Below are 71,203 nucleotides of genomic sequence, written 5' to 3'. Positions count from 1 at the left end.
AGCGGCGGGGGCTGGGCCCGGGGGACAGTCAGTCTGAGAGCACTCCGAGGACACTCGGACAATCCGACACCATCAGGCCGACTTCCCGGGTTGTCTGTTACCCTCACTCCCCAGACTTCAGTTCCTTCCTTGTACAAGGATGTAGGCCGATCAATAAACGCACACGTGGGCCACACGCACACCCACCTCGTTTGCTAGTGAACAATGATGTCGGTGAACTCGCACGGAGACCTCTTCCCAGGCTGAGCACCGGATGAGCCTGTCACCCCATCCGTGCAGGGCCCTGACATAGGACGACCGTGATCCCCACTTTGTGAAGGAGGACGCTGGGGTGCGGGGCCCAGGGCCCCCCCTGCGGTCAGCCCTGCATCGGGGTGCCCAGCGAACGGGGCCCCCAGGGACAGGGGAGCTACTGTGTCCATAGCCCTAACCTGCATGGAGCTGGGAGACTTTGATTGTCACGTCCGCTGTGGCAAAAAGTAAGAAAAATCGATCCTCTCTCCTTCTGAAAGGTGCTTAGAGCCCGTATCCCACGTCCTGGTCTGGAGGCTTCTGAGCGCGCCCATGGACGAGCTGGAACGCCGCGCTGCCACAGCCTCGATGCTCGGCTGCGTGCAGGCTCGATCTGGCCTGGAGTCCGGCGGCCAACTCGCGGCAGCGGCTCCTGCTCTTAATTACCCACAACGTGACCAGGAGGCTCCGCCGACCACGTGTTCTTGGAAAACTCGCACTTTCCCGCCTCGGGCCGGCGGAACCCCGGGCACACAGACACGCGCATTGGACAGCCCTGCTGGTGCACCGCTCACAGCGTGCAGGTATGAGGAAGGACCTCCATCATCTTTCAGTTTCGAAAGCCAAACCCACTAACGGCCACGCCGTCCAGAGTGCGGGTCTCCTTACAGCTGCCTGGGCCTTGGGCCCCCTCCCCCAACGCCCGCCTACACCGGAGGGCTCCCGGGCTGGCGCCGGGGCTGGCCTCCAGGTGCAGAAGCCACAGGGCCCCCGGGCGGTGGGTGCTCTGCACTGGGGTGCTGGCGGGACGGGCTCCAGCTTGTCCCCCCGGACGGGCTGCGTGTCTGGGGGCACTGGTGGCACTGCCGTCTGCCTGGGGGCCCTGCCTCCCCCCGCCCCCAGGACGCAGCTCGCAGGTCTCTCTTCTTCCCCGGAGCCAGTGAACATCTTCGGCGTCTTTCTTTCTCCATCGTCGGCTTCTTTTGGGTTTCAGTCCTCCCATGCTCTTCTCTAAGGTGTCAAATATTCTGAACAGACCTGTGACATTTCAGTGCCATTTTGTGCATCCGGGACACCCACCCCTGAACATGACACCAGGTGTGGATTAAATACGTGTTGGATGAACAAGTGAACGAAGGAGTGAATTTATATTTTGGCCAAACACACATCACCCAGACCAAAACCCGCGTGACAATGTCGTTTGTGAACGGAGAGCTGGAGTGTATTTCACTTACTGGTTTGGGATCGGAATTGGGAAGCAACGCATTGAAGAAGGTTAAAAAACAGTCCGTACTGAAGAGTGATCTTAACGAGCTCTTTTGTGCTAATAAAGGTACCATCTGGTTCCCCTGTGTAAGGAGGGCATATTCACAGACACGTGAGGGCTGTGCCACGTGGCCGGGCGAGTCTCAGAGGTCAGGGCGGGAGCCCGCCTCTCTCCGTCTGAGTGGACGGCATCTCTCAGGGCAGGACTGCCCCCATATCTTCCATCTTTTATTTTGCTTCCACTATTTTCTGGTAACTTTGTACTTCACATTCAAACTCCCCAAGAGGAGAATCAGATTAGTCCATTACTGTGCTGAAAATTAAATTAACCCTAAACTCAGAGCCGGGATGTTCAAACTAATTAAAATAAGCTACACTACTAACCTGCTTAAGTGTTCACCAGAACCAGCAGAAAACAGAAACGAGGAATCTCTACAAGTCACCCTGCAAATCAGAGGGAACGGCCCTTCCCTCTTTCTGTACAGGTCCTCCCATCTCCCCAGCCTCCACCTCCACGTTTTCCCCGTAGGTGGGCTGCGCGTGCAATCAGAGCTCCAGCCCCCTTCTTGTTGCTCTGGCCGGTCTCCACATTGTGTCCCAGCCCCTTCCGTCTTCCCACTCTCTCCTATACATGCCCCAGACCACACTTTGCAGCTCTGTTAGTCCCCTGGTGTGTCCCCTTCCCTGGCTGAGCAAACCGGGCCTCCGGCTAGGGAAGTGGGAGGGAAGTGGGAGGGAGAGGAAGCCCGGCTGGCAGTGCTGCCTGGAGGAGGGACCAGGACACCCGAGTCTCAAGTAAGATGGAAGACCCGGCAGCCAGGCACACATCCCGGTGTATATGTGGTGCCCTGATGTGTGTGGTGCCTGCTCCGTGATTCAGCCTGTCTAGGGGACGTGTGATGCAGAAATAAGCCTCTTTAGACAGGAGCACTCAGCTCTATTTCCACCACCCAAACCCCACACGTGTGTGGCTGTTTCATTTCAAGGAGGAAGGCCTGATGATGCTATGATTTGCCCTGGGCACAGCATGAAGTAGAAGCAGGTGGTGTTTGTCTCTGGTGCCTGTGGTCCACCGACAGCCTCTCCCTCCTTTTCCCTGGTTAGTGAAATTTCTGTTCTGTTCTGGGATTGGCTGACTGAGGGAAGATGGAACCAGCTCCAGAGGATGAAGCATGATTAGTCTGAGACAATCATGAGACTCCTATTCCCCTTTGTTAGTGATTCAGTTTGGGCAGCAGGGGGTTGGGGGCGTGGGACCCTGTTCTGGCTAATGAGATATAAAGGAATGTCTTTTGGAGAATTTGGGGAAACATTTTCCATTCTGATGAGAACAGAGGTACATGAAATGAATCAGCCCTTTCCTTCCAGCCTTTGTGTATAATTGTGGATGATGTGATGTTTGGAGTGGTGGCAGCCATCTTGCAACCAAAAGTAGAAAAAAAAAATCAAGAGAACACAGAGACACTGACCTGGAGCCCTGATATCATTGAGCCACTGGATCAATGTGGGATTTTCTGCCTCTGTACTTACTGTATGTAACACTGAGCCCCTGTTGCTTACGCACCGCTAGTCAGGTGTCCTGTTGCTTGCTGCTGAAAGCTGGTTGACTGATGTGTCAGGCACCAGCATGCCTGCAGATCTTCTGGGAGAGGCCCACGGTGGTGGTTTAGTCTGGAGAAGCCTGTTGCACACACGGCCGAGAGCAAGGGTGACAGAAGATGGGACAGGTTCTTTTTTTGATAACCCTTTTTAGAGAAACAGCACCAGCCCCCAGGAAACGTCAGGATCCCTGAGGTGCCCATCCTTTCCCAGATGACTGCCTCCGCCAAGGGGACCTACTGTCTCTCTCGGGAGAATCTGGAAGGGAAACTAATGAAGAGACCCCAAAGTCAAGGGACAGCCGCTCTCTTGTCGCTGGGGCATCAGGCAAAGATGCAGTGTGGCTGCCTGGAAGGGAACCAGCCTGGAGCCATCTGAAAGCGACTTCATCTGAGACGGTCACAGGCAGGGACACTGGGGCCACGACTGAGTGTCTATGTGTGCCTGGGCGGGGGTTGCCCTGCTGGAAACCTGGAACCTGCGGGGCTGGGGGTGGAGTGGGGTAGTTAATGGGGCAACGCCCACAGTAAGGGACCTGTGGGTGAAGGGAGAGTCTCTTAGCAATAACGTAAAAGCTGCTCCTCCACCGAAGGGAAGTCAGCTTTCGACACCTGCCAGGTGCAGAAAACACTGACATTAGCTCCAAGGGCAGCTGTCAGGTGGAATGGTGCCTGCCCTTGCTCTCCTCTGGTCCTCCCCCCAAGCCAGACGTCACCCCCCGGGCGGAGGGAGGGGGAGGGGAGGAGGGAACTCCCTTCCCCTCTGTGTCCTTCAGGCTCAGATAGAACCAGGCTGGAGAGAAGCTGTAGCTTCTTGATAAAATTTTCAAGAATTACTATGGAAGTGGCTTTCACATATCCTTAAAAGTAGAAAGCATAATGAACCCCCATTTCCTCATCCCCTAATTTCAACAGTTATCAATATTCTGCCTTTTAGGTTTTACCTGTTTTTCCCCAATACGATTTCTGCTGGAGGGTTTTAAAGCAAATCCCAGACATGGTAATACAATACAGGTAACTACTTCAGTATGTGTCTCTAATACATAAAGACATAAAAAAAAACAACCCACAATGCTATTATCACACCCAAGCAAGCTTAGTAGTATTCCCATAGTTTCTAATATTTAATAGGCAGCCCATGTTCAATTTTCCCCTTGACTCAAAAATGAATTTTTCAGTTCATTTATTCAAATCAGGATCCAAACGGGACCCCCGTTGCTTTCCATTCGTGGGACACGCCTCGTGGGTCTTTATGCTGCTGCCGGTGGCTTTCACAGCCATGGCTGATTGCTCCCAAGCTCCACTGGTCTGTTAGAGGGTTGCAAAACTGTGATTTTCAAAGAATGTAATGACTTCTGTATTAATTAGCCGGGTGCTTCTATCAAGAATTTCCCCCATCCGCTGCTGGGTTTCTCTGAAGTGCAGTCATACAGGAGAGGCAGGCAAGACGCTGGAGTCTTCCTCTGTTTGTTCGCCCTTCAGAGTAACGTGTAGGTGTCCTCACCACCTCCAAAGACGGTCAATAGGTTCGGGATTTTTGTTCTTTGTGTGTTTGATTGTGTTGGTTTTGTATTATTATGAGCTCATGAGTTTTTGTATATTTGGTTGCTGTCATCCTTTGGTGCTCAGATTACGCAATCTTTGGGGAGCCAGTGAGCCTCTGGGCTGAGTCCTGTGTTGTTTTAAAAATACTCTCGTATCTTGGACACTTTCTTATATTCAGGCTCAAGACGTCAGGCTCATCTTGTACATTTCCTGCCTCTAATCTGACAAAAGTAATTTCTTCAAGGAGTCCTGGTTCCTTTCAGTGGGAAATGATACTTAGAAACCAAATCTTAACTTTAAATGAATTTGGAGCCTCGAGCATCACATGAAACTGGACATTTTTAATTTTAAAGAAATGAGACCATGCCAAGTTTGATGGGAAGACTTCTGTTCTCTTAGGCTGATGAGAGTCGCGGAAGCTGCCCTAACTCATGCCTGGTTCTGGACAATTGAATGAACATTTCTAGCCTCAGGTTTCTCATCTGTAAAATGGGAACAGCAGTGCCTACCTCCTGATGAGGATGGAGTAAGGGTCCATGTGTCATTCTTGTTCTAACAATTGTTTACTTACTGGTAGGTGTCATGATCATCATTTTCTATGAAACCCAGAGGAGAGACTTGCCCTTCTGGGAGACGGGAAAGGCACCCAGAGGATGGAGGGTTCAGATGGGCAGGCAGGAGCAGTCTCACAGGTGACCAGAGGTGGACGTGAACCCCGAGGATGCCCAGACCCACACTGCAGGATGGAAGGTCCCCATGAGATCTCATGGCAGGCACTCCAGCGTCTGGGCTGTGATTAATAGGGACTGCACTGATCACGCACAAACCCGGAGATGCAACAATCGCCCTGAGAATTCGTGGGTCGGCAACCAGCCATTTGGAATAACGGACATGCGGCTGCACAGGGCAGTGGGAGAAGAGGAAGAAACATCACGTCTGGCTCCTTTTGAGAGCTGGTTGATTTCACCCACTGCTTCACATGATGCTGCTTACTCCACAGGCCCCTGAAGGACCTGCAGCCCCGCTGGGACACAGGGCTTCAGGTGGCAGCCCAACCCCATTCCCCGCCTTTACTAAGGGAGCCCACCAGGTACGCGATGGAGTTATGAGCACCAGAGGGGAGACAACATAAAAAAGAGCAGGGCGATATCATATGATAATTGTCCTTCTCTGTCTGACTTACTTCACTCAATATGATCATCTCTAGGTCCATCCATGCTGCTGCAAATAACATATGATATCACTTATATATGGAGTCCAAAAAAATGATACAAATCCTGCTTACAAACCAAAAACAGACTCACAGGCATAGAAAACAAACTATGGTAAATTACCAAAAGGGAAAGGGCAGGGAGGGATAAATTAGGGATTGGGGATTAACAGACATACATTATTATATATAAAATAAACAACAAGGACCTATTGTAGAGCACAGGGAACTATATTCAATTTCTTGTAATAACATATAATGAAAACGGATCTGAAAAGAAGAAATACACGTGTGTATGTGTATATCTGAATCACTTTGCTCTCCTCCTGCAACCAACATTGTAAGCCAACTGCACGCCAATAAAAAATTAAAAAAAAGAAAAAAGAGCAAGGCCACAAGGGAGGGCATTTGACCGTGAGACGGAGATGTGTTTGGTTGCTATCTGTTGAGATGTGGGGGCGGTTTGTTACTCGGCACTATTGCGGCAGACACTCACTCACGTGCAGCCTTGTTGCAGAACAGTGCCTGGAAATTAGTGGTGAAAAAATAAATATAATTTTGTTGGTTAACTTTAAGGGATGCCCGGAGAACTGCTGAAGTATTATTCCTGAGTGTGTCTGTAGCGTGTTTCTGGAAGAGAGTAGCATTCGACTGGTAACAAAGGTCACCCTCCCCAATGTGGGGTGGAGGATCATCCGATCCATTAGAAGTCTGGATAGTGCAGCAAGGGGAAGGAGGTTTGTGTTCCAGCAGATGTTGTGGGGGTGGGGTACTTTTGTTGGGGAAGATTACGTTTGGACCCGTGAAAAGAAATGTTACAATATTACCATTTTAGCCTGTTTTAGCTTTTAAATGACTTAATGTTTAAATGTTTACAATGTTATAATTTTATTTTAAAGGGTTATAATGTTCATTTCGTATTTATAGTAATATTTACTGAACAGAAATTAGTTTTTGTATAGTCAAATCTTTTAATCATTTCCTTTTCTCACTGCATATCTTTTTAAATAGACTAATTTTTACAATGGCTTTTAGGTTCACAGCAAAATTGAGTGGAAAATACAGAGATTCCCGTACACGCACACAGCCCCGACACACACATTGCCGCCTCACTGTCAAAATCCTGCCCCGGAATGATGCATTTGTTACAGTCGATGACCCTGCATTGACCCATTATCATCTAAAGACCAGTGTTTACATTAGGGTTCACTCTTGGTGCTATAAATTCTGTGGATTTGGACAAATGCATAATGATATGTATCCATCATTACGGTGCTGCATAGACTAGGTTCACTACCTGGAAAATTCTCTGTGCCCCGCTGTGAACTCCTTCCTCCCCGTTCACGCCCAGACAACCACTGAACTGCTCACTGTCTCCATAGCTCCGCGTTTTTCATAGTGTCATACTGTTAGACTCATATAGGAAGTAGGCTTTTCAGATTGTCTCCTTTCATATAGTCATGCGCATTTAAGTTTCCTCCGTGTTTTCTCATGGCTGATAGCTCATTTCTTGTTACTACTACTAATATTCCATCGTGTAAATGTACCACAGTTTATTTATCCATCCACCTACTGAAGGATGTCTTGGTTGCTTCCAAGCTTTGGCAATTATGAATAAAGCTGCTAAATATAAAAATAGATTAAAAAACAAATTTCTTCTGTATAGCATAGGGAATTATATTCAATATCTTGTAATAACCTTTAACGAAAAAGAATATGAAAACGAATATATGTATGTATATGCACGACTGGGACACTGTGCTGTGCACCAGAAACTGACACATTGTAACTGACTGTACTTCGATCCTTTTTTAAAAGTGAGTAATAGCTGACAAAGTCTGGTATAAACATGCAAGCTGGTTTTTGTGTGGGTATAAATTTCCAATTCATTTTGGTAAATACCAAGGAGTGTGGTGGCTGGATCATAGTAAGAGTAGGTTCGGTTTTGTACGAAACCGCTCAACTGTCTTCCAAAGTGGCTGCACCAGGTGCTTTCCCACCAGCAGTGAGTGAGCGTTCCCGCTGCTCCACACCCTTAGCGTTCGGCACTGTCGCTGCTGGACGTGGGGCGTTCTGAAGGTGGGCAGCGTCTCTCGCTAACGCTATGGTTTGCGGTTCCCTCCTGGTGCGATGTGGCACAGCTGCTCCTCTGCTTATTTTCTTTCCATCAGTACGTCTTCGGTGAGGCGTCTTTTCAGGTCTTTTGCCCATTTATTAATCACCTTGTTCGTTTCCTTGTTGCTTCAAGGGTTCTTTGCTTACATTGTGTAACAGTTCTTAACCAGGTGTGTCTCTTGCAAATATTTTCTCTCAGTCTGTGGCTTGTCTCTTCATCCTCTTGACATTATCCTTTGGAGAGCGCAAGTTTTTACTTCCAGTCAAGCCCAGTTTATCAATAATTTACTTCACAGACTGCATCTTTGGTGTTTGATCTAAAAAGCGTTATCATACCCAAGGTCACCTGAACGTCGTCTTCTAGGAGTTTTAGTTCTGTGTTTTACATTTAGGTTTATGACCCGTTTTGAGTTACTTTTTGTGCGGTGTAAGATCTGTGTCTAGATTCTCTCTCTCTCCCTCTCTTTGCATGGGAACGCCCAGTTTCCCCAGAACCACCGTTGAAGAGGTTACCTTTGCTCCATCATTGTGCCTTTGCTCCTCCGTCAAAGCTCAGCTGGGTCTGTTTCTAGGTTCTCTGTTCTCTTCTACTGATCTGTTTTATTTTTCCCCCGTCTTGATTACTGCAGTTTTACAGTAAGTCTCAAAGTTCGAGAGTGGCAGTCCTCTGACTGTTCTTCTCCTGTAATGTTGTCTTGGCTGTTCTGGGTCTTTTATCGTTTTATATAAACATTTATATATCATTTATATAAACGAATCAGTTTGTTGGTACCCACACGGTGAGTTGCCAGGACCTTGACCGAGATGGCACTGAGTCTGTAGATCAGGTTGGGAAGAACTGGCCTCATGGCAGTATTGTGTCTTCCCATCCATGAACGTGGAACATCTCTCCATCGATTTAGTTCTTGGATTCTTTCATCAGAGTGTGATATTTTCCCTCATAGTTCTTATATGTATTTTATTAGGTTTATATCTGAAGTATGTCATTTTGGGGTTTTCTTGTGTAAATGGCATTGGTTTTTTAATTTCAAATTCAACTTGTTCTTTGCTGATATACAGGAAATTGTTGATTTTTGTATGTTAACCTTGTGTCTTGCAGCCTTGCTATAACTGCTTATTTGTTCCAGGAGTTTGAGGGTCAGTTCCTTCAGACTTTCTACATAGAGAGTCATGTCATCTGTGAACAGACAGTTTAATTTCTTCCTTCCTGATCAATGTAAATTTTATTTCTTTCACTTGCCCTATTGTACTAAGGAGGACTTGCAGTGCAATGTTGAGAAGAAGCAGGGGAAGGGGACATCCCCGCCTTGCTTCTGATCTTAGCAGGAAAGCCTCCAGTTTCTCCCCTTAAGGATGATGTGAGCTCTAGGCATTTTGTAAGTGTTCTTTATCAAGTGGAGGAAATTCTCCTCTATTCCTAGTCTTCTGAGAGTTGTTATCATACATGGGTATTGGTACATTTTTAATTAAAATCACATGTTTTTCCCCCAGTGCTCTTATGGTTCTATCTTTTTTAAAAAAATTGGGCTTTATTTGCTTTGGTATAAATTGTCTCAGTGGTTTTTTTTTTCTTTTGTGAATTAGAATCAGGAAGGATTTTCAAAGATATGAAGAGGAAGGAGAGACAGAGAAGGGGAGAGGAGGACCATGGACGGAGGGGAGAGGAAGGGTGAATACAGGGAAATGGGGGTGGTTAGAAGGAGAAGGGTGACACCCACGGAAGAGCACTGGGCTGGCGCTTCACTGGGGGACCACGAGAGCAGAATGTGGTGTGAAGACTGGGCTCCAGGGTTGGAGGTGTTTGACGCTCTGCGGGTGGCAGGAAGGGCACTGGTTTGGGGGCAGCCCCCGGCCCTTCCACTGCTGGGAGCCAGAGCTGGGGAGGAGGTCCTACTGACACTCAGATCCACAGAGACCCCTTTTGGGGAGAAACAGGATGACTATTCTCTCTCCTGTATCCTCCCCGCAGACCCCCAACCCGAGGCAGCTCCACACCAGATGCAGGTGACAATGGCAGAGGCCATGTGGGACTGATGGAGGGCAGACGAGGCACTGCTAGACCAGGATCCTGGGAAAAGATGGGTTCAGATTGCCCGTCACGGGGAAGGGAGAGGAAGGCAAGAACCCAGGAGTTCCCTCTTCCCCTCCAGCCCCACTTGATCTTCGAGGGCCGCCCCAGAGCCCCTCTCCCTACAGGGGAGGCAGGTGGACTCTGTCTCTTGGTAGCTGTTCCATCCTCCACACCTACAGCAGTCTTGTTCTTAGAAGCCTTCAGTAACTGTTTACTGACTAAATGACTGAATAACTGAATGCATGTGAGATACTGCTATGTGTCAATTAATTCAATCAGCCTGGTATGAAATTTTTAAAAATGATCTTCTTTTCCTTTACCAGGTGGAGATCCTGCCTTGTACGAACTATATTCACTCATGTGTGTACATTCAACAAAGATTTATTGAGTGCCTACTATGTGCTTTAGGGCATTCTGTAGGGATTGGAGATGCAAACATATTTGATCTCTATTTTCATGAAATTTGCAGCTCAGCCATGAATATAAACAACGAACTAGGGCATAAATATTCAGTCGGGGGGGGGCTTATTGTACAAGGAGATTCACCCTTCACAGGATTAATGCAGTGCCCGACACTCCATTTTTATTCCATCAAAGGGCCCTCAATGCAAGCAATGGTACTGATGACACACTCCTACTGAGAGATAACAGGATATTAATTCCATGCTTGTTTTCACAACTGTCCTCATTTTAACCTCAAAATTAAAGTAGAAGTTTAAAAAAATGTTAGCCTAGGGACACACTTAAACTGAGCTACTATAAATCTTTAATCAGCTTAAGTATTAATACGGTTTGGGCATCTGTTGTCTCCCAGAGGACCCTGTTCTGTGTCCACTGCCCGACAGCAAGAACATGTTCTTGGCTCAGCAAATGATTTGGGAATAGTGAAATACTCTGTCTATCTCTGAAATCAGACCCAGTTCATCTACCCAAATTCAGCTGCGTTCCCCACTTCTCTCCCTAGAATCTTCCCTCTCGAGGGTTTTCAGACCTTGCTGTCGTGGGATCATGGTCGGCAGCACAGGGTGAGCGGCTGTTTTGTGCTCAGCTGATGCCGCCCCCTCCTCTGGGGCCCCGCCTGGACTCTGCTGCACATCTGTGGTTGACAATGGGTCTGATTTCACATTTTGGCTCTGCCATTGGTGTTGTCATGGGAACTGAGTACACGCCCAAAGGATGTTCAGCAACAAATACTGCAATGAAAGAAAAGCTATTTGTCTTTCTCTGTTCTTTCTCGTTCCCCTGGATTCCTGCTCAAAGCTTCATGAAAACCTTCCAGTTCTGAACACCGTACTGATTTCCACCCAAATGCTCGAAGGCTTTTTTGGAGAGAGACAGCAGGGCAGCCTCTGTCCTGGGAGCAAGTGTGCTCCACCCAGGACGTCTGCCCTGGTGAGCTTTGTCCACTATCTGACGTGGGACAACAGAGCATGGGAGAGGGTCCCGGACTCTTAGAGCAATGCTGCAGGGTCACCATCAGCAGAAGAGGGGCCGCCTTGTAGCGGTCAAGCAGGGTGGTGGCCCCTGCTGTTGAAAGAGTCCAGTGCCGCTGGGAGGAATTATGGGATGGTGGGGGTGGGGGAGAGGGGGACCCCAGAGCGCCCCCACCCGCAGGCAGCCCGGGCCTCATCCCCGTCTGCTCACTCCAGCCTCGGGGCTTCCTCTGAGCTGGTCTCTCCCTAAGTCTGCCTGTGTTCACCTTGGACTCCTCAGGGACTCACAGTGCTAGGATGTGAGTCTTTTTTTTTTCCCAATGGAGATACTAGGATGGAACCCAGGACCTCATGCATGCTAGCATGCGCGCTACCTCTGAGCTGTACCTTCCCCTCTGTATTTTCTAGTAATGTTTAGAAATTACGGTGGAAAACAAAGCTCTCTAAAGAGAGAAATGGATGACACCTGAAAACAGCCTGATGTTTAGATTAATACTGAAAAAATTCAGAAAGTGAATCAGTAAACTCCAAGGGGGAAAGAATGACTTCATCTCAGCTACTTGGAAAAGAAAATGGAAATATTTCAGGAAGAACAATCCTGATTGGCAGGAAGGCGGACGGATGAAACCTTCTGCCTCTGGAGTTTATAGGATTTCCCAGCATTATGAAGATGTATGTGTCTCAGGGAAATAACTGGATATCGTTTAAAGGTTAACGAGTAAACTGTCCTAGTTTACAGAAGACGAGGCCGAAGGACAGAGGGGCTCGGTATCTGTTCCTCCAGCCTCAGCCCGTTCCAGGCGGTGTCTGTGGATTGTAACATTTATTGTTCGTAAGTGCTCTTTAAACAAGAAAAATCCAAGGATCACAGAAGTTCTTTCCGGACTAAGGGAATCTCTGGGCACAGCTTACTGACTTTATAGTTGTCAATACTGTTGTCAAATAGGAGCATGACTGAATTATTTTAAAGGCACTGCACTTTTACTTCCTCTCAGACACGCAAGGCTGGAGAAAATCAGCTCCTTTCCTAAAGACTCAGGAAAAAAATCATACAAAGATGTTTCCTGGCTCGTCCATCACGGAAAAGGACACATATGCCACAAAGACACAATTATCTATTCCGGGATTAGACACAGGATTGGACCAAGAACAGATTAAAATGCCCTGACTTCATTAGCTTCATTGGGGAGCTCCAAGTTAGATTTCTGCAGTTCAGTTCTTCAGCCGAGCAGGGTGAGCAGCTGTCACCCAGGCGCCGGCCTCGAAGGTAGAGCCCCCCGGCGTCTGGCCAGCCCCTGGCCCTCACAGAGCTGATCCTAGTGGACGACAGTGCGGGCAGCCCAGGGGCCACATCCTGCGGTCCTGGCTCGCTCTGACCCAAACAGCCACTTCCCACCCTCTCCAGGAGAGACCCCACTGACTCTTCCATTATCACTGGGGTATTTAGCTCTGCAGCGGGGCTGGTGGCGCAATCGGGGGCCCAGGACAAAACACAACTGCAGGGCTCCCTGATCAAAAGGTATTAGCAGCCTCCAGAGGCGACAGCTGGCCACTAGCCCAGCATGGACCCTGGGCCACCACCCGCACCAGGAAGCCAGCCCTGCTTTACGATCCGAGCCAGGCGTGTACTAACCGTCCGGGCTGTGGCCGCTTCTCTCTCCTTCTCCCAGGTCCTTCTGCGCCCTTGCACTCCGGACGGATGCTGAGGGCTCTACTAGGCGTGCTCTGCACACCATGCATGCGTGGCTGGATTGTTTCCCGGGTGAGCCCCTTTTTGTTTATCTTGATATACATAAAGATAGCACAATATCATCCCTAGACACGGTCTGCATGAGAGGAGAAGCGCCAGCGCCAACTAAAAGTACCAGCAGGCGCACTGGCCTCGCACTGGAGCGGTGCTGAGTGCCCTGAGGCGGCCGGGAGGGCAGAGACGCCGGCCGCAGAGTCTGGAAGCCGACGAGGGCAGAGCTCTCGTCTGATTAAGACAAACTCGAGGATGAGCAGGCTCGGGGACCAAAGTCGACGACCGAAATTTTGTCAAAGCTCTTCCTCAGAAACCGTACGTTCTGTTCTTTGGGCATCACGGTGCCAATGAAGCAGAGACAGGATACCAGCCAAGCGAGCCAGGGGGTGATCTGGGACGCCAGGAGCCAGCTGCGGGGCAGGGGGCATCGAGTTCAAGGGCGACAAAGATAGATATCAACTGGCTCTCTGGACAGCTTTTTTTTCACCTGAAGTACCGTCAGTTTACAGTGTGTCCATTTCTGGTGTACAGCATAGTGTTCAGCCGTCTGCACACATACGCATATTCCTTTTCTTATTCTTTTCCATTATAAATTACTGCAAGATATTGGATAGAGCTCCCTGTGCTACAGTAGGCCCTTGCTGTTTATCTGTTCTATATGCAGTTGTTAGTATCTGCAAGTCTGGGACTCCCAGTTTATCCCTCCCTCCCCCTCCCCCCGGTAACTGAGTTTGTTTGCTGCGTCCGGATGATTTCTGCGTGGAGCCTCTCTCCTTCTAGCCCCTTAGCCGCAGGTCTCCACCCCCTCTCCTCTCTGCTTCTTAATGACGCCCTTTTGGCAACTTCATGCCCTCCTGTGGCTCTGATGCTTCTCCCTGGGGAGAGATCGCAAAGAGACATCTGGCTGTGTGTCTCCGGGCGCCTGCAGGTCCCGCATCCTCCGGTGCCGTCTGCACCTGCAAGCCACAGAAACAAAGAGCAGCTGCCAAGTCTGCTGGTCACTGAGCCTCAGCGCCGCTTAGTGCCCTCTCCTCCCTTCCCCTAGTGTTGCCGGCGAGAAAGTTCTCGTCTCGTTCTGGAAAGAGTTCAGAAATGAGGCAAGGAGTTCAAGAAAGCGGAACAAGGATGTCCTGAGGGATAGAGAGGACGCTCTCAAGGGAAGAGCAGGCCGACCCAGGTGGGTAGCTGCCCCGAGTTCCTTGGGCAAGCTGGTTACATGGGTGTAAAACTGAACGGGCAGAATACTCATTGGTGGGGAGGGGCTTGGGCCATCTTTCCTGATCTTCATCCCAGCTCCACCTTCCTAGGGGGGCGAGGGGGGATTTTTTTGCCCTTATTTAGTCTTTTTAAAAAAATATTTTGTTTACATATTTACTATTGTATCATTTAATTTTATTTTATCTTGATGGGGGGAGGTAATTAGGTTTATTTATTTTTGAAGGAGGTACTGGGGATTGAACCTAGAACCTCAAGTATGCTAAGCATGTGCTCTACCACGGAGCTATACCCTCCCCCTCCATATTTAGTCTTGATTGGAAAGTCAGATGAGGTCACGATGAACCAAAAGTTACATTCGGATGGGGAATCATGAGCAAAAGGTCACATTTGGATGGTGAAGATTCCTGCCTTGTCCCACCTCTCTTTGCCTCCAGGACACTTGTCAACCCATACTGTCTGGTTTCTTATCAGTCCGGAGATTCCTGTTTTTCTTGGTCTGTCCAAGGACCCCCGTTGTTCACAAGATGTGTGGTTTTCTGCCATTTGCCCATGTCCCTCTTCTCCACTCACATCCAGCTACCTACTGGCTCTAACACTTGCTTTTCACATTCACCCAGAAGACGACTGCGGCTCGATACCCACAGGGCCTCCCCAGCCTAGTCTCTCTTCCCTTCGCTGCCCAACCTGCGACTGATCTCTCCCTCTGAGTCCTTCTTCTCAAGTCGTGTTTGCCATGTGTGGCCAGAGGCAGCGTTTTCCCTTCTAGGCTTACAGGCAGCTTGAGGACAGGCTTTGTGCCTTATTTTCCTTCATGGAGCCCATAAATCCCCGATGAAGCAGGAGAAATGAGATGTAGAGGTAGCTACAGAAGTGGCTGTCACAGGTGTCACATCCAGCTTCACAACGTTTAATGTTTACCTTCGGGGGGATCCTCTCCCATGGGGACCTCTGAAGACTCAGTCTATAAGCAGACGCCAGCACCGCTCACCAGCTGGGGTGCCACCGCCTGGGCCGGACCCCCCCAGCCCTCCCTGGATTACTGAAACCGCCTCCTGTTGGTCTCCCCACGTCCAGTGTGTCCCCCAGATCTAACCTCCACATGCCAGCTAGATGATGTCCTTAAACTATACATTTGTTCTCATCACCCCATTATTTAGGACCTTCCAGACTTTCTATAGAGGAAGGGCCTAGAGTCCCGATCCAGCTGGAAGGGAAGACAAGAATTGTCTTGGTTTGCACACCGAGAACACCACTTTTTCATCAGAATGGAGTCTGCTTTGGGGCAGCTGACGGGGAAAGCCCAGATGTTCCCCAAACCACGCGGCTGCTGCTCCCTGGTTCCCAGCTCCAGCAGTTCAAATAGGAAGAACCAGAAAGGAGATGGAGATCCCTGCCCTTCTGGGTCCTGCCCTGGCTGGGGGTCTACCAGGGTCCCCTCCTACTCCCAACAGGGCAGTCTGGTTCAGCTCGAGGGAGAGAACAGATCGTCTTCATGGGGGCAGAACCAGCACCTCGTAATGACCGAAAGAAACGGAAGTACGGTGTCTGCACACACCGCCTGCGAGAAGTTCCGTGCACGTCGTGGAGGAGGAGGAGGGTTTTCTCTCGTGCTTCCTGTTGGAGGGAGGGAGGGAGGAGAGGTGCATTCCAGCACTGCCACCTCCGAGCTCTGTCCTCAGAGGGGCTGTGAGCAGCTGCTCCCAGACATCCGAGGCCGCAAGGTGCGTGTGCGCGCCCATGGCCTTTCCGTGGACACTCAGGGAGACCGCTTCAGACTGAAATATTAGCTGCCCTTCCCTGTCCTGGTGGATCCTCGTGTTTCCTCTGGGAACAGGCCAGCCAGCCGCACCAGGCCGGGTCTGCATCCCGGCGATGGGATGGCTGCGGGTGCATCGGAAGCTGCGTGTCTAGCAGAGGTAGTAAGACCAGAGCTACCCCGGTGGACTCTCTCGGGCGGAGGAAGGAAGGGGACCCGTGGGCATGAGAACTGCATCTGGAGGCGCAAGTGCGCAGGGAGCGAGGATGCGCCGCACGCCTTGCAACCTGCAGGTGCACCTTCGGGGCGACAGGCTCCTGGGTCCACCGGCAGGGCGGGAACCGCATCCAAGAGGCGTTGGGTAGCAAGGAAGCAGCCTGGCAAGAGGATGAGGAGAAGTCAGATAACTAGATCTGCCTTTGGAAACGTTGGAACCATCCAGCTTTCACAGGAAGGTTGGTGGTTATCAGCGCAAATCCAGGAGGGCGGGAGCATCACTCTGGAGTCGGTCTGCACCCGGGGTGGAAAGGAGACCTGCATTTTCCTGCCCCACACGGGCTTTTCCTGACTTCTAGACTTTTAAATTTTCCCAAATATTTTAAATTCTCCATTTTTAGCAGCTCTGAGGACTTGGGAGCTGTAGCAGCGTACCTGTAGGAGAGCACAGATCACCCAGGGTCCCTGGCCGGAGATGACCACTGCTCCTGGTTGAACTCCCTCCTTGCTGCCTGTCCATTTGCATAGCTGAGACTATTCTGGGTATCATTTTGAGATTGTATCTTGCTTTTTTCCTGCTTAGCTCATGTTATCATAAGCTTTTTCCCATGTCACAAGAAATTCCTCATATAATAACGTGAGAAGGAAATGTATATTATTAGCAACTGATCCAAGAATTCCTTTTAGGGGAAAACTGGCCCTTTTTGAGGGAGGGGAAGCTCTGGAGAAGCAGGGGGACTAGTCTGTCACTGCCCCAGGGAGTTGAGATTCGGGTGGTACCCAGATGTGTCATCCGAGCCGTTTGCACATCCCCACAATGATAGTAAAGTCACCCAGACCATGAAATGCCTGGGGGCAGTGGAAGCTGAATTTAGGCAGCTCTGGACAGAGGCATAGACAGAAAGAAGCACTTGGGAGGATGGAAGGTCTCGGCCATCTACGCCACTGGTGAGAAAGCATCGTGTTTTCAGAAAGTGTGGGATGGAGCCTCAGGGCACCTTAATCCCATATCTGAGATGGCAAGAGAGGGCTACTTGGGTCCCTAAACTGATATCAGGTTTGTGTCCACAATGGCCTTTTGATTGTTGCCTAGTGTTCCATTAAGTGGAGGTATCATTTAAATGAGACTTTGCACAACTTTGTGTTTGGATTATTTCCTTGGACTCTGAAAGCACTGGGTCAAATGGTACAGGTGTGTGTGTGTGCTTATTGAAGTATAATTGATTTACAGTGTTGTGTTAGCTTCTGGCATACGGCATAGTGATTCAGTTACGCATATACACATATATGTATATTCTTTTTCATTATAGGTTATTACAAGCTATTGAATAGAATTCCCTGTGCTCTACAGTAGGACTTTGTTGTTTACCTATTTTATTTATAGTTGTTTGTATCTGGTAGTCCCAAATTCCTAATATATCCCCCCCACATTCCCCCCAGTAACCATAAGTTTGTTTTCTATGTCCATGACTCTCTTTCTGTTTTGCAAATAAGTTCGTTTGTATCATTTTTTAAGATTCCACATGTAAGTAATAGCGTGTGATATTTGTCTTTCTCTGTCTGACTTATTTCACTTAAGGATAATCTCTAGGTCCATCCATGTTGCTGCAAATGACATTATTTCATTCTTTTTTGTGGCTGAGTAGTATTCCACTGTATATATATACCACAACTTCTTCATCCAGTCATCTGTTGATGGACATTTAAGTTGCTTCCATGTCTTGTCTATTGTATATAATGCTGCCGTGAACTATTCTATATATAGTAATTAGTATCCGCAAATCTTGAACTCCCAATTTATCCCTTCCCACCCCTTTTCCCCCCGGTAACCGTAAGTGTGTTTTCTATTTCTGTTTTGTAAATAAGTTCATTTGCGTTTTTTTTTTTTTTTAGATTCCACAAATGAGTGATATCATATAGTATTTTTCTTTCTCTTTCTGGCTTATTTCGCTTAGAATGACCGTCTCCAGGCCCATCCACGTTGCTGTGCAGTTAAGACTGAGGGGAGCAGGAGCCCACGCTTCAGGAAAGGAGCAGCCAGGACCAGCCATCTTAACTCTATGCCTCCTGACCCAGATTCGTGGGAGGATCAGGCTCTAGGTGGCGCTGTGATTAATTCAGTGAGTGCACCCCTGAGGTCCTCTCTGAGGGACTCTGGAGCCCAGGAGAGGTGCTGGCGGGCTGCAGACAGGTGGACAGGGAGGGGGTGTTCAGACGGGCAGTGGGCGGATGGGGTGTGCTAAAGGCGTGATAGGGGAGGGGAATTTGCACTCACCAGGCGTCTTGGGTGGCTCCGTGAGAAATTCAGGCCGATCTAACTTCTTGTGCTGCCAGAATCTTGGTGGTGGCACACCAGGGGAGGGCATGGAGCAGGGAGTTTCTGGAACCTGGGCAAAGGGCTGGCAGTGGTTCCTATGCCAAATGCCAAGAGGTGGGGGATGGATGCAAATACAAGTTGGTGCCATAACCAGTGAGCCACTGTCCCATCCAGTCTGCAGAGTTGCAGCTCAGCGGCTGAATTTTCATGTGGAGAGAGGCTCTTCGTGGTCTTCCCCCAGGGCTTTGTTCTTGCCTCTGAACAGGTGGCAGAAGATGTAAACAGAGAAACTGAGTTGTGAGTCAAATGTGGGTTTGATGCTAAGCTGGGAGGGGGTGTGAACACGGTGGAAGACCAAATCAGGATCCAGACAGGCTCAGTCAGTCAGAGTGCCAGGCTGGATTTCATACAGTGGAACTGAGCTTGGGTCCCTCAGAACAATTGCACCAGGACAGAGCTGGGGGGCATGGGATTTCAGGCGGCAGAATTTCTATGTGATGCTGTGTGGCAGACAGCAAGTCCCATCTGATCTAGCATCCAGAGCCGGAAGGCAGGGGACGATGGTCCTTCTGCTTTGCACCTGCTGAGACACACTCTGGACCGTGACATTCAGCTCTGGGCACATCAGAGAAGGACAGCGTGGCGCCACATCTCATAAGGTAGAGTTGAAGGCACAAGGCTAATCCTAAAAGAACAGAAGACTCACAGATACTTGGGGAGTGTAGTTTTGATGACCTGGAGAGGGGTCACCTGGAAGGGTGCGTGGACGCACCATCTGTAGAGGCGGCGTGGTGCTGTGGTTTGGTGGATGGTGCTTCCCCGAGGGCCACGACCTCGCTCATCTCCGGTGCTCTTTTGTGTTACGGTCTTGCCCTTCTTCAGTAAAGAGGTGGAGTTTCGTTATCCTGCTCTTGGAGCGAGGCTGCCCTGAGACCTGTGTTGGCCAGTAGAATTTGGTGGATGTGGTGTCGGATCACTTCCGGGCTTTAGCAGGGATGCAGACTTCGCCTTTGCAGACTGAAATGCTGGCTTTGGGGTCCAGTTGTCATGAAAAGAGGCACGAGCTAGTCTCTTGGCAAGAGCTGCGTGGACCCGTCCAGCTGTCCCTGCCGGGTTCCAGATGTGTGAAGCCACCTGCATGTCCTAGCTGCCATCACAGTGCAGTCCCAGAGTGACCTCGGGGGGTACCAAATGTGGCAGAAGGTCCACCTAGCTGAGCCCTGCTGAAATATCAGACCCACAGAATTCTGAGCAAAGAAAATGGTCATTGTTTTAAGCCACTAAATTTTGAAGAGGAATGTTATTCAGCAATAAATATCGCGAACAGTGGCCGGGATTGGGGTCTGCGGCGCCTGCTGCTTTGCCCCGCTTACTGGGGGCGGTCACTTACCTCCTTTGTCCCGTTTCTTCTTCTGTAACAGAAGGAGGGCCGACCTCATGTGATGGCTGTGGGGGGTTTTCTTTTTCCAGATGGAGGCGCCGGGGATGGAACCCAGGGCCTCGTGCTCGGTAAGCACGTGCGCTACCGCAGAGCCACACCCTCCCCCCTAGACTGCGGGGTTAAGTAATTGAGTGCATGAGAATCACTTCAGACAACACTCCCTGCACAAAGCTGGGGTAGAGCTGGGACCAAGGGAGACAAGCCGTGAAGGCACAGAGCAACCCAGTGTTATGAGAGAACGACGAACAGCGCTGTCCAGGCAAGGAGCGGACTGCCTCTGGGCGGGGTGAGGCCCCTTCCCTGGGGCCTCCGGGTCGCGGGACGGCTGCTTGCGCAGCGCTGCGGTGAGGCCCTGTCCCGTCGCGCTGGGGCCGCGTCCTCGGGGGAGGAGCTGCGGGTGTGCTTGGTATCCTGCTCTTACGCCTAGACTTGAGCTTGACAGATAAGCCAGACGTCCTCACCCGGCTGAATCATTACAGTTTCGAGATCACCCAACGTATTTCATCTGCCATAATGTTTTCTCATCAACCACTAATGTTCCCAGACCCATTCTCATGAGGTCAGCATCACCATTTCTGCAAGACAGCGGCCTTGAAGCAGAAGAGCCAAATGGCCTAGTAATTATTGAACGGGCTGCTTCCAATACCTTTCTGCCTATGAATTGAAGGCTGCAGCACGAGGCCCTCCCCTCTCAGGTTCCTTGCCCAGTCACGTGCCCAGATTGTCCCCACTGCCCCAAACGCAGGGGCAAAAGGCGAAAAGACCCAGAACAGATCTCACTTCACTCCTCTCCAGCGTCTGAGACAGAGAAACAGCCGATGCAGCCCCTGCATTCAGGGATCAAGAAAGGAGTTGTCTATTCAAGAGTTCACAAAGAAAAGGAGGCCTGGAACTGAAGCCTTCCTGTGTGCTGTGATCTGATAAAATGTCCCAGACTGTTCCCCAGGGCCCCGAGAGATAACAACCCCAAAGTCACTTGCAAGTCAGCTGAACGCTTCTTACCAGGTCATTCCAGGGCAGGGCACAAGACACAGACAGAGAGAAACAGGAGGGCAGGGGTCCCTGGCGAGCCGGGGGCAATTCACTGTCTCCCCATACAAGCGTCAAGGACGGGGTCCCGGGGCCCTGAACAAGGACAGACTGAGCCAAGAAACAGGGACAGGTGGTCACTTTGCTACCCACTCTGAAGCCCCCCATGGGGTACTTTAATAGCGTTCTCCATCTGTCCAACCTCGGGGGTTAATCCCTTCCTAATCTGAGCTGTAATAATTGGCTCATCAGACACTCCAGAAAGCCCAGGCCACAGTTTTGCTGTTCTTTTTGGCTAGACTTTTCTTTTCTTAGAGCCGAGTGAAGCTGACCTAGAAATCTCCCATGTGAGCTTCAGTCCTCCGCTGAATAAAAGCAGACACTCCTAAGAAGTGTGCGTGTTTCGAAAGCACAGCCCTCCCTTCCTGAGGGTGATTTTAGTCCCTGCGCCCTGAACATACAGGAATGAGAGCCACCGGGACGAGATCACATGAGCCTGCTCTTTGCTGAAAAGAAACAAACAAAACAAAACAAAACAAAAAAAGGAAAGAAAAAGAGAATGGGGGGGGGGAAGCCTCCTGCTATTAGCTTCTGCTAATGAGCTCACTGGTGCATGTCCAGGAAACATCCCAGAATGAATTCATCTGCTGAGATTTCTGGCTTTTGAAAAAACGTCCCCTTGTTGTGGTAGATGGCAAAGGACACATGAATGGAGACTGTGTGAAGCCGGATCAGGGGCTGAGTCCAAAGACCAAGAAGGAAGCCCAGGAGGTGGTCGGCATCTGGGGCAGAAGTAAGCCCGCTCTTTGGGGACCAACCCATCATGGAGGAAAACAGAGGGCTGGTTTTGTTTTTTCTCCCAAAGGAGAAAAATCGACCATGTAAGCGGCCAAGGCCCCATCACACGGGCCCAGCACCTGGGACAGAAGGAGGGACTGCCAATCTGACCAGGTGGAGAGGTTCACACTGAGGAGCCTCCTGGTCGCCATCCGGGCTGGCATCCTGCTTGATTTGTGCCCACCCCCAGCGCCCACCAGATGCAAAGAAATGCACGTGGATGCAGCTAAGGCCAACCCAAGGCCCTTCCTAAGACACCGGAGGTGGCGATAACCACAGTCCTGTACTTACTTTCCTTGTCTCATTTACTAAATGTATTTGTTTTGAACAAAAAATAGTCTCTTCAAAGGAGAAGGCTAAGTGGTCTGAATAGAGTGGGGTGGGTGATGGAGGCGGGGCTGAGAAGGTGGGCAGCGACTGCACAGGAGTCAGGCACGGGTGTGATGAGGGGAAACAGAGGCAGAGTGGAAGGGGGGACCAGCCTGCCTGAGCTAGACACATGGTTCTGCACGTGGTCTGTCTGCTGGGAGGGCCGGACCAACCCTGTGTGTGATGCTGCTTCAAGATGCAGATGCAGGGCAGAGTGCCTGTAAGTCGAGCAAACGCACACGGGGGCCAGTGCTTGGGCTTCTGGTCCTTTCCTGCAGCCCCTCCAGACTCGCCCTCTCGAGTTCCTGTGCCTGGCTGCCTCACTGACACCTGTGGGCCCGTGACACCCAGAATGCCTGGACTCTGGTTCTGGTGAGCATCCCTGCTGGGATCGCTGCTTCCCACTGCCGAGTCTGGCCTTCCCTAGGTGTGTGCATCCGTGCCCAAGGCTGGCGTGTCTCCGCACACCTCTGCTATCTGGCCTCATTCTGCCTGCTTTTGGCTTCCCTGCTGCCACCTTGGTGCCGCAGCTTGAAGAGACCCCCTCCATCACACTCTGTCATCTGAGATAGAATATTCTCTAAAAGTAACCCCAGCCAGACAGCAGACCAGGAGAAAAGGCAATTATTGGGTTAAGTTCCTCCTGGACAATCCTGAGACCCCGGGTCTCACAAATGGATGCCAAGACCCTGTCTCTGTGGCCAACAGCATTTTCTCTCTTGTTTACTCTGGCTGGCAGTGGTACTGCCCCTCACTGCTGGCATCTCCGTGACTTTGAAATCTGCCAAGCCCCACCTCCCTTGCTAGAGCAGTCCATGCCCTGTCTGAACCCACTCACATGAATGTCTGTGCCAAGGGCACCGAGTCTGCACTGAAGAACAGAGGGGAGGTGGGTGCTGTCACCACCGGTGATAATAATGCTTGTTGTGGGTTGAACTGTGCCCCCCCCCCAAAGATATGTTGACGTCCTAACCCCTGGTACCTGTGAAAGTGACCTTGTTTGGAAACAGGGTCTTTGGAGATGTGGCTAAGATTTAAGTTAAGATGAGGTCAAGGAGGAGGGTGGGCCCTGAACCCACTGTGACTGGTGTCCTTATAAGAAGGGAAGAGGCACAAACAATATTGTATGAAGATGAAAGCAGAGTTTAGGATGACGAGTCTGGAAGCCAAGGGACACCAATGATGGTGGCCGTCACCAGAGGCCACTGGAGAGGCACACTGACATCCAAATGCAGGGCTGCCAGCTGCCACATGGCCCCTGCACCGGGGCCCTTGGGCATTATGGAGAAGCACTCATTTGGCCTGTATCTGGCCTTCCGTGGCACACCCCCTGGCCCCAGGATCCAAGTCCAAGCCCACGGGGGCCAGGCCGAGGTGATGAGGACCTGCTGAGCCCAGACCACCTCACGCACTGAGCTTCCCGGTCACTGCAGAGCCTGCAAGGGGCTCTCTGTGGGACAAGCTCGTTTCCCTCTGCAGCCCCAGGGATGCACCAAGGTAATGGGGAAACTTACCAGTCAGGCTGGGCTTTTCACACCTGCAGGTCACCGCTTAGAAAGGAGTTTCTCCTCTGAGTAAGCCTATGCCCAGAGCAACTATTAAGCTACAGTGAAAGCTGAAGTTTGGGGAAATCAGGAATCAAAATATGAAAAAGAAAACAGAGTAACTTCAGTCTAGCTCAGGACTTCCTGTGCTGCAGCCCCTCTAGTCACCGTCCCTCCAGCCCTGGCCCAGAGTCTTGTCCTCCCCAGGAAGGCGGGCACAGGAGTGGACTGGCAGCGTGGACCCCTGGCCGGGCACCCACTCATGACTCTCTTGGCAACTGTGGACTTCACCTTGTGGTCTCTGCTAGCATGAGGCCCACGGCATCCCTCGGAGGGCAGGGACAGCCCTGGGACATGTGAATGGAGTGGACTCTGGGGTGAGGGTCAGGCTGACTAGCTGGGGCTCTTCCTGATGGTCCCCATACAAGGACCTTGGGTTGGAGCACAGCTGAGGGTCTCCACTTGCATCTCAGGACATCTGAAGCCCGCCCCGGAGGATAATCACAGGGGTGGGAGTGCAGATAGACAAGCGTGGGGAGCTGGCATTTCCGAACAGACTGGGGTCCAGGGCAGTCTGAGGTTGGGAGGTACTGGTCCCAAGTCAAGTATCATTTCCAAACTTCATTGATTAAACATTATCCCTTTAAAGACCTGAGACGAATTTAGGGTAGAGCCTGCCATCTCCTTAATGGAAATAGTGTGGCCTGGGCAGCTCTGCTTGGAGGGCAGCCTTCTCCATGTTATGTTCTGGGTGGTTCCCTTAAGATAGAAAATTCCAGTCAAGAATCCTAGGACAAAGGCAGGGGTCAAGCTGGTTGGATGCTGATGCTGATGCTGATGCTGGTGGTGATGATGGTGATGAAGATGATGCTGCTGATGATGGTGATGAGGATGATGATGACGACGGTGGGCTCACAAATGATTCTTCCTACGTTGCTCTAGTTCTCTTGTTTTGATTATCCTCCTCCAATGACACTCACTTGTGCAGAAAAGACAAGCGTGCACAAGTCTCCAGCAGAAGCCACAAGTTGTGTCTATTTGTCATTTGTATATATGTCAATATCACACATTATTAAATATTTAATGAATAACAATAGATGCTGTGTAATAAATACTATTATTACATATTTATTACATAATATTACTAAATAATATTATATAAATCACATGTAATCACATGCTTCTCCAAATTTCTTCTTTTTTTGCTAATAAGCCCTCAGCCAGGATCATGAAATAGGTGTCAAGGTTACCGTATTAGCAGTCACCTTCAAAGTCAACACAGAAAAGATCCCCAGATTGGGCTGTTCCCTGGGACAAGGTTTTCCTTTTCCCCAGACCAAGTAGCTGCAGAGACTTCTGGGCATTCAGGGGCCCTGCCAGATTTTTCCTTGCCCCATAGGGGAGGGGGCTGCAGGACAGCCCTGGGAGATGTGAGCAGGGGTGGCAGCAGCAGAGGTCCTGCTGAATGGAAAAGGAGAGGGTAGCCCTGGAGTCCAAGGATCACCTGTGGAGTGGACCTGAATGTCTCAAACTGGGTCCTCCATCCTCAGCTCCGTCCCCTGCTACGAAATGCAGTCTGGGTGGTGGCTTCTGTGACCTCAGCCCCAGTAGCTGGAGCCTGGGATAAAAGCCAACGTTGTCGCAGAGGAGCAGTCAACTTCCACCCCACGGAACTTGCACTTTCATTGCAGAGAGCTGCTGGCTGGTGTCTGTCTGACTGATGGCCGACGCTTTTGCAGCGAGAATGAAAACCAGTGTAATACGAATTCAGCATCGACCTGGAGACCGTGCTCAGCACTGGACAAGACAGCTGTAAACAGACATCCTCCGCGCCGGCTGGGCTTGGTACCCGAACGGTAAAGCCGGACACGAAGGGCGTGGGAAAGGCACGAAGATTCACGATGTCCAGGATGGGTGATAAGAGAAACAAGCGTTTTGTGGGGGGTGGAATGTTTTTGTCCTTTGGGGGGCATTTTGTGCTGCACCACGGGGCTTCCGGCCAGGGCAAGTCAGGAGGCGGAATCCGAAGGTGGTGAGACTGGCTGGAATGTGCATCCTAACGTTCCGACTCTAGCCGCTGCCATCGGCTCGGCTCTGCCGCCCGCTCGCGCCGCAGAAAACGCCGCAGCACAAAGCCGGGCCGGCCGCGAAGTGGGTTAGCGCGTTATGTAAGCCCCGGCGGGAGGCGAGATGGTCTTTTCTGCGCGTTCATCCTGCAGCGGCGGCGGCGGCGGCGCGGCTCGGGCCGACTCGGAGCGCGGGGGCCGGGGCCGCGGGCCGCGCTGACGACAGGCTCCGCCGCCGTTTCCATGGAGACGGGCGGGCGCGGCGCGGCTGTCAGCGGCGGGCGCGCGGCCGCGGGGGGCTGCAGGAGGAAGGCGCGGGCCGCGGCCGGGACCCTCGCGGCAGACATGGACTTGCATTGTGATTGCGCCGCCGAAACGCCGGCCGCCGAGCCGCCGTCGGGGAAGATTAATAAAGCGGCTTTCAAACTGTTCAAGAAGAGGAAGCCGGGTGGCACCATGCCCAGCATCTTCGGGGTCAAAAACAAAGGGGACGGGAAGGGCGCGGGGCCGGCGGGGCTGGTGAGGAGCCGGACGCACGACGGGCTGGCCGAGGCGCTGGTGCTGGAGGGCGGCCGCCGCGAGGAGCCGCGCGCGGGCGGCGGCGGCGGCGGCGGCGGCGGCGGCGGGGACGGGGCGCGGCCGGGCCCCGCGGCCCCCCGGGCGGCCCCGGGCGGCGCGGGCCCCGCGGCCGGCGGCTCGGTGGCCAAGTCGCACAGCTTCTTCTCGCTCCTGCGGAAGAACGGGAGACCCGAGAGCGGCAAGGCGGAGCAGGCCGACGCGGGCCAGGCCGGCGGCAGACAAAAGCGGGGGCTGCGGGGGCTCTTCGGCGGCGTGCGCTGGCGCAGGAAGGACCGGCGGCCCAAGGACGCGGCGCCCGCGGGGCGCGCGGGGGCCCCGGGCGGCCTGGCGCGGCCGGGCTCGCTCACCGCCAGCCTGGAGTGCGTCAAGGAGGAGGCGCCCGCGGCCGCGCGCCAGCCGCACGGCCCCGGCGCGGACGCCCGGCCGGAGCCAGCAGGTGAGCCCGCGGCGGGGGAGCCGACGCCGGCCGGCGCCCCGGGAGAGGGCGCCGCGGGGCCGGGGCGCGCCGAGCAGCCCCGCGCGCCCCCCGAGCCGCGCGCCGGTGAGGGCCGGCCGGCCGAGAACGTCTCCGGGCCCGGGGACGCGCCGGCCGAGACTGCGCCCCGGGCCGACTCCGAAGGCGGCCGCGCGCCCGCCGCCCCTGACCCTTCCTCGGTCGATCCACCCTCAGACCCATCGGCCGATCGTATTTGTCTGATGTTTTCTGACGTGACTTCATTGAAAAGCTTTGACTCTCTTACAGGCTGCGGAGATATTATCGCAGACCCCGAGGACGAGGCAGGTCCCAGCTGTGCCAAGCATGCCCCCGGGCCAGGTCAGCCAGCCCCCTCCAAAAAGACCCCGGGCGTGGTGGCCTACCAAGGAGGCGGGGAGGAGATGGCGAGCCCGGCCGAGGCGGACGACTCCTACCTGCAGGAATTCTGGGACATGCTCTCCCAGACCGAGGACCAGGGATCAGGGCCCCAGGAGGGGGCGGCCACAGCGGCCGCAGCGCCAGAAACCCCGGTGGCACCCGAGACCCCCAGAGACGCCAGGTGTGCGGAGGGTGCCCAGGACGCGTCCTCGGTCAAGCGCCGGAGGCTCAACCGCATCCCCGCGGAGCTCCCCGCCAAGGAGGAGCCCCAGCACCCGGAGAAGGAGCCTCCGGAAGGCGCCCCCAACGGTGACGAGGGCCACTGGGACTCCAGCACCCCTGGGCCCGAGGAGGACAGCTCGGGCGGCGCGAGGAAGGCGGGCCTCCCCCGGGACAGCGACAGCGGCGACGCGCTCTACGATCTCCACGTGGAGCCCGAGGGAAGCCCCGCAGCCCTTCCCGCCGCCAGCGAGGAGGCGTCCAGCTTGTCCCGGCTGAAACCCGTGTCCCCGGGCACCATCACGTGCCCGCTGCGGACGCCGGGCAGCTTGCTGAAGGACTCCAAGATCCCTGTCAGCATCAAGCACCTCGCGACCCTGCCATCCAGCCATCCGGCCGTGCACCAGCAGCCAGCCAGGAGCGAGATGCCCAGAACAAAAATCCCGGTGTCCAAAGTGCTGGTCCGCAGGGTCAGCAGCCGGGGCTTGGCCGGGACCACCCTCCGGGCCGCGGCGTCGTGCCACGATGGTGCCAAAAAGTTGTGAGGCCTCCGAGGCCAAGGTGGAGGGGCCCCGTGTCAAGGAATACAACTTTCCCTGGAAACTACTTCGGCAAGTTTCGCTTCCCGCTCAAGAAAGGCTTTTCCAATAGGCCCTGCTCCCGCGCCTGCACCGAGGAGGTCTTTGTGCCGCCGGCAGGGGCGGGACACACTGCAGAGGGGAAGCTTCACTCGGGCTTCTCCCCTCAAAATAGATCCCCGAGAATTATTTTCAAGCACGCTTTTTCCTTTTTTACCTTTTTTACAAATCTTTTTCTTTTTTTTTTTCTTTAATGCACTGAACACTCGGAAGTCACCTTTACTTGCCTTTGCAGAAAGCAGGACTTCAAACCTAAATGCGCATCAGGCCGTGATATTTGTCTGTGCCAGGGTCCAGCGGGCCTGGAGGGACCGCCGGGAGAACCAGAGGGGCCCTCTTCTTCCTGACACGTCCCTTCCTTCCTTTTCCTTTCCAGGAAAAAAAAAAAAGACCCTTTGCTGTATCACTGTGTGGAAAACACCTACGGAACTGAAAGAGACAGGTATTTACCTGATGAGCGGAGGGATCGCTGATTGGCAGGAAACCTGCCGACTTTCGGTTGCTAGGTATGCAGACAGGCATTTATCTACCAACGATGGAGGAGAGTTTGGGTTTGCTGGGTTTATTTAGATCATTTGGGGAGAAATAAAATGCTCAGCAGAGCAGGGTCCCCCACCCCTACCCCCACCCCACCCACCCAGTGCAGAATTCAGGATCAGGGGAAGATTTCACTAGATGCCAACAGACACAGTGCTTCAGCATTTATAAGCTGTAACCTCTTCATGTGTAGATAATACATACTTTACAGATTATCCAGCTGTTAACATTTTATAATCCGTCCATAACCTCGAGTTTAAAATCTGGTTTTATAGCTCGACATGAAAACCGGTCCCAAACCATTGATGTTCTTTTAGGTCCTATAAACCGAAGCAATTCTGTTTCTGTTTTAGATGGGTTCTCTGGCTTTCAGTGCAGGAAAAAAAATCTATTGTGTTGATGTCCCAAAGGAATGGTTCTGCCTTGTCTTAGGTAGGAGTCTGTTTGCTTTTCACCCCAGACCCTGGTTTTCAGATCTTGGTTATAAAATTTTTGGAGTCAATCATTTCTCAGTGTGGGGGAACACGTAAAGAAAAACCATAGAAAATGTCGTTTTGCCTGTCCTTTGACTTCCGTTTTATAGATTTAGGACTGAGACATGTATGTTCAGAACATGACACTTGGGAATCTTATGCATAAGAAGTATCTTGTGCCAAGATGATTTTTGAAAAGTGGTTTACTTACATGTATGTTTCCTGTTATTTTAGATGAAGCTTTCATTTCAGAAAGGGTTACCAAATGCCATGATAGTTTGAATGATCAACTCAATTGGTTCCTAGAATGCTGTTAGGGTCTAATGATTATATAGTATCCTCTGTGAAATGCACTTAAGCGCATTTAAGCAAGAGACCAGGGCTTCCACTAGGAGAGAATTCATGGTATCAGGAAGATGAGACATTTTCCAGTGCAGCTGCACACACGTAAAAGACATACACACTTCTGGATAACTCTCATTTTCCGGAGAGATTCCCTAAGTAGTGAACTGATTGTACATGCTTTTTAAATTTGTTCTCTGTTTTGCAAAGGAAAGAACCAGGCAAGTTAAGTATGTGAAAACCTACTTTAGCAATCTGAAGGAAGGAACGAACAGACGTCAAAGGAATACAAATCTGAGGCCATAGCACAAAGCAGGTTGTTTTCCATTTCAAATCTGCAGTGATTCCATTAGAAGAGGTGGTAGAGATTTGCTGAATGTCTTTATTATTCAGATGACTGGCTTTTATTGCATCATGTCAGATCTTTAATGTTATTTCAAAGTAGTGCTTTGATATTTAATTGCCTTGGGTCTATAGATGAGGTCCTGTAGGCAGACAGCCTTCAGCACTTGGAGTCTACCACTAGGAATTCATCCAGCAGCCCACACACTTCATGTGCTCACGCACGCAGCTGTGCACAGCTAACAGACAAAGGCGTTCACTGTGAACTTGGAGATATTTTAGGAATCAGTTCTGTCTGGAGAAGGGGATTTAAATTGGATTCAACACCCATAGTACAAGGTAGACTCAAAATATGGTCATTTCCCCGTAGTGAATGGGAAGACCGTAAATGTTATTCTAGCTGTAAAACAAAAGATCTTTATTTTCTTCTGGTTCATCTTCTTGCAAGGGTTACATTCTTCTCCGCATGAATCCATGACAGAGTTATATTAGTTCATCTGTTCAGTTGCACAGGGAAGGGAGGAGGACCCGAAGGACTGATGAGAATATTGTCATAGGAAAGGCAACCTATTTATCTATTTTGTAAGCCCTGGAACAAACTATTCTTGCCTTCACAGTTTGAGACTTATTTCTGCATTTACACCACTGTGCTGTTTTCTTTTTATAAGTAAAGAAAATGTCAGCCACGTCTACCTTAATTTCCCCTTGCCTGTCACTTAACCAGTTACACAAGGTTTAAAATACTTTCTTCTCATTCTTTTTGCCATATATTTTCTGTGTTTTTTCGCTCTCTCTCTCTCTAAGAATTACACCTGCACCTGTCAAATGAAGCATTCAGACAATAAATTAAATGGCCTCAATTGCTTGATGGGAACTCAGGACCAGTGCAGGAAGGTGTGTCTTAACCTTTTCCAACCACAGACAAGGGACGTAGTTGCCTTTTTGTGCTAAGGGCTACTTTCTCTCATTCATGGAGATTTTTCTAGAATTTTAATAGATTTACATTCCAATTAATGTGTTCTCTAATTTGGCCATATTTGCTGATTTTTTTTAAGGAAAGCGTTGGATACGGCCTATCTATGATTCTGAGATACTTGTTGATTAAGTCGCTGTAGTCAAAGAGCTGGCCAGATTATATGGGAAAAGGTCCACTCGGTTGTTGTTGGCCCTGAGTTCATCAGTCAGCGTAATGGCTTTGCACAGAGACAGCCTGACTTCAATACCTGCGCTCCCCGGACGGTGTTACTCTGCTTCAGTACTGATGCTTTTGTATTTCCGCTAGCACCAGCGAGGAGAAACTGCTGACGGCCTTCTGCATAGTCACAGGAGGAAACAGACTTTCATGATCTCTCCCAATAACTACAACAGAATAGAGAACCACTAAGGGCTTCCTTTAGATCCGCTTCCCACAGATTATCTGCCTACTTAAATGCAAAGTGTGCGATGTGGTAGGAAAGTGATGACTTACCGAGTTCGAAGGGTTTATTCATTAATCTCAGAAGTAGTGTTCAGGGATTTGCACTGACATGATTCTTCACATGACCTTTCACCTACACAAAAAGTAAATCATCAAAAGGAAAGTTACCAAAGTAAAGAGACGGTCTCAGATACCAAGATGTCTTTGGCTGAGCTTTTCTGAGTTCTCGCTGTTTACGTCTTGGTCAGACTAATTTCCGGCAACTTTTTACCGTGAACTTTGTACGAAGAGATTGGTTAGGGTAGCTTTCTGTCCTTGCCCTTGGCCTCTGCCGTGTTTGTGCGGTGCCCTCAGGTGGCAGTCCGGGGCTGCTGCTCCTGGTGTTTGTCTGTTTTCACATCCGTACCGTGGAACTCAGTCCCCGCTTGTAGTCACTGTAGGTTTCTCTCCTGAATTAGAACTATGTGGACGTGGCCCCTGTGCTTGGCGTCTACTGAGCATGTCCCTGGACAGTCACAGAGACTTAGCTCCCCTTATGATTGTTAAGAAGTTAACCCAAGGATTTTAGACCCTTAAACAGAAGGAAAAAGCATCACCATTGTGTGTATTTAGCACCACTGAGGGCGGCCCATTAGAAGGACCTGGATGAGGGTGAAGGTAGAGCTCAGGGGTAGAGCATGGGCTTAGCAGGCACGAGGTCCTGGGTTCCATCCCCAGCACCTCCACTGAAAAAGATAAAAAATAGAAGGACCTGGATGAAACAAGGAGAGAAACCCAAATACCACCGCCCGATCCCATTTCCCTCCCCCGATGCAGGCAGACAGGGAACACACGGCACAGGTCTCATTTATTCTTCTTCAGGAGTTTTCAGTTCTCTGTGCACAAGTACTTAGAAAGCAGTGGGGACCCTGAGGCCAGTACGGCAGCCGGAGTCTCGTTCGGGGAAGCGCGAGGCCAGCACTTCCTTTCTGAGAGGAGGCGGCTGTAATGTTGTCGGGTGGTGTGGGCGTGCGGCCCCTCCCCCAGGGCAGGGATTGATCCTGCAACCCTGTCCTGCCCTAGAGAGCCTCTGATGACTCATGGCTGTCCTGGAGCCTTCTCACAGCCTTCTCACTGTGATGACCATTGAAAGGAGACTGTTTGTTGCAACAATAGCCACTTACAAGGAATGTTATCTCCCTACAGATGATGTTTCAAAGGAGAGATTCAGAGTGGGAGTTTCATGATTATGGAAAGGAACTCCTTTTCAAACCGAAAAACAAAAGATTAAAACAGCCACAAAGCCCCAGCACTGGAACTGGGCACATTTTATGACTGATACTTGCTTTAACTCAATGCACCACGTATTCAGGGGCATAGACTGTACCTAGGGCTTCACAAAACCCCGTTCCGTTAGGAGCCCCCACGTAACTGCGCTGGAATCAGAGATTCTTTGTAGTCATTACAAACCCCTTTATTTTACTTTACCTCCTTTTATTTTGTATTTTTTGCTCGTAGTTTGTGGGCTGGAGCAGAGTAGCGTGAGATCGGACAGGGGTAGTGTCGAATAGGTCACGCGAAGTCCTCTAAAAATAATCATTGTAACAAGGCTGACCGTGTGCTGGGTGCTTGCTCTTGCCAACCTCTCCCAGGAGCTTTGCAGGTACTTAGTGCTCTCAGCAGCCATGTGGGCAAGGCGACGCTATGTCCCTAACAGGGCACACGGACTTCATCCTTTGTTCCTAGTCTATTCCATCCGTCTGTCCGTCTGTCTGTCTATCCACCCAGTCTCTGGGACAGGGATATATATACACTCTTGAGTGACTTACAGTAATACCAGAGCTGATACCAATACTGCTTAATCTCATCACCAGCTCACTCTCAGTAGGGAAAGAGCTAACGCATGCCTCACGCAGCCGAGGGCTGACGCGCCCATCCCTGGGGGAAGGCTGCCCCTGCCTACCCTTCGGAGACAAACATCTGCCTCTCTTTGGAGGAATCCTCGCCTTCGTGGGATTGACTTCAGCAGTGTGGATGGAAATCTCTTCCGTTGTCATGGCGATGCTCCTTCCCTGATGGGGTTTCAGTCATTCTGAGCACGTTTTGTTTTCCCACCTTACGCCCAGTCTAGGCTGGTTCTGGGTGTCCTGTGTTGTCTGTTTGAATAGTAGGGAGCAGCGTGACCCCTCCCCTTGACACAATTCCACACTGCAGGGGAAGCTCCTGTCTCTGGTCTTGAATCCTGGCTTAGGTGTTCTGATTCGTTAATTCCTTCAACTAATATTTACTGAGCACCTCTAAGTCAGTCGCTGTGAATTTGAATATTTTATATTTAGTTAAAAGAACGGAGCATAAACTTTGTGTTCAAGCCGGGATGATGCTCTGTGTTCTCTGTTATAGTCCTGTTCACGGGAACCAGGCGAGGTGGGTAGCACTCTAGTCTACAGAGGAAGAAAATGAGGAAAAGGAAAATTTTTGTCCTAAGTCACTCATTTAATAAGCAGAGGACAGAATATGAACCAGAAATCTAGCTCTCTGGCTCATGCTTCAATTATAAATCTCTTTTAGCCGTGTGAGTCAGCTTTTATGCGACTTATTTTTGGGAAGAAACTGATAAAGGTTCTGAACGGCGAGAGCCAAATCAGATTTGTATGATTGTGGACACCACTAAAATTTCGACCGTTTTAGTTAAAAGTGAACGTGGCTTTTTGAAAAAATTACTTGCTGGCTGTTGTACACACAAGTCTTAAAGGTAGATCTCAGAGCTACAGGGTTTGTTTTCTCACCTGGCAAGTCAAAATTTGGGGCCATGTTCACCAGTTAGGTTAGAGTTAGTTACACGCTAGCAGGTCTGCATGCAGATGTTATAATCTGATGACTGCTTTGTCAATAATGAAACAACCAAAGCAGTTTCAGCAGTGAATCTGGCAGAGTTTCCTTCCACTCTGTTATTTGGATGCCACTCTCTGTATTTAAGGAAAATCACTTTGCAATTGCATCGCACAATTAACGAGGTTATTTTGTTCATATATGGGCTGCCTACACTTGGTAAAATGCTTTTTTGATGAGATGCAGTGAAAGAAGTCAGTAACAGGTGGTCCTTCCACCAAATTGTAAACTGGGATAATTTTTGTCAATATCCAGTAATTGAGTAGAGTAAATTTCTGCACTATGTGAGGAAATACATTTTTTAATAAAATACAACCGAGGTCACTGGTTATTGGAGGCATAATAAACGTCTCAGACACCTTCCTGGGTCGTTTAGTAAACTAAAGCAGGAAATGCTACGAATACCTGGTCATGTTGCACAGGGGCCTCGAGTTGACACAGAGGAGATGCTCGCTGTCGTGTCGTGAGATGAAATGGACCGGGAGGCCGGAGGAGGCTGTGAGCCTTCTCGGACAACTACATCTCAATGCTTACCCCCCCACACACACTGACTTCTGAGTAAAGGCAGAGGAGCTCTAACATTTTGATCGCTTCCAGGATAAGTTTAACTGAACTTAGAGGATCTGATGGTGGTATTTTTTTATCAGGAATATCAGGGAAAATGGCTCAGATGTTATAGACAAAGTGAGTTCCTGTCCTTTCTTCATGGGCTGCAGCTGCCTGCCCGGCTCGTTGCTAACTTCTGGTTTTGCCCAGATTATTTATATGAAATATCTCAGTGTCATACAGGGAAATGCAGGTTGTTTGGGAATAAAGACAAGGAAAACCCAGATGAGAAGCTCTGTTTCTGTAACTAGTTTTCCTGCAAGTTGGCGTGTCCCTGAGGACGGGCTGTGGGCTGCGTTATTTTTGTGCACAGGAGGGAAGCTGTTAGTAGGGTGATAGATATTATTTTTGTAATAGAATGTTAAACGCCCCCAAACATCACAAATTGTCCCTAGAACTACTCTATGTTTTTAAAACTTGTTTTAAAAAAAAGGGTTCTAAATAGCAATAGGGTCTTTTCTCCTTTCTCCACTCCGATGGTTTAATGGGATAAATGAACCAATGTTTATATTTTTAAACCTGTAAATATTTTATTTTGGGTATTTTGTATATTTGTTGAGATACTTCCATTGGGTGCATACGGACCATCATGCATGTTTTTGATAGTCACTCTTTTCATGAATGTGAGAGGCTTGGACTAATAGCACTTTCCTTGTTTCATTCAAACATCTTAAAATGAACATACAGCACTGCCATTTTAAATGTTGTGTTTAATTCAGTCAATAAATTTTGTTGATCCTTTACATTGAACGTGAATTCTGTGGGTGGTTATTTTTCTGGGATAAATTTTATTTCCAGCCTCTTCAATTTTTAGAATTTATACTAATGATAATGATGATGATGTAATAATAATTGTGTGTGGTGTTGTGTGTGTGGGGGGTGTGTATGTGGTATGTGGTGTGTGTATGTGATGTGATGTGTGTGTGATATGATTGTGTACGGTGCGTGTGGTGGTATGTATGTGTGTGGCGTGGTGTCTGTGTGGTGTTGCGTGGTGTGGTGTGGTGTGTGTGGTGAATGTGGGATGTGTGTGTATGTGTGTGTGTGTGTGTGGTAGAAAGACCAGTGGGAGACCCATATTTCTCGCACACTTTATGAACAACTGAAAAGTTATTGTTTGGCTGGAGCAGTCGCCTTTTGAAAGGCTTACTCGTTATTGTAACTCTGGTCTGATTTCCGAGCCCTTCTGCTCAGAACATCTCCATCCGTTATAACCCTCCGTGAGCCCAGCTGACCTGCTGAGGCTGCTAGTGAGCAGTGACTTGGAGTCTTTCTAGAGAACTGTTTTCTGGTTTTATTTCGTTTTGTTTTGGGGAGTATGTTTTCACTTCATATGTCTCATAGTTCAAATCGGTAGTATTTTTGAAGCTTAATGTGAAGAATAATGAGGTTGTGCCATTTTCTGTTTGAAAAATAAGAACTGAAGTCTGCCTGAGTTGTTTGGAATCCACTTCCCTGAAGACGGGCTTGTTCACACCGCAGTTACTTACATTTCTCTTAACTAGCAAGAAAACTTCTATTTGTCTGTAGAACTTGATGCGTAACTTCCAAAGGGAGACCTGACCGGCCCCGAGACTGGCTCAGCACCCGCGCACCAGCAGAGCCACAAGCCGTGCGGCGAGCAGTTCACAAAAGCCGCGCTCCCTCTCTGCCAGCCTGCGGTCTTCCCTCCTCTTCCCTGCTGTTCCTGGAGGTAACGCAGAAGGAGGAGCAGAAGCCAGAGACACCAGAACTTACCTCAGTTCTCTGAGGTGGTGAAGTGTGGTGAAAAGAGCCCAAGTTTGGGAACCGGGCAGAAGCTGGGTCTGAGCTCTGGTTTGGGCACGTACCAGCTCCAAATCCAGGCAGCTCCCTGAGCTCCTATGAGCCGCAGTTTCCTGCTCTAGAAAGGACCGTGAGATTTAATTAATAGAGCAGTTGTACCATTATTAACCTTCAGAAAGCTAGGTGTCTGAGACATAGTATTTTTTTGTATATGTTAACTGAGCTCCTTTTGTTTAAAAAAGGGGGCATTTACAAAAATTAAAACTTCGTGGGTTGGAGTTGAAATATTCTTGGACAGAGAACTTGCTTTGATGGAAGGTGAAGATAAATGTGGACTTTGAGATTGGTGAAGAGTGGTGACATGTGCTTAGGACTGGAACTGGTCTGAAGTGTGTTATTCTGACACACTGCTCTGGAATTCAGGGCCTACAGGTGGTTGGGAGAGACTCGTCTTCGTGGAGGAAGTCCAGGGGAGAGGCTAGCTGAGTTGGTTGCGGAGTTGGCAGCCACAGGAGCAATGATAGTGACCATCTTGACACGATGGGGCCAAATCAGAATGGAGTTACTCCCCTAGACTCCAGCCAACAGGCTGTAAGACACAGCACAACCCTAGCTGAAGGCAGGGAGCTGGGTGGTTTAGCACAGTGCAGAGAAATGGCTGGTGCATTTAACCTGAAACAAAAAGTAACTGTCTGGGCTTGAGAGATGGAAAATAGTTTAAGCGACAGAGCAATTTCTTCTCCCATTTCCAGCAGTGGATGAGCAGGGCGTACGCTCTGAACTGGCCTCAGCTCCTGATTGCCTCTGTCAGAGTGGGCATCGCCCTGCCCTGCGACGTGAGGTTCTGGAGCTGAATGAGGACACTGCTCCATCCTCATGGCTCTCGAATGCAGAACAGGCTCATCTAGTGCTCCAGCAATGCGCCGTCAATTCTGACACTGAGGGAGCTGCTGGCCCTGCTGGACGTGATGGGTGGACGTCAGTCTCCAGTGTGGGCATCACAGGGGAGTTTTAAGGACATACACAGTCTTTCCCTCTTATGCTGTTTGCACCATGCGGGGAATTTGAAGCTGAATGTTTAGAGTCCCGGCGAAGCAACTGTGAACCAAAGATGAGTGAAAGGACGCCTCTCGGAAGGTGCAGTTCAGTGTCCCCCACCCGACCACAGAGAACAGAGCCCTGGAGAGCCGCCCGGGGCCCTCCGCTCCGCCCGGGCCTGTGCCCGCGGACTCCTGCACACCCTGGGACAGATCGGCATTTGAGACCACAGGGGGTGGCGTGACACGTGGTGGGGTGAGGACGGGGTGTCCCTGAGAAGGAAGGGGTGCACGGGAGAACACCAAGCCGCAGACAGAGCCTGTTCCCCTGGTGAATCCCAGGAAGCAGCAGCAAAGGGCGCCTTGCGTTCCATCAGGGAGGGGGGCCTAGGCTTCTAGGTTTGTAATTTGAGAGGTTAGTTTCCTTCTCAGCTCTTGAGGTCTGTATACACCCCATGCCCTGGGTGAAGGCGGCCTTTAGAAGGTGACTGAGCAGCCTTGGTGATGATTCTAACGCCAGAAGCAGCCTCTGTTCTCGCTTTGCTGTTCCGTGGACGGAGGCACCATTGAGAGGACTCTTGTCCTTGTGGGCAGCTCAGGGACGGCTCTTGCCAGGTGCTCATGTGATCCTGGGCCCAACGTCACATTCTCATTGCGTCTTTCCATCCGATGAAAAAGTCACATCCACTATTTGTGATAGTAAGTGGGTTCACGCCTTTGGTTCAGTTCAACGAATATCTGGTACTCACCGTGTTGGGCTCCGTGCTCGGCGTGGTGGGCGTGGGTGAAATATAACACCTGCCCCTCTGCCGAGGTCCCGTGAACTTCTCGATAAACTCCCTGTGCAAATCTGTGTCTTGGTGTCATTTCCTGGGGAACCTCAACCTAAGATATTATCATTTCCATTTTCCAGTGAAAAAGCGAAGCTTTGGGATCTTAAGTGTTTCTGGCAACAGAAGGTTAGATAGAGTTAAAACTTTCTTTCTTATACAGAATACATAATGCCTGACAAAATTCACCTTTCTTTCAGCGCGTAGCTGAGCCATCAGGGAAGGGAGGCCGGGAGTCCCCAGGTGTAACTGCCGACGCCTGGAAGACAGGAGCGTCGATGAATGGGCTGGACCACGCGGGAGATGCTTAAATCCGCAGTCAGAGCTGCAGGACTGTTTTGTAGACCTTCTCTGGTGATTAAAGGTCAAGCAGGCCCAAAATCTGTACGGAGAAAGCTTTGAGCAACACATTTGGACACATACATAACCCTGGACCAAACGATTGGAGAATCCACATTCTTTTCAAGTACAGATGAATCCCTGACTGCATCTTAGGCCATGAACTAAGTCTCCACACATTTCAAACCATCAGCTCCATGCAGAACATGTTCTCTTCCTACAATCCAACTATGCTAGAAATTAGCAGGAGAAAGATAACCAAAACCATTGCATGCATTTGGAGATTGTTTTAAACGAACCTTTCAGTGACGTCCGGATCGAAGAAATGTGTATAAATACTAGAAACAATTAAAAGTACATAATTATGAAAACATTGTATGTTAAAACATGAAATAGGGCTAATGGTTCCTTAGAGAGAATTTACAGCCAAATGCTTAGATTAGAGGAAAAAAGACTGAAGATTAATGAGTTGAGAATCCATTTTAGTCAATTATAAGAAATTAGAAAAAGAGTAACAATAAACCCACAGAAAGTATAAGTCAGGAGTAATGAGATGGAAACCAGAGATACTCCAAAGTGGACTAAGAAAGATTAACATTGGTATTTTTGAAAAATATGCAGTAATATTTATTTTTTTAATTTCTTTTTTTGGTGTTTTTTTGTTTTGTTTTGTTTTGTTTTGTCTTTTATCTTTTCCCTGAACAGTGGCACTGGGGATTGAACCCGGGGCCTCGAGCATGCCAAGCACATGCTCCACCACTGACCTATGTCTCCCACCCCTAGTCCAGTAATATTTATTAAGGAAAAATAGAGAAACCACAAGGTCCTACTGCAGAGCACAGGGAACTATGTTTAATATGTTGTAGTAACGTATAATGAAAAAGATATGAAAAAGAATATATATAATGTGTGTATAACTGAATCACTGTGCTGTACATCAACAGTAAATCAACTATACTTCAATTTAAAAAAAGCAAAATATAGAGACATACAAGAAACCTTCAGAATGGGAAGATGGTCCAGCTACAGCTGCAGCAGAGATCAAAAGATAAAGGATGCTGTAAAAGTTATGCCAATAAGTTTTAAAATTTAGACAAAATATACAAATTCCAAAAATAAAAACTGCCAAAAGTGACTTGACATAAGAAACAGATAACCCAGGGAGTCGTGAACCCACAGGGACATTGAATTGGCAGTTAAAACCCTCCCTCTTTTTCCAAACAAAGCAAAACATTAAACCAAATGGCAGAACGATGTTCCACCAAACGTCTTGTCATCGGGTGACTTAGTCTAACGCCATCTCTTTCTTGGAAGGAGGGCAACATTCCTCAGGCATCGTCTGAAATTGGCAGGAGAGGGGACTACAGCCATCTCTCTACCGTGGAATTCAACGTCTCTGTACAAGCTGTTAGGAAACCGGAACCTAGTAGTCCGTGGAAGCAATCCTCACCGTGACCACACTGCGTCTGTGCCGGGAATGCAGATATGGTTCACCCACGGAAAGCCTGTTAATCCCATCCACACGATATTCAGTGGCTTGTAGTAGCCCGTAATGAAAAAGATGATGCATATATAAATATATATGTATAACTGGATCACTGAAAATAACGCGGCATTGTAAATCAACGATCCTTCAATTTTAAAAAGGGAGAAAAAAATCAAATGCCCATTAAGATTTTTTTTAAAGTGCTGTCCTTTTTTGCTTGTTGGTTTGTAAATTATGAAATATGCCAAACTTACAGAAAGTAATAAACACGCAAGTTCCCACCATTCCAATGAAAAAACTAGTCACCACCCTGCGGGACGAAGGAGCGGCAGGCGGCGCCCCTCAGGGCTGCGGGCTCGCCTGCCCGAGGCCGTCTCTGGCGCCTTAACGGTTCTAGGATCCGGACACCCGCCTCCTGCTATGCGTCTGGAACAGCCACGCTCCTCAGGACAGTGGGTTTCTTCAAGCTGTAAGCAATTTGTCTAGTAACATTCTTTTACGCAATTGCCCATATTTCAGCCAACCTAAGACGCTGGAGATCTACCACCCCCTCTACATTATGAAGGCAGGAGAACGCTGGCCGCTGTGAGACACCGCTGACTGGAGGGCGCACCGCGTGTCAGAGACGCTAACACGTGTGTCTCAGAGCGCGTGAAACGCTGACGTGTTTGTCAGAGGCTTTAATGATAACATTCTCCCTCTTCACTTAACCAGGGAAATAAAGATTTATGTGGGAAAGATAGGCAGTTATCAAAACGTGGGTCCGCAGGTACCACACGTCACACTGAGAGAAGAGCAGACCCTGCAGACACAGCCAAGGGCTCGGACTGTGGGGACCCTGCGTGCCTTTTGTACAGACCTGCACACGGAGACAAAGTCACACGTACGCGGGAATTATCTTCCAAGCTCCTCCAGTTGAAGGAGATGAAGGCTGGCACGCTTGCCACCTCTGCTTCTCGTCTGTCTCTGCCCAGCAGCCCCCAAGGCTGGCAGGCAGGAGCAGGGCGGTGACCTGAAGAGGCCTTCCTCTGTCGGCGCTAGCACCTCCGTGTCTCCCAGAAGGCACCACTTTCTTGTAGATCTGTGTCTCAGGCTTACTTCCAGATGGTGGTGTGTTTCTGACAAGTGTCTGAATCCTTCTTCCGCCCCGAGGACCTCACTTCAGAAGACTCCTGCCACGTCTTGTTCTCTCCCTCTTGCACAGACACACCGGGCTGGATGCGGGACCGCACTCACCAGTACGTGCCCAGCCAGTGGGGGTCGGGAAATTTCTTCTGCATGGTGAGCCCGCCCACTGGCAAGTCCAAGCCCACCATTGTGTTCCAGAGAGAACTGATCTTCCGACAGTCATAACCCTCCATCTGTAGGTTCTCGAAGGGCAGTAAGAGGCGAAATCCTACTTGGCCCCATCCTTTCCAATGTTCTGAGTGCCCCCTTCCACGGACTTGCACCTTTTAATTGATCACTTCTTTTCAGACCATGCATTTTGGTTTAAATCTTTCCTTCTTTCTACCATCTTTGCTCTTTCTTCTGTGAGTAATCTTTCCTACTGCTCGCCCAGAATTGTCTTCCCAACAACTCATTTGTTCTCCTTTAGGGGAAAATTTGTATCATATCTGCTTTGTCTGGGAAGCTGGTCCTGAGAGCTGTGCGCTGATAAGCCAGTGTGCTCGGGGATTACTGTGCAATGAAGAATTTTTCTGCCCTTTGTTTCTGCTCCCCGGGAGATAACCTCTAAGCCTTTGGACTTTTCTGGGTGATAGGAATGTCTTTGTTGTTCATGGGGTGGGGGCGTCTCTCAACTACACCTGAGTTTATGCTAATGAGGTGGCCCAGGATGGGGCTGGTCACCCAGAAAGATCAGCCATGTGCTTAGAGGGTTGGGGCTCTGAGCCACGTGGCTTTTGAGCAGTGAGCAGCTGAATCTGAGTTCGGTAGCAGCAGGGCCTGGAGTGGCTGGCCAGCACCCTAAGTTGGGGGGTCTTTTGAGAGTCGCTTAGGCAGGAGATGGGGGTCCTCACATTATCCCGTGGTACCCACAGGCCTGAGGACAGACGAGAAGACCTGGGACTCCCTGTAGTGCTGGAAAGGGCAGGCGAGGTGACCCAGAGTCTGGACACCAAGCTCCACCACCTGCTGCCCACATGATGGACCAAGGATGGAGCCTGCGCAGAGTTTGTGCTGGGAAGGGGCGGGGAGCAGGGCCCCAAGCCCGGGACGCAGCCAGGCTTGGGTGTGGGCGGCGGGGTGGGCAGGGCCTCTGTCTGTCCCCCACCTAACGGGCTCCTGTCCTTTCTGGCTGAGGGCGCTTTCAGCAGAGGGACAGTCCTCCGCATGAGAGTGTCCCCGTGGCGGACTCACTTGTGTCAGAAAGCCCCACTGGGCTCCAAACCCACTTGCTTTCATTACAAGTACTTCCACCAGAAAAGGAAAGTCAGGGCCCTCAGAAGCTTTAAACCTCATTTCAACTGTTATAAATGTTTGAAAGGTTTGCAAAGTGGTTCTCAATTTTTTATCACCCCTTTGCGTGAGCACGTTCTCGCCTTGATGGCGGCTGTCACGAGTTAGAAAAGCAGCCTGGAGTCAGGCCAGGCTGAAACCCTGAGAGACACAAGCTACGTCCAGGAGAGCAGACTTCTCAGCCAAGTGCTCCGGGAGAGTTTATGGGGAAGTTTTACAGAAAGTCAGCATTCATATTCTCCCTGACACTCCCTCGCTTACTTTTCTTGACATAATTATATGATGTAACATGGAGAAAATGTTTGGGTTTTTTTTAGCCAAGTCCCATGTTATTGTCCCCAGATCCCTTGTCTTCAACCCACAGAGCTGCATACACTGTCCTTTCCTGTGAGGGTCGTGAGAGGAAAAGCTCGAGGTCCAGCTCTTCTCAGTCAGGCGGTCCCCTGACTCAGCTGAGATTCACTCACGTTTTAAGGAAACTCAAGATGTGGTCCATGGAGTGGGGAGGGTGTAGCTCGGTGGTAGAGCGTGTGCCTAGCATATACGAGGTCCTGGGTTCCATCCCCAGCACCTCCATTTAAATAAATAAAAACCTATTTACCTCTCCCAGAAAGACAATTAAAAAAAGACATGGCCCGTAGTTTCAGTGACCCCCGGTTGCATATCAGAAAAAAGTCACTTTCTATCACTCTGTCCCCTCCCGCCCCAGCTGGAGGAGAGTACCAGCAGCCGCTGGGCGGCGGGGAACGCAGCAAACGCGCGGGTCTAACTCATCTTCAGTGTGAAAACTCAGGGAGCAGAGCCGCTGTGTTACGTTACACACATGGGACACAAGGGACAGTGGGGGGGCCTGGGCCTCTGAGTTTAGGTGCCGTCCTTCAGATGGCGGCAAATCTGATTAAACCAGGAAGTGGTTTCCGGGGAAGCGCCCCCTCCTGACCGGCGGGGGCTCTGAGGCTTACGTTCGCCAGGAAGCCGCCCCTCCCTGAGCCCGGGCGCAGGCCCGGGCCCTGAGCATCTCCATCTGCATTTCCTGGCCGCGTGGGCTTCTGTCTCTATATGCCCCCGCCCGTGTGTCCTCCTGGGTCTCCCCTCCCCGGAGGGGCCAGGCCCGGGGCTCCTGCACGGGTGTTTCCCTCATAGAAATCGTGGGCGGCTATTGAAACACTCTCCCCACCTGCGCCGCCTGCGCGGTTAAGTAGGAGAAAACAGCCAGGGCGTCACAGGTGCCGGCGAGCCCTGCCAGGGCCCGGCGCGTCTGCAGGCTGCTGGGTGCGGCTGCCCACAGCAGCCCTGCCCGCAGCCTCCGAAGCTCCGGAGCCGAGCTGCCTCCCCGGCTGGCCCGCAGGGCCTGGGCAGGGGGACAAAGTGCCCCCACCCCGGGCTGGAGGCGGGACAGACCATGGTGAGACAGGTGCCCTGGGCTCCCGTGGTGTGGGGCGGTGGGGAGACCACAGAACCACGAGTTGGCCTGGCTCTCCTCTTCCGTAGAGGCTGCTCCTCTGTGATCACCCATCTTCCAGGATGCTAGGAGTCCCTGCTTCCCCTCTCTCTGCAGAGAGCCCCACCTGAGACCGAGGGAGCAGGCTGACCCCTCCAGAGGCCGAGATTTTCTGCACGGGGTTCGTAGGAGGAGGGGAGGGGAGGGGCTGTGAGGACAGGTGGACACACGTGGGTGTCAGAAACAGCCTGATGTGAAAGTAACAGCTGTGAGCAGAGAAAGGAAACCAAAAGGGAGAATTAGTGCATGGCCCGCCCCTCCGGGCGGATAAAACTGCTGAGAAGCATGGGGGTCCGTGGTCCTGGACCTGCGGACACTGGGGGAAAGGTGTTGGAGGAACCTGGGATGTTTGCAGCGTGTCCTTGGCTTTAGCGGGTGAAGCTGTGATTTTGCCTCCTGAGGACATAATTTCGGGAAGCTGCACCCCAGGAAGGGCTGTGGGCCCCCTCTGTCCAGTTTCCTGGCAGTTTTTGCTTCATCTGCTCTGCCTTCCTGCCTCTCTGCTCACCTGCACCTCCAATGCAGCAAATATGGCTCGTCTGATGGCAGAGAGCATGTCCTGAGAACTGGTGAGTGATGGTAGACTTCCCCTTTTGTACTAGTTCATAAAAGAGAAAATGGATGCAGTCAGCCGAGCGCCACGTCCAGTACACAGTAAGTGCCCAATAAATGTTAGCTATTATCTGTTGTATCTTCTGTGCCTGTGGGAGGTGACATGGGTGAATTAACAGTAATTAATCATCTGCCTGGAGATCCAGAACCCAGTGAGGCAGAGATTTCAAGCACGTGCTCTCATTTTTACAACGACCCTGTGAGCTGGGTGAATAGGAGTTTTTGGAACCAGAATCTCAGAACTTTTCAGCTAAGGGGCCTTGGAGGTGCTGAACTCCAACCCCGTCACTTATAAACGAGGAAACTGAGGTCCAAGGAGAAGAAACGTGGTGAGGGGGCGACAGAGCTGAGGGCAGGTCCCTGTCTGGTTCTTTTCTGGTGATGGATGGGATGGAGAAGGGCCAGGCTGGGGGTGAGAAGCCAGTTTTCAGACTTGTGCTATAAACTCAACTGAGATGCCCACACTTCCTGAAAGGGGCCTTATTAATTAAGGCAAGTGCAGAGGAGAAGGGAAAGACGCAGCAATTTGGGAGACAGTAATACTACTTGGTGACCAGCTGGATCTGAAAGGAGACACAGAGACCACAGATGGCTCAGAAGTTTCTAATTTGGTAAAAAGATAGATGGTGATTAATTGAAATAGGGAATATCGAATAAAAAGCAAATGTTGAAAATGAGTGTAACTTGAGGTCTGTTGAGTTGTGATGTTTTCAGGACTTGGAGATAAAAATGCCCTTTAAAGACGGGAAACTTCAGGTGTGGAGAGAGTAATTAGTAACGCTGTGGACACCAGCAGGTGGCACTGGCACAGCTGATGTTTTCCTCTGTCCCAGGAGCACGTGCTAAGAAGCGGGTTTTAAGGTGAAGGTGGTCACCCACTCGGACCTGCGTCCCTCTGTCCCAGCAGACTGACTGCCACAGGGGAGGAGAAAATATAACACACACAGAACTGCTCCGGTCTTGCTCGCTTGAAACTAAGACTGAACCTTTGAACCTTAAGTGAGATAAACAATGAATTGACTATCTCAGTAGGAGATCTCAAGGATTAAGAGTTCTGATCTCGGGGAAGCAGTAATAAATACGTATATTTAAAATATTCCCTTTTGTGGGCAAAAGCACCAGTGCCCACCCTTTAGATAAAGTGAGCTGGATTACCCGCCAGTGAGTGGTCCCACTTCCAGCAGAGGACCGGGAGGGGGTGAGTCTTTTCAGGATGCTGTTTGCTGCTGCCTTAGATGAGGAAGAAAAAGACAGTGCCCCCTTCCGTCTCAAAAGGCCCTGTCAGTCGGACCGTCTCTTTTGGTGACTTGAAATCTGGATGCAAATAATCAAAGTAAGATTCATCCCAGAGAAGAGGACCCTCAGTCAAGGCAGTGCTGGGAATGACAAGTGTAGTTGAGGTTGTCCAGACGGAATGTGGAACAGGAGGCAGGAGACGGAATTCTGGCGTGACAGATGGTTCTCGAATTAGCCTTCCCAGCATCTCTGTCCCTCCTTTGGGTAACAACATCCCGTTTCCTTGGGGGTGCCCCTCCACACCCACCCGTCAGTCCAACCTGTTGGTGCAGAGACGGCCACGTTCTGGGCCTGAGGCAGGGTATGCCACCCAGACGTGCTCATCAGAGCACTGCCACCCCTGGGCATATGAGGGGTTCAGGAGGAGCAGCTGACTCCCTGGTCCCCATGAGACATCGCCCTCGGTCTTCTGCTAAAGCTGCTTGGGAAAGGGCCCCCCTTGTCTGCTGGGGTTGTGGAGCTGGGGGGGACCCACAAGGAGACAGCCTCACTGCTGTGGGGAGACCCTGCCCGGGGGACACACCGGGGAAGCAGGGCGGAGCGGTGAGCAAATCCTGACGCCCAAGCTCACAGACACTGTGTGACCAAGCTGGCTCTGTTTCTCAGCTTCTTGACGGAGCCGCTGAATCCCCACTCCTACGCAAGGTGATTGCAGTAGTGATCTGACACTTGTGACCAAGAAGAAGGTCCTGACTGAGGCCCTTGGGAACATTAATATTTAACACACGCTTCTCGGCTTACCTCCGGATGCCGCGTGGACACGCATGGGGCGCGGCAGTGGCTCGATGGGCTAACACGCCCTGGCCAGCTGTTTCTATAGCAGAGTTGAAAAGTGGGACAGGACTTTTCCCCATCAAACTTGAACTCTGGGTGGGACTCAGGTTCTGCCAGTGGGGTGAGCTGTGAGAGACCTTGATGAGAAAGCGGTCACCTCCCGTGGCCGCGTGGACCTCCTGTGAGTTGATCCGGGACAGAGTGACCTGGGGCGAGTGGAGCAGGGTGCAGGGCAGCCACCCCTCCTGGCGCGGTGCCTGCAGGAGCTGGTAGAGATGCTGCACCCGCAGCTTGGTGGCGGCTTTATGTCTGGAAGCCGGCTCCCTGGCAGGGGCGGAGCAGTTCTGGTGCGTGGCTTGGGGTTTCAGAAGTGTCACCCTCCCACCCCTTGTGTGAACTCTCTGTCCTCTTAGGAAAGCCCTTCCTGATTCAACTAGCTGGCGGAGGCTCTTCAGTTTGTTACTAAAACCTTGACCGATGCTGTGCAAAGCACACGTTTCTAGGGAAACAAACCAGAGGCTTTGTCAAATTTTCAATAGGTTTTGTAATCCAAAAAAGGCTGTGGGCTTAAAGGAGGGAGAGCGCGGGAGGCAGCGCTGGGAAGGGGCGCTGGGAGGGCTGCGCTGAGGAGGGTAAGTCAGCAGACTTGACCATCCCACGGAGAGAGACGTCGGAATCAGGTCACTGCACGTGGCCATTTCAGGAAGGTGGAGGCAGGGTCCTCGCTGCGGTAGGCTGGGGGGTGAAAGGCTGATGAAAAAGGACAGGAGTACAGGATGTTTTTGAAGCAAACACGGGGAGTGAAGGAAAGAGAAAGGGTGAGAGATTGATCTTCAGGAAGAAAAGAAGTTGCTTCCCTTTCTTCCCTCCTCCCTCCCTCCTTTTTCTCCCTCCCTTCCCCCACCTCTCCCTCCCTCCCTCCCTTCTACTTGTTCACATGCTGAAGGTAAGGAGCCAGTGGAGCAGGGGAGACTGGAGACACCAGGAAGAGGGAGTGATGGGTAAGCCCGTCCCAGGCAGTCGGAGGAGCAGAGGTGGTCGGGATCAGGGAGTGCTCCAACGATGATGGCAGTGGACAGGGGTGAGAGGGCACAGGGACGTGTGGATGGTGTCCCCTCTCCTTCTCTGCCTCTCCTGCTGGCAGTGCGCCGGAGGCAATGGGGTGTGTGTGGAGCTGAGTGAGGAGCTGCAAGGGCTGCTTTGGGGAACAGAGAGGGCCCTGGGTCGGTCAGGCTTGTGCAACAAGAAGGGCAGTGAACCCTGCTCAAATGGACTTGAGCAGAAAGGGAAGCCCCTGGCGGTGGCATGCAGGGAGGGCTGCCCCCAGGAGTTCCCACAAGGCCGTCAGAACCTCCCTCCGTCAGGTCAGTTCTCGGAGCTGCTGACCGGCCCTGCCATCTTCTTGGGATCAAGTATCTGGAGACAGGAGAGGGCCCCACCCTCCTGCATAGACCTGGATCTTCAGCTCATCCTGGGACCGGTCACCGTGCGGGGGTTTGAATGGTTCTGATTGGCCAGCCCCAGGCCATGTGACCATCTCTGACCCAATCATCGTGCCTGGGGGATTTCAAATGATGAAAAGCCAGGTGTGGGTCACCTGTCCCAGCCCTGAAGGCTGCTGGAACCACGCTGGGACCACATCCCCCAGAGAGGGAGGAAGATGAGGTGGACGGAGGGAAGACAGACAACAGGTGTGAATGACAGGCGCTGCTTTAGCACAAACAGGGCTCCTGTGTTCTCAGCAAAGGGAGCCGGGAGCCTTCTGCCGCGGCCAGGGCCGGAGTGTGGGAGGGATGGCAGATGACCAGCGTCTGAGACAGCCCGGGGGGACCGAGAAGAAGAGACTGAATCTGAATTAAGGGCTGTGCGGAGGGCCCGTAGATGAGAGAGCAGTTGTGAGACTTTTTAGTCGCTGAGCAGCACTCGGTAGCCAGCCCTGGAGTTTGAGGCGAGAGAGCAGAGAAGCTGGGAGGGATGTACCCCCTGCAGGCGGTTCTGTTAAGACGTGTGCACCCTGCTCGGGTCCTGGGGGCGTGGGGGTGGCTCTCTGCCCTGGCGCTTTCCATTTGGTTTCCAGTAGGTGAATAACAAGAGGGAACCTGAGGCTGAACAGCACAGGCTTTATTCAGTGGCCAAAGAATGGAGGAGCAGCAGCCGAGTTCACAGATCAACTTCTTGCCTGTCTCAGGAGAGGGATTCAATTTTAGAGCCACGCGGGGGAGGAGTGAGGCTAATGGCCGGGAGGCACGTGCGTCCGTCTACCTGGGAGGGGGCAGGGCTTTCTCGAGGGACTGGGGTGCCACCCCCTCTTTATCCTGTTTTGGCCCATAACGTCCAGTCCTGGCCGCTGGTGGGTGTGTCATTTAACATGCTAATGTAGTGGCATCAACGTGTAATGAGACTCAGGGTCTGTTGGAAGCCAGATTGCTCACCATCTTGGTCCTATCTGGTTCCATCTGGTTTTTCCCTTTGCATGTGTGTGTATATTTTCCTCTCTTATCTCTGGACCCTTTTACTTAAAGATGTATGTTTACTCCTGCTCAAGGTGGGCGGGGGGGCGGGGTTGGCAGATTTTGAGCAAGGACATTGCTGCTAAAGATGGGAGCTGATGGGTTTTGAGCGAAAACCTGGGGCAGCTCTGGCACAGCTCTAGCCAGGATGTAAAGTGCTCTTTATCAGTCGACTGATCCGTGGGAAATTCCCAACCTGCCCTTGGAGGCATTCGTTTGGGGCACACGCAGACCACAGACAAATTCCTGTGCCGGCACGTTTACTCCTGGGAACAGCGGAGCAGTGTGCTTTGCACTGGTCCCCAGACAAGGAGCAACAAGGGCTGGTAAGTTGTATCCTTCCTAGGTTTGATCGCATGTGACTGTTAATCACATGTAACTCAGGCAGTACTTAAAATAGCTGGGCCACCAGTGAATTGGTATGTAATTTGCACAAATCCTGCTTTCAGTTTTAATTGTATGTTGCTCTCCTCAGGGTATTTTTAATAGCAGCAATAATGTTTCTTGACTCCTCATCCCCTCTCTGCCCCCAGTCTCAATGTTTCTCATTCATTCTCTACAGTAACCAAGTCTTCTCCCTCAAAGATCTTCAGCTGAGTCAAGAAACATTGTGTCTGGTGGGAAAATGAGACAGGGAGGTTTCCAGTAATCCCTGTGGGACAGCTTTGAGAACGTGATGTCGGAGCATAGGGGTGGAGCTGAGCATGTGTCACGGGAAGAGCAAGAGAATAGTATTTTATCTACTTCACACAAATATGTGTGTGTTTCCTGATTAGTATGGTAGGTTGCACCATGTCTTGTAACAACTTCTAAGATTTCTTTGCCTCTAGCCCTGGTCCTCTGTGCCAGTTCTATGCGACTGCTAGAACAACCTCCCTAGGGCACAGCGCTGACAAGACTGCCCTCTGCTCGAACGCTGATTCACGCATGGAGAACCACGCTCAGAACCCCAGGCACGGTGTTCTAGATCCTTCAGGCTGTCCTCAGACTTCCTTTTCGTCATGTTTGATACTTAAACACAAAAGATGTCAATACACAGAAAAGTTCAGGGAAAAACGTAACAAACCTCAAAGTGCCACCAAGATTAGGCTGTAAGTCCGTTTGTCTTTGTTTGAAGAGAGTCTCACAGGTGCAGTGGGAATTCCTGGCTGCCCCACGTCCCCGCGCGGAGCCCAGGCAGTGTCCCTGCCGCTGCCTTCCTCTCTGCCCTGGTGGGGCTCCCTCTCCTGAGGCCGATCTGTCCTTCCCAACGCACGGGGTGGCATGCGTTCTGCGTTCTAATCTCTCCTGGCGTAAGTCTTTTTCCTCAGCTTGGTCATCTCAGCTACTCTGTGTGGTGCACGCGCACACTTCCCAGAAGCATTTGTGGAGCGCAGCATAAATGAATCGATGAATAAACAGATTATTTCAGCAAGACTGCAAGACTAGACAGGGAGGATGAGCTGATCGAATTATCTGGACCCATTACAGAATACTGCCTCAAAGCTAATTTTTGTCGAGCTAATGTTTTCATAAACAGTGTTGTTTATAACTTCACAACTTTGGCACTTTCTGCTAGGGAACCAAGCTCAACCCCATCCTATATAACCATCGCAAAGGTTAAAGGTTAGAGTGTCCTGCTTCCTTGCCTTGATCAGACTATTAGTAAATCAAACGCAGGGAAATCACGAGCTGTGGTTGGAGGCGGAAACGACGGAACCCACTGTGACTAACAGAGCTTAAAGAAACTCACACCATTAGTCAGTGGACCCTTCTCTTTGAAAGAAGAAATAATAAAAAGTTCAGGCTTGTGAATGCCTTAATCTGCCTGCAGAAGATTGTATGTAAATCACATGCAAATTAACCCACTGTGCTGACAGTGACTAAAAGCAGTCACCCACGGACGTGGGGTGTAACTAGTTCTTTAATAGCATTTTGGGATCTAAGCCATCCCTTTGGCCTTGAATGAACAGGACTTTTAAGTGTCTTGCCCCGATGAACCTTCTGTTCTGTGCTGGAGTCTTTTCCCAGCTCCATATAACAAGGTCTTCTGATGTTCCGCCACGTCATTTCACGATCAATGTCCAATTTTTTTTCTTTCGTGATTATGGAAGCTGTCTGTCCTATAATGTGGAAGGGACTTTAAATGCTTGCTTTTTTTCCTCTGACCTACTGCTTCGGTTTCATTTTACACACAGATGGGTTTGGCAGTTTTTAATGACTTGGCAGGGCGAAACAGTTTCTGGGGAAAACCTTTTTTTTTTAAAGGAAAAACCAGTCAAACCAGACATTTTTTGATCCCCACTGACCTAACTATAGTCCTGGCAGTTGCTGTCATTTTCTGGTTTAATGAACAATGAAGTTAAAAGAAAAAAGAATGTAAAGACCCTGTTTACATGATTTTAACCCGCCCGCCTCCATGTTGGTTTATCTTAGTGTGGTTCTGTCTCAGGCTTTTACGAGCTGCACGAGGTGTGGATAAATCGACCCACTGGGAGGAGGGAGAGCGTTTGAAGGTCACCGAGTCTCCGCGTGCTGGCTGCCTTGCTTCAGTTACCAGCTGAACCTTGCGCTACACTCTAGAAAAATTCACTTCTTTATCTGTTGCCCAAACAACCCTCCAGGAAGATTCAAAATGCAAGAGAAATCATCTGAGATCTTCCTCTCCTGATAACAATTTTTGCTTTCCTTTCAGAGAAATTGTCCATGAGTGCACTTTTTGCATAGTTGCCTCCAATAACATTTTTTCCCCACTTAATAAAAAAAAATGCCATTTTGTAACTGAACAGGGCCCTGTGGGGCCTTCCCAGGACAGACCCGTCCCCCACGTCCTCGGCCGCAGCCCCTCTGAAGCACCTGGATCATAGGATCTCATACAGATTTCCTGGGTTCTTCAGATGCTAAAAACCACACCAAGTGGAAGACAACAACCGCTGGATGAGCACGAGCATGGAGCCCCCAGACCTGCTGGCACCTAAGGATTGACCACCATCTACCACTCAAAATTGTGCACAGCCAATCACATATCCTGGGGCGCCCCTCCCTCAGCAGGCCTTTCAAAATGCTCAGCTGAAACCCTTCTGGGCGTTTGGGGTTTTTCGGGCATGAGCCACGCGCGTTCCCCTCGCTCAGCCCTGCAGGAAACCTGTCTCTGCTCTGAACTCCCATGTTTCGATGTTTTTTGGCCTCACTGTGAGGAGGGCACAGGAACTTGTGTTCAGAAGCAGTTTTATGTGCAAGCGCACGCCTTCCGGACACAAGGTCTATCTCAGGGCCTGCCGCCTCAGCGCGTCAGCATCGCGGGCTGGGTGGTTCCTTGCTGTAGGGCTTGTCCTGCACGTTGCATCACGTTTAGAAGCATCCCTGCTCTCACCCACCAGGTTCCAGTAACACCCCCAGCTCCCCAGTTCTGACAGCCAGAAACATCTCCAGACACTGCTCAATGTCCCCTGAGGGTGGGGGACTTAGCAGAATTGCCCCAGTTGAAGACTGCTGGTCTTTTTTTCTTTTTATCTTATTAGAGGAAAACACGGGATGATGAGAATGAAATCCCGTGGTCCAGGCAGGAAGAAAGGCACATGGTCCAGGGCGACGGCAGCAGCCTCTGAGGATGGCTTACTGGCTGACCTGTGCAATAAAGCCTCATACCCGGTGGGTATGGAGACCCCAAACCAGGAACAAGTAGGCACTCTGTTGGCGATGTGCGTTGTGCCAGGCACTGGACATTGACCTTGGTTTTTTGAGAGGTAATATTATCCATGTTTTACAGACGGGAAACTGAGTCTCGGAGACGTTAAGTAGCCAGCAGGTGGGGGACCCAAGATGCTGGTGCCGAGCAGGAGGATATACAGCTCACATCCCACCTCATATCACTGCTCCAGTCCAGGCCTGCTGGCGGGAACGGCACAGCGGGCGTCAGCTGCCTGCCCGCCAGAGGGAAGGGGGGCTGGCGAGGTGGTGGGCGCTCTGCCCTCCCCGGAAACCCTGCCTTTGGCTGCACTGTTCAAAGGCGGCCGAGGGTCTCATCCTCCTGCTCACTCGCTGTCAGGACTGATGGAGGCAGTCGATCTGGACACCTGCAGGACGCTCATTAAAGTGCTCCTGCCCCAGGGCAGGACGGGACAGGAGACCAATGGTCTGATTGAGCCCTGCCTGTGTCTTCCTTCCCTGAGTCGGAGAGCCCCAGAGAGAGCGCTGGGCCAGGGCTCCGGGGCTTCAGGCCCACCCCAGCTGCGGGCCAGGCAGAGGGATGCTGACTGTGGCCCCGTCCTTTGCAGGGTCGGGTACAGAGCTGACGGTGGGGCAGGACTGCTCAGGGCAGCACTGAGATCTTCAGAATCTGCATCGTGGGGAGAGGAGGAGACATGTGAGCCGGATGGCTGTCAAGGGAAACTTCTGAGTTATCAAGCGGGGGAATTTCATTGTTTCTCCTGTGCTTTGGGTGCTGGGTCCTCTCTACCGGATCCTCATCAAAGCTGGAATAAAGCCCACTTTACATGTTGTTGCACCACGCGGTTGGGCCGCGCTGGGAAATGGGCCTGATGCGTGCTCCGCTGTGGGTGGGGAACGGGGCGTACGCAGAGGCTGACCAGGCGGGGCTGGCACATCCAGTTGTTGTGGTGGCTGTAGGTGAGCCGTCAGGACAGAACCACGAGGGTCTGCCTGCACACCCCACACTCCACGCTCACTAGCGCCCAACCTCGTCACAGCCTTATGTGCTTGGTGGTGACTTCTGCCATTTTCCAGTTACAGGAGCTGAAGCCCAGGGAGGTTATGCAACTTTCCTAAAATGGTGCAGGTAGTAAGTAGCAGAGCAGAGATTGGAAACCATCTGCGACCGGGCTGCAAGCCAGGGCTCTTTGCTGCCCCGCCATGCTCCCTGCCGAGGAGGAGGGCAGGACTGGAGAATTCCTCGGTTTTCCCTTTTCTTCATGGGCAGAGGGGTCGTGACCGTCTTTTGATGTGGAGAAATGAGGGTCCTTCCAGGGGGTCCACACCACCCAAGCCCTATAGGCCTGACACTATGGGAGGCAGGGCAGACCCCGGGGAGAGACAGTCACTTCCATCAGCCTGTCCTATGCCAGCCTGCAGCCACTCTGTCCTGGAGACCAGGCAAACACATGATTGCACTCAGACCTTGTTCATCTCCCAGTGGATGTGACTCCTTAGAAGACGAAAGAGCAGAGCTCAGAGGTTGCTACATCAGTTCCTTCAGGTGAAGTCTGTTTGGGGGCTACCATGTTAGCAAGCCCATCCATTTGGCCAGTCGTGCTCTGGCTGACTATGCGCTGGTGTGCAAAGGGCGATACCCAGCCCCTGGCTTTGTTCCCTGTGAGCTCCTAGTTGCACATAATCAGACACCAACCATCAGTACCAAGGACAGCGAACAAGGATGCTGTAACGCCTGAGAGCCCAGATGCCAGTTCTGTCCTGTTCAGTTACTGTTTGTAAGTTTGTAGGACATCCCAGTGAAGCAAAGAAGCAGCAAAGGCCCTTCCCAAGCTGGGTTTGGGGACCCAAGATCTTTGGGGAAGCAGAGTAGCCCCCAGGGCCAGGCCAGGACCCAGTGGACCAGAATCAAATCCGAGAAGCCAAGAGCAAGGATCAGGTGCACGCCTGTTGGGTGCTGGGGAGGTTAGGAACGCTCAGAACCCCGGAACACCATCACAGCCTCGAGGGAGGGGGAGCCCTGTGCTCCCCAGAAGGAAACACACAGAGAAGACAAGTTGGCATCTCTGACTTCAGGACGGGGGGAGCTTTTGTGTTCATTCATGTATGTGTATTTGAAGACTCTGCAGATATTAGGAGACTGTGTGTGGATATGGTCTTTGATGTGCTGGTACTTTTCTAGATGCTTGGGATAAAAGAGTGGACAATAAAAAACAAAAAGCCCTCGCTTGCATGGAGATTGCAGGGTATGTCTACCTGTCTACATTTCTATGTACATATGTGCAGAATGTATATGTGTGTATGTGTTGGTCAAATCACAGCCACTTGAGACCATCCTAGTGGTTAAGGCAGCGTTGATAAACTGCTATTTACCAATCAAATGGATGCTAACCATGAAACAGAACATTTCCACGAACTCTGCAGATTATATTGCAAAATGCAAAGGCACTTTGTTCCTATCATGAGGTTATTATCTTATTGATACTAATTGATATAACAGCCTTTTTTAAATAAAGAAATGATGCTGCAGAAGATAAACTTCTGTCCATTGAAAGTTCGAGCGACCAGGACGGGAATTAGAGAGTTTTGCACAATCCGAGCTTTACTGCAGGTGTTTCAGCAGAGCAGGGTGGGGTTTGGGGATGTTGTACTGGGTTTGGACTGGAGTTGACGAAAGCCTGGTTCGCCTCAGGGGGTTGACATTCTTTAAACAGAACAAAATATGTACGGAAGTGCCTCATCCAGCCCATCAAAGCTTTCTTATGGAAGTTAGTCTATCTTCCTAGTTCAAGACTTGGGAGGTAACCCACTGATGTTGAAGGTGGAATGGCTGTCATTTAACAGCCAGACTGCCTGTCCTTGGCCTTCCTTGCCCTGTACTTGTCACTAAGGCGGAGCAGCACTGGACTGTAATAATACCTCGCTACAGCTGACTGCGTCTTCCAAGGCGCTTTGCAGAAACTGACTGCGGAAGACTCACTCATGTTGCTGGGGCTGCAGGATGGAAGGCAGCTGGCAGTTTCTGACAAAACCAAACGCCCTCTCGCCACATGAGCCAGTGGCCACGCTCCTTGATGTTTACCCGAAGGAGCTGGAAACTTCTGTCCACACGGAAACCTGCCTACAGATATTTGTAGCAGATTTATTCATAATTGTCAAAACTCGGAAGCAACCTGAATGTCCTTCAGGAGGTGAATGGATAAATGGTGATGCATCCAGACCATGGAATATTATTCAGTGCTTGAAAAATGAGCTATCGAGCCATGAAAAGACACAGAGGAAACTTAAATGTTTAGTGCTAAATGAAAGAAGCCCGTGTGAAAAGACTACATATTGTATGATTTCAACAGTATGACATGCTGGAAAATGCTATGGAGACAGTAAAAAGACCAGTGGTTGCCAGGAATTAGAGGGTGAGGAGGAGTGAACTGGAGGAGCACAGAGGAATTTAACACATGGCAAATACTCTGTATAATACTGTAAATGGTGCATACGTGTCCTTACATAGTTGCCTCAAACCACAGAATGTACGACACCAAGAGAGAACCCTGAGCTGTGGACTCTGGGTGACAGAGACAAGTTCGTGCTGGGTCGTCGGTTGTAAGCAATGCACCGTCTGGTGGGGGTGCTGACAGCGGGGGAGTTCGTGCGTGTGCGGGGGCAGGGGGTGTATTAGGACTCTCTGCACTTTGACTCAATTTTTCTGTGACCTTAAAACCAGCCTAAAAATAAAGTGTATTAATTTTTTAAAAAACTTAAAAAAAAAAAAGGTGGGCTTAACAACCAGAACTTGATCATTCAAATGTGATCCATCTGATAGGTCTTGTTCTAACTTGGTCCATCTGACTGGTCACAAATTTGCACAGAAACGTTTGCTGGGGGCCTTCCGCGCTCTCCCGCGCACGAGAGCCTTTTTCCGCCTTCGGTGAGATTTGCTGGTGCAGCAGTGGTGCACCCCCGCTTTCACGTCCTGGGAGCAGCATTGTGTGAGCGCAGCCTCTGTGCCTGTTGGCAGCTTTCACTAATTGTTTACAGTGCTCGAATTTTTACACTCTCTTTAAAGGATCTTTGTGTGTGCTGATTGCAGAAGGTAATATTTCTGGCATCAGTAACCATGGTAATGAATCATCCTCTCTCAGAACTGGTGCCAGCTGCACCAGCGCCTCGATAGTAGCACCCCGGTGTTCTGCTAATGAGCGACTTCTCGTCTGTGGTGGGAGGACGTTCCCACGTCTTCACAGGTTTGCTTGGGCTGAGTGAAGGGCTCTCCCTGCAGAACGACATTAGATAAAATAAATCCCATTTGCTAAAACCTGGATCTCAAAAGGAAAACATTCCGAGTTTCAGAAAGCAGAGCAGGCAGAACGAAAGCCTTTGAAGGTTGGGTGGAGAGCCCTCACCCCCTCCCCACTCCCCCCACCCCCAGCATCTCTCCCAGGCCTGCACAGAGAGCTTTCCATCAGCATTCTCCTCCGACTCCTGGAGAAAGGATTGTAAATATTTCAAAGACTGATGCAATGAATAATTTAAGAGAAATGAAAAAACCCCTCCTAAACTCTCTTTGAATTATGTAATGGGAGCTTTGAAATATGTTAGCATTTTGCCTTATCAGATTTAACTCTTTTTTTGTGGGCAGATTGAAGTGGAAATGTAAGCCATTGTCTTCCTTTATTCCGCTGACTAATGACGGGCCAGGCCGGGAGAGACAGAACAGCTTGACCTTGCGGATCCCAGCCCGCGGGGGGGCGCCAGGCAGGACACCCTCCCGGCTTCTTCAGCAGCGGACACCCTGAGCACTGCCACCTCTAGCCCAGGCGGCTTTTTGAAGAGAGTTAAGAAAAACGGATATCCAGAATATCCACTGAGACTTCTTTTTCCCTCGTCATTTTTTTAAAAAATAGAAACTCCTTTTATTTATTTATATAATTATCACATTTTTTTCCTTTGGGGGGAGGTAATTAGGTTTATTTATTTTTAATGGAGGTGCTGGGGATGGAACCCAGGACCTCATGCATGTTAAGCACGTGCTCTACCCTTGAGCTTTGCCCTCCCCCTCTTCCTCGACGTTTAGCCGCGGCCCCGGGCCTCACGGCTCTGGAGGGGATGCCGATGCCAGGCGCTCACCAGCGGGCGGGTGGCAGGGGGCCACGTGCGCTGCTCTCTGGGCCGCTCTGTGTGCTTTACCTGTGTCCTCTGATTTTATCCCTCTAGTCTCTCTTTGATGTAGATGTTATTGTTTCCATTTTGCCGATGAGGAGGGAAGCACAGAGGTTCCATAAGTGTCCGCATGTCCCTGGGTGGCCAGTGGCAGGGCCAGGACTTGCACCAGGAATTCTGAGAGCAGAGCTCTTGATAGTGTCTGTCTCTGTCTCTGTCTCTCTGTCTCTCTCTCAACACTCCGCCCTGGAGGAAAGCACACAGGGAGGCCCAGTTTCAAACATCTGCTCCGCTGCTTGCCGACTGTCCCGCGTAAACCCCTTTGTCTTACTGCAGCTCAGCTCTCTTCCCCACGAAGTGAACATCACAGCACCTGGTTCATGGGGCGCTGGGAAGGATCCCATGAAACGAGTCTCATAAAAGCCTTTTAGAAACTCTCAAGTGCTGTGCAGGTGGGTGAATGACAATGATGACGATGAAGATGATGATTCCTGGAAAGGCAAGTAATAAAAAATACATTCCTAAAGAATATTAGAATAGGGCATAAGAATTCAAATTTCTCAGAACTGGGTGATGAAGAACTCACTGATTTCAAAGTGTCGTTCGGATTGAATTAGCTTGTACATTTAAAACACATCGTTCCAAAGCAAGCCTGAGACAGACATGTTAAAAATAGGATCTTGCACCATCATTGTTATTGTTTGAAACTGTCCATCCTTTTCAGAGGGACTAATGTGATGTCACTTAGGGAAACAAACCATAGGTCCCTTTCTATGTCCTTTTAGGCAACTCAGAGTAGGAAGGAGAGACAGCCGGCTAGTGAGCCGAGGCCCTTGGTGGGAGCTGGTGGAGCCGGGACAGTGCGATTGGGTGGTTAGTGTTTATGAAGGTGCAGAAAGGGGTTGCAGCGCGTCTGCAGCTCGGGGACTCGGAACAGGAAAACATGAAATGGCCTGAGACGCTGCTGAGTACAAGGTTTACGGCTCCATCAGCAGGATATGTCTGAGACAGAAGGGAGGGGTAGGAGGGAGTGAAGGACGGGCCACGAGAGACAGAAATGATGGAATTCGTGTTTCAGGCTCGATAAAGCTCTCCTGTCCCACAGCTAGAGGGTCGCTTTTCTTCCTTCCAGAAATGACGGCCAACTCTGATTTTCCCTTCGGAAGTTCTCCTGTTCAAAGAAAGAGCTGCAAGAGTATTTAACATACATACACGGATCTCGCAAGCGAATCAATCACTCGTTTTATTACTTCTTACTTTTATTTTTTATTGTGTTACATACGTGACAGGTGTGCCACACAGCGCTTCACGCTTGGCAGGTCGGACTCCGTTTGTAGTTACTGTAAGATGCTGGCGACGCTCCCCGTGCTGTACAACGTACCCTCGAGCTCGTTTTACACCCAACAGTTCCTGCTCCTGTATCCCCCTCCCCGCTGGTAACCTCTAGCTTGCTCTCTGTATCTGTGAGTCTGTTTCCTTTTCATTATGTCACTGAATGCAAGGTCGTGTGCCCCACGCACAGTGAGGCCAAACAATACGGAAACATCGGAGTTTGGAGCAGACAGGTTTATTGTGAGGCTGAGCAAGGAGAAAGGGTAGCTCATGCTCCCAAAACTCCAAACTCCTTGGAGGTTTTCAGCAGAGCATTTTGTAAGGCCAGCTGAGGGAGGGGCGCCGCAGGGTCTGTGATCAGCGCGCGCGCAGTTCTCTGATTGATGTCGAGGTAATTAGCGTTACCAACCCTCGGAGGCCAGAAGGCCTGAGCGCGCCATGCCCATGATCTCCCACTTGGTGGTGGTTTCAGCATCTGAAAAACGCAGGAAAGGGGCATCAGATCCTATGATCCGGGTGCTTCAGAGAGGAGCCGCCGCAGAGGGCGTGGGGGAGGGGGAGGGGCCTGCTGGGCTAGTTACATTCACTAGCCTGTGGTACTTGTTAGATTCCACATAAAAGTGGTATCAGGCGGTGCTTGTCTTTTTCTGTCTGACTTACTTCGCTTAGCACAACGCCCAGTAAGTCCATCCACGTTGCCGCCAATGGCAAAATGTCATGTTTTCCTTACGGCTGAGCAGTATCTCTCTGCGCACACGCACCACGTCTTCTTCGTGCAGCCGTCTGCTGGCGGGCGCTCGGGCGGCTCCCCACCTTGACAACTGTAAATCACGGTGCTGTGAACTCTGGGGTGCGGGCATCTTTTCAAATGAGTGCTTTTGTTTTCAGATCTCTGCCCAGGAGTGGGATTGCTGGGTCATACAGTAGTTCTGATGTTAGTTTTCTGAGGAACCTCCACACTGCTGTCCACAATGGCCGCACCAGTTTGCATTCCCACCAACAGCGTACTAAGGTTCCCTTTCCTAATCGTCCCTTGCTTTAAGTGGAGATTTGTTTTTGGACTTGGCTCCCAGAGGCCGGTAGTATTAAATCTTTAATTATCACAGCTGTATTCCGATTCCAACTGACAGGAGGAAAACTCAGAGACCGGTCTTTCCATCAGTAAGTCCCAGGGAGCTGCTTTTCTGGTGGGGTCCTATGAGAGCGCACGACTCCACTCCCTTAGAAAGTCGACTTAACGTCAAGTGTGCGTGTCGTGCTCACTCACACTCGGGGAAGGCGGAGAACAGGCAGGTGTTTATCGGCGCCGGCGGGGGCGGGGGCGGGGAGCAGAATGGTCCTCGCGGGGGCGGGGGAGCACTTTTCAGCATATTCATCCGTCTTTCAAGGCTGTGAACGTCTTGGAAGGGATCCATTCGTATTGACTCAGAAGCACAGATGGTGCCTGAAGGAGAGAGAATGCTACAGCAGAAACTGAATTCGCTTATTAAGAAATCAGCTGCTTGATGTCATGTGGCGCGTTTCCAGGGAATACTACACAGGGCCCGAGTCAACGAGGAGAGGGACTTCCCAGCTGCTTGCTCTGAAGGAAGGATTTGTCTTTGGATCTCCATGATTTACAGTCATTTTACAGAAGTCTGCTCCATGAGTCTGAGATTCCCGCCTTGGTTCCTCAGCTCAGTCCTCCAGGGCCAGCTTCCCAGCCTGCTCTCGGTTTTGCTCCTGCCCACGGATGTCCAGGGCAGTAAGCCCTGAGCTGGGCACAGCGCTGGGCTCGAAGCAGGACCTGGATGACTGGGGGAGACCACAGCGGGGAGATGCCCTGTGGAGGGGGAGGCAGCGTCTGGATACACTAAGCAGCCAGGTGTAAGGCTGCAGGGAGTGGTGGGGACTTTGGCAAGCTGGAAGCATCAAACGTGAGCAGGGAGATTTTTGGTGTGAAAATGGTTTTTAAAACAACAGCTGGTGAAGCGAAACCCACTGTGTCTGGAGGAGGAGGAGGTTGTCCAGGATGCACCTGTCCTTTCCCCTTTCTCCTCGGTGCGGAGGAGTTAGGATGTTAGCATTAAACTGACAAACAGAACACTCTGAGGGGAACAAAAAGCAAATCCAAGCTTAAGCTCCTCCGCAGCCTGAGGACAAGGTGGCGAAAACGCCAGCGTCCTGATGGCAGCGCCTGGGTTTGAATCCTAGTCTGGAGCTGCAGGCTGTGTGGACGTAGGGGAGACATGTCACCTCCCTGCCTCGCTATTCTCATTGGCGGAATGGAGATAACGTTTTTATCGAAGTACAGTTGATTTACAATGTTGTGTTAGTTTCTGGTGTACAGCATAGTGGCTCAGTTATACACAAATATATTCTTTTCCATATTCTTTCCCAATATGCTTTATTACAAGATATTGAATATACTTCCCTGTGCTCTACAGTAGGACCTTATTGTTTACCGTCTTTTTCTGTATTTAAAAAAAAATTTTGTGAGTGGAAGGTACTGGGTTTTTATTTATTTATTTTAATGGAGGAACTGGGGCTGGAACCCAGGGCCTTGTGCCTGCTAAGCATGCGCTCTACCACTCAGCTACACCCTCCTTGTATCTATTTTATTTATAGTAATTTGTATCTGTTAACCCCAAATTCCCAATTTATCCACCACCCTCTTCCCCTTTTGTAACCATGTTTGTTTTCTGTGTCTGTGAATCTCTCTGTTTTGTAAATAAGTTCATTTGTGTCACACCTCCTTTTTTTAGATTCCACATAAAAGTGATATCATGTATTTTTCTTTCTCTTTCCAGCTTACTTTACTTAGTGTGACCATCTCCAGGTCCATTATGTTGCTGCAAATGGCATTGTTTTATTCTTTTTTGTGGCTGAGTAGTATTCCATTGTATAAATACACCACAACTTCTTTATCCAGTCATCTGTCAATGGACATTTAGGTTGTTTCCATGCCTTGGCTAGTGTAAACAGTGCTGCTGTGAACATTGGGGTACAGGTATCTTTTCAAGTTGGAATTTCCTCCAGATCTATGCCCAGGAGTGGGATTGCTGGGCCATACAGTAAATTTATTTTTAGTTTTTTAATGTTTTCCATAATGGCTGCACCAAATTACATTCCTACCCACAGTGTGGAAGGGTTCTCTTTCCTCCACACCCTCTGGAGAGAATATTAATCACCACCTCATGGCTGTTGTGAGGATCTAATTAGTGATTCAGGTGGAGTGCCTGGAAGTGTGTCTGGCACCACGTTTAAGTGTCAGCTCTCGTTAGAGTTACTGAGACAGATGGTTGCAGATGATGAGGATCCCAGAAAAGCAGTGAAGACGTCACTTGGCACAAGATGCCCTCGGCCTCCAGGCAGCCTTTCCATCAGCACCTTCACGCCTTGTTTGCATCGTCCCCTGCCCCCTGCTTATCTCCACCCTCAGCTCTACCTTCTCCCCAGATCTGCACCAGTACCACTGAAACCGGCATGTGCCTGTGAACCACCTGGAGATCTTGCCCAAAGGCCTGCTCTTATTCTGTGGGTCTGGGTGGGACCTGGGATTCACTTGTAACAGGCTCCCAGGTTTTTCCAACTTTGAAAAGTGGGAGCTCAAGAACACGCTGCCTTAACATCCTCTTCCAGACAAAGTTTTACATCCAGTCTTGCCTTAGTTTCAAGTCTCCATTAGCCCCTGAGGTGCAGCCCCTGTGAGGTCCTCTTCCCCTCCCACCGCATGGCTCTCCTGTGGTGAGACCCCGCACCCATGGAGGCTTCCAGCACTGGGTGTCACCCCATCTGCCTCCCCCGCTGGCCGTGACTCAGACACACACCTCCTCCTGTGGGAGTATCTTGTGCAAAGAGAGTTTCTAAACCACCCTCCAATCTGGAGCCATTTTCCCCCAGAATTAGACAAACAATATATGGTGATGAAGAAGATGGTGATGATGATGGTGATGAAGGTGATGTTGATGATGAAGGTGATGATGGTGATGAAGATGATAATTTCAACAACCGAATCCTGTCATGATGTCATGATAACCCCGACACCATGAGAATCGGGTGGAAGACCAATTCTCCAACCTTATAAACATCAGACCAGACTCATGGCCGTCTTCAGGCAAAGAGACCGTCTCCCTCTTGTGGCTGTCAGGCAGAAGGAAATTTCAGCTCCCATACTTGGAAATGGAAGCAGAGGCAGGGTGGGAAATGATCTGGGGAACTCTGATCTTATTTCTAATTTAAGTGGCCAAAGGGCAGGGGGGAGACAGGAAGATACTTTCACATCAAGTTGGGTTCTTTTATGAGCTACTGGAATCATTTATGGGATAGAGGAGGAAAGGTGCCTGCTATTCTATGATCAATCCTGTATAATTTTCCTCCCATATTTCAGGAAGCCAAGCTTTTCCCCTGTAAACACACCTGGAGTCACAAATGTAGCCGTGTTGGTTTTCCCAGTAAGTTAGGTTAATTATTTGGAGGTAAATTGAGTTTAAAAACGGCTGGTCAATACTGCGGACACTGGACTCTCCAGAAGGTGGCAGCAGTGAGACACTACCGCCCCACAGTCATGGACTCGGAACCTGGGTTACGACTCACTGCCAGTAAAAACAGTCACTAAATATTGGATGACAGTAACAGGTAAGTCTTTCATTCAATACTGTTGAATCACAAAATGAGAGAAATAGGGGAAACCTTTTTCCTGTGGTTTCCAAGTGCTGTGTGTTTATACACCAGATTCCAGAAAATAAGCATTGCACACGCTGCTGAAATCCATCACTTCAGCGAGGAATAAGATCCACTGCTTGGAAATTTGCTTTTGCTACAAAAGCTGGAAAACTGGAGTTTGGGAACTACTCTGTCGAATGCAGACTTTCGGTAAGAGGGGTTCTCTATGTTGGGTGTCTCGGAAAGGACAGCAGTCTTTTCCTCAGACAAGGGAAGAGTGAACTGGGTTGTTCCATTGGCAGTTTATGAGTTAGTTTAACTCCTAGGAAGACACTGAGCGGTAGGATTGCACCTGCCCTTCTTGTTAATATAAATAGATTGAAGTATACACCTAATTACTATTCAAAAAGAAATGCAAAGGATCTTAAATAAATTTGCCCACACAAGTACATATAGATGTAAATGTATATACTTATTATTTAGCATCTTTTCTACTTTAGGAATATTTAAGAGAGCTGTCTTCCCCATAAATCTCTGGTATAGAGATATTGATCATAATTCACCTAGGAGGAAAGTTCTTTTAAGCCTAATTTCATTTTATATTAAGACTGCAGATGGCTGCTGCCTTAAAAGTCTGCACCTTAGCTAAGTGGTATTTTTAAAAGCTCCAGTATTTGTCTCGCATTTGCAGTGGGCAATTCCTGAAGCTCATGGTGAACCGGAGGGCGTCTTCCCTTGGCAGGTGGTCCTGAGTGATGGAAATTACATTTGGGACGATGCCCATTGGTCCTGAAGTACCTAAAGCTCCTTAGAGGGCCCCGGGGGAGAGAATCAGTTGTCCTTTGAAGTGGGCTACGCTGACTCTTACTGTCAGAGACCCTCTTCGTGTTCTGTGCTGTTTTGTTATCATCTGTATACATGAGAACATGCATGCACACACATGAGAAAATCATTTCTGCATTAGCTTCGGCTCAGTTTCAGAGGACTTGAGTCCCACTCCCACCAGCAGAACTTCTGGGCATCATTTCTTTTTTTTAATTAAAAAAATCTCTTATTGGCATATAGTTAATAGATAATGTTGTGTTAATCTCTGGTTACAGCACAGTGATTCAGTTAGGCACACACACACGTATATTCTTTTCCACTCTAGGTCACCACAAGGTATTGGATAGAGTTCCCCGTGCTCTACAGTAGGGCCTTGTTTATCTATTTTATATATAGTGTTACCTGCAAATCCCAAACCCCTAATTTATCCCTCCCACTTCCCTGCCCCATAACTACAAATTGTTTTCTATGTCTGTGAGTCTGTTTCTGTTTTGTGAATAAGTTCATTTGTGTCTTTTTTTAAGATTCCACATTTAAGTGATATATGATATTTGTCTCTGAGCGACTTCACTTGGTATGACAATCCCCAGACCCATGCATGTTGCTGCAAATGGTGTTATTTTATTCTTTTTTACGAGCATCATTTCTAAATGACAGAGAGGAAAGCAGAGATGACAAAGGGTCTAAAAGCTTAAACCAAAGTCCCCTTCACACTGCTTCCATGTCCATGTCTGTAAAATAAGGGCTGTGGGTGATCTGGCTTCTGAGGACTCTTCTAGTTTTAACGTCTCGGTATCTCTTTTTCTGGAGGCATTGGGAGGGGATTAAGGATTTACCTCCTTCCTGGATTTCTGTCCATCTCTGCCAGAAGTAAGAAAGAACATTCTCTCCACTTCAGCACATTCAGACAAGCCAGCTAAAAAGACACCTCCCCGAGGAAACACAGGACGTCCACTGACCCCCCAAACCTAAGTTCTTCTTTGGAGCATACAGCTTCTAGCGCTGGCTTCGTAAGTCTCAGATCGCGGCAGAGGTGAATGTTGTCTTTCCCGTGGCTACGTTCAGGAAAGCAGTTCTCTCCATCTGGGGATGTTGTCCCTGGCAGGAAGCGAATGTCAGCTCACTCCAGTGTAACTGACCCACAGCGTCTTAGTTTCAAGGCTTAGCCAAAGTAGTTGCTAATAGATTTTAGATGACAGACACGGAGTTTTCTTCTCTCGCCCTTCAGTGGGAAAATCAGGAGGATAGACAGCAATTAGGTTTTGATGCCTTTATGGTAATTTTTGGATAGCTTAAAATAATATTAAGAAAAAATAAGGGAATAGGTTACATGTGAGCAATGTTTTAGTTGTCTGTTTAATGAACACAGATGCATTGAATTGATTTGGCAGGAAAAGTGAATCTTTCCTTCCTTATTACCAAATTTCATTAAACTGAGGGTTATGTATAAAAGCACCAGAGCAAAGCGTGGAACACAGTCACTCAACAAACGTTAATACCATTTTTTATAGAGTGTACTTGAAGGTTGATTATTTGTACTCATCTCAGGAATACCGAGATTATTTACACGAGAGCAGCTCAGGCGACTGCAGATGAGCAGACGGTCCTAAATAAATGCTGGCCGGATTCACACAGGATTTTCTTAGACTAAGTTCTGATGAGGCTTAAGAACTTTGAAGATGAATCATCCTGTCGATGAGAAAGTGTTCACGGTCCATGTGCCCATTTTAGCCCATCTGGTCTGCTTTCCTTTAACGTCAGGCACAAAAGCTAAAGACCAATTTCTCCAGGAGGCTTTGGTCTGGAAGCCTTCCTTGTAAGCTCCGGAAGGCACGGGAAACACTGCATAGGGGCGAAGTGTTCATTAGACTTTCTAATGTCACGAGATCTCTGGAAGAGACAGAATGTGTTTCGCTACCACAAGAGACAGACCTGTCTCAATGGTTAAGAAAACTTGCTAGTCACTGTTACATTTTCACAAGATCTGCGCTCACAGAGCCTTATTTCCTGATGGGCAGCTGAGACATCTCTTGATAATAAGTACCAAACAGCAGTGTCTCGTCATGTGCGATGTGGCTGAAGGGGCAGCAGAGAAGCCCTGCTCATCCCCAAGGTGCCTCGAGATGTGAGTGGTGGGGATGCAGGGTGAGCGCAAAGACCGCGGGACGCGGGTGCTCGTCAATTATGACAAAGTCAATCAACATTTAATAGAGAGACAGTATACGTTCTTTTAAGGGAAACAAATGCCTTTTTGCTTGTGAGATTGCTCTGACAAAGCGAATGTCAGGGTAATGCAAGTAATAGCCTACGCCATCCTTTGTCACCATGGTTACTGATTTAGTGAGTGCTCTTAACTCTTTGGAGTATCAATATTGAATGACTTTACTTTTCCATTAACAGCCATTAGCTATGCTCTGCTGAACATCACCACTCCTTTCTCTCTGAGAGGAGCCAGTCCAACCATATAAACCTTTAGTAGTTCCAGTTATTAGAAATAACTCTCATTCTAAAAATAACCAGCCCTGCCCATTTTCTTTAAAACCACATATTAATTTTTTTATTGAGGAAACTTTATGAAGTGAAATGCATGTATCTTAAGTGCAAGATTCAGTGACTTTCGACAAATGCATATACCTATGTAGGATGCAAGACGAATATGAAAAAGTAAGTCGTATTTCTATATACTAGCAATTAAAAATCTGCAAGTGAAATTAAGAAAACAGTTTTACTACATTTGCATTAAAACAATAAAATATTTAAGAATAAATTTACAAAATAGCACAAGACTGAAACACTGAACACAGCACATTGTTGAAAGAATTTAAAGAAGACTTCAATAGAAGGGAAGACCTCCCATGTTAATGGGTTGGATGACTCAGCATTGTCAAGAGGCAATAGTCCACAAATCAACCTACAGATTTAACTTGACTCCTATGAAAATCCCAGCTGCTTAGCTACCTTTTTTGCAGAAGTTGACAAGATGATCCTAAAATGGAAATGTAAGGGACCCAGAATAGCCAAAACAATCTTGAAAAAGAAGAACAAAGTTGGATAACCCAATTTCAAAACTTACTTTAAGTCTCCAGTAATCAAGACAGTACAAAACTGGCATAGGAGAGACAGAGCGATCACTCCAAATCGAATCCAGATTCCAGAATTAAACCCTTACATTTACTGTCTATCGATTTCTGACAAGGGTGCCAAGACCACTAAATGAGAGAAGGATACTCTTTCCAGCAAATGGTGTTGGGACAGTCGGATGTCCACATTAAAATATAGTCAAGTTTGACTTTTACTTCATACACTGACATACACAAAAGTCAGTCAAGATGTATCAGAGACCTCGACGTAAGAATTAAAACACTCAGAAGAAAACTCAGGAGTGAGTATTCATTACCTTGAATTGGGCAATGACGGCTTAGATATGACACCAAAAGCACAAGGGAAAAAAGAAAATAAATAAATTGAATTTCATCAAAATAAAAAAAATGTTTATACTTCAAAGAACACCATCAAAAAAATGAAATGAAAAGCCGTAAAATGAGAGAAAATATTGGCAAATCACATCTGACAAGGAACTTGGTCCAGAATATATAAAGCACTCTTACAGCTCCGCATAAAGATCTGGACAGACTTTTCTCCACAGAAGACGTGCAAATGACCAGTGAGTCTCTGGGAAGGTGTTCAGCATCGTCGGTGACTAGAAGATGAAATCAAGGTCGGAATGAAGTGCACAACAGAGGAAACCACCCACAAGGTGAGAAGGCTACCTGTGGAGCGGGAGGAAACCTTTTACAACATGTATCAGATAAGGGGGTAACACCCGAAATATGTAAAGAACTCATACAAGTCAATAGCTGGAAAGAATCTGATTAAAAACTGGGCAGAGGGTCTGGGTGGACATTTTTCCAAAGAAGACATACAGATGGCCAGCAGGTACATGGAAAGGTACTCAACATCACTCATCATCAGGGGGAAAAACGGAATCAAATCAGCCCTAGGGTTGACACTCCTTAGACCAAACCCGTCTTTGTAATCTCACTCAGCCTCCTCTCCTCTAGCCAGTTTAGGTGGATCTGTGACAAAACTTCGGCCAAGGGGACACAAGAAGTGATTGGCTGGAGGTTCTGGGGAAATTCTTCCTCACTCTTCTGGGAGCTCTTCCAGCAGCAATTTTTCTTACAAGAATGAAGAAGAATGTAGCCTCCATGCAACCATCTCACCCCCATGAGGGGATTCAGCTTAATCTGCCTCCCATGAAATGGATGATGAAGTGGCAGGATGGATGGTGGGAATCCTCAGCGCCAAGAACGAGCAACTGATCAACCAACCAAGACGCTCTTAGGGCTTTCCTTCAGGGCAGCATGTCTTTCTTGGCTGTTTAACCCAATTTGGATTGGATTTTCTGATATTTTTCACATAAAGCAAGCAAACTGAGTCAGAAGCAAAACACAGATGTGAAGAGCAAAACCATCAGTTAAGGGATGTTGAGGATCAAAACTCAGACCTGTTCTTTTTTCCTGTCTCACTATGAACCTAATTAGCAATGTGTTCTCACGCTTGGAGGCAATTAATCAGGAATGCTTTCTGCTGATTGGGTGTTCCCCTTATTAGGAAGATTTCTTGTTTTCAGGTGAGCACCACTCTGCCTCTAGGGCCAGAACTTTGCTTATCAACTATCGGGCGGGGTGTGGACCTCACTTCTCTCCCTCCTCAATTTATTTTTTATTGAAGGGTAGTCGCTTACAATGTGTCAACTTCTGGTGTACCGCATAATGTCCCAGTCATACATACATTTGTTTTCATATTCTTTCTCGTTAAAGTTTATCACAAGATACTGAATGGAGTTCCCTGTGCTATACAGAAGAAATTTGTTGTTTATCTATTTTTACATACTGTAGTTAATATTTACAAATCTCAGACTTCCTCCTTTCAGTTTTAAAGGCTGACACAAAACTCACAAACAGTATGGTGCACAGATCTTAAGTGGGCATCTTGATGAGTGTTTGAGCACTATATACGCATTTACCTGCTACCCAGATGGAAACAGAGAAAGCTGTGGGCATCCCAGGAAGTTTCCTCTTGCCGGCTTTCGTCAGTGCTCCTGCCCCTGCAAAGCTTAGCGCCTGTTCCTTTTCTGTGACCATAGATGACTGTGACCTGTCCTTGACCTTCATATCGACAGGTCATAGAGCATGGACCTTTTCAGTTACGATTCTTCTGCTTAGCACAATAGCTGCAGAAGTCATCCCCGGGGAGCTTTTTTTTTCACCTCACTGCTATATGGCGCTCCATTCTTTAATATCCCGTTATTTATTTATCCATTCCTCTTCTGATGGGCGTTTGGATTTCCTGTTTCTGGGTATGATGAATAAAGCTGCTATGAGCATTCCTGTCCACGTCTTATTGCGGACTTAGGAACTCATTTATGGTGGGTACACGCATACAAGTGGAAATGCTGGGTCAGTAGGTGTACCTTGAGTTTTTGTAGAATGTCAAACAGCTCTCCAGACCGGTTGCCCCCATTGTACCCCGCCAGCAACACAGGCGCGTCCCAGCTGTTCCAGGCCCTTCACCTGTTGGTGTCAGCCCTTTACATTTGAGCCTTTCCAGTAGGGGAGGAGTGTGTCTCACTGCGGTTTTAATTTACGCTGCAGTGGTGACTATACGTGATGTCCAACGTCTTTTTAGTGCTTTTTTTTTTTTGTCCATTTGGACATTGGTTAACTGCCTGTTCAGGTCTTTCCCTCATTTGGTAAAAAAGTAAAAATAAAATAAAATTGGATTGTGTTTTGCTGTTACTTTGTAGGCGTTCTTTGAATATTCTGAAATGAGTAACTTCACAAGACATGTGGATTGCAAGGATCTCCTCCCAGCCTGTGACCCAGCTTTTGGCTTTCAGTGTTGACTTTTGTTAAACAGAAGTTCTTAATTTTAATGAATATCAGTTTTTCGATCTTTTCTGTCACGGCTACTGCTTTGTGTGTCCTGTTTAAGAAATCTTTGCCCACTGACAACCTTGGAAATATTCTTTTACACTTTTTTCCCAGAACTTTGTTGTCTTAACTTCCACTTTTAGGTCAATGATCTATCTCAAATTAGTCATTG

The 71,203-nt window shown here is 49.7% G+C and overlaps 1 protein-coding gene and 1 long non-coding RNA gene across 2 annotated transcripts; both read left to right on the top strand.

Annotated features, from left to right (window-relative positions):
* The first annotated feature begins 26,336 nt into the window (after nt 1-26,336).
* AMER2 (APC membrane recruitment protein 2) lies at nt 26,337-28,597 on the top strand. The gene has a single exon (XM_072976024.1). The coding sequence runs from the start codon at nt 26,352-26,354 to the stop codon at nt 28,200-28,202; it is 1,851 nt and encodes a 616-aa protein (XP_072832125.1). The 5' UTR covers nt 26,337-26,351; the 3' UTR covers nt 28,203-28,597.
* Nucleotides 28,598-28,602: 5 nt separating this feature from the next.
* Nucleotides 28,603-35,623, top strand: LOC140701063 (uncharacterized). Its single transcript, XR_012079828.1, has 2 exons — nt 28,603-28,737; nt 31,045-35,623. It is a non-coding gene; the product is annotated as an uncharacterized lncRNA (long non-coding RNA).
* The last annotated feature ends 35,580 nt before the right edge of the window (nt 35,624-71,203 follow it).

Source organism: Vicugna pacos, chromosome 14, assembly GCF_048564905.1.
Source record: "Vicugna pacos chromosome 14, VicPac4, whole genome shotgun sequence".
Classification (NCBI taxonomy): domain Eukaryota; kingdom Metazoa; phylum Chordata; class Mammalia; order Artiodactyla; family Camelidae; genus Vicugna; species Vicugna pacos.
Note: the sequence above shows the minus strand (reverse complement) of the source record. Positions and strands in the feature narration are given on the sequence as shown.

Bases quoted from the DNA above. Each gene is read 5' to 3' on its own strand.
- AMER2 (XM_072976024.1), top strand. From the start codon at position 26,352: ATGGACTTGCATTGTGATTGCGCCGCCGAAACGCCGGCCGCCGAGCCG.